The sequence below is a fragment of the Myxocyprinus asiaticus genome, chromosome 39, assembly GCF_019703515.2.
Source record: "Myxocyprinus asiaticus isolate MX2 ecotype Aquarium Trade chromosome 39, UBuf_Myxa_2, whole genome shotgun sequence".
NCBI lineage: Eukaryota > Metazoa > Chordata > Actinopteri > Cypriniformes > Catostomidae > Myxocyprinus > Myxocyprinus asiaticus.
In genome coordinates, this window is record NC_059382.1 from 26,110,352 (window position 1) to 26,182,440 (window position 72,089).

Consider the following 72,089-nt stretch of genomic DNA (forward strand, 5'->3'; position numbering starts at 1 on the left):
ATCACAATATTGGCCATAACATTAAATTCTTAATGAAAATAGATGTGTTTCTGCTGTATTTTCTTGCCTCAAAATTAGTATTTGTGTCTAAGAATGATTTTGCACATATGTGTTTGAGTTTGTGTGTGTGTTTGTGAGGGGGGGGGGGGGGGGGCAATTAACACATCCACCAGACAGCCTCAGACTGCCTGAGCCTTCCTTCCAATAAGAGCACGGCTGCAAAGAGCTGAGGCCTGTGGTGGTTGCCATGGCAACTCACGGGCTGCTTGCATGGCGGATGATGCTGGGGTGATGGATTACAGTAATGGGATGGGGTGTGCGGGGAGGGGAGGGGGATAGTGGAGGGAACTCATGCATAAATATATTGGAAATGTATGAATAAATCTGAAATGCATAGACTTAATGGACACAGGAGGGAAAGTGGCTTGAGGATCTTTGAATTTGTCCTACTCCACACCTTTGCTGCCATGGTAAAGATGTTAGTGAGGGTCTGAAAATCACAGTTGTGTAGCTTTCAGACAGGCATATTGTCTCACAGAGTTCAGTATGAAACTCTTTTCTTAGTGGTCTCTGTGATACTGGACTTGAATCAGCTTTTGTAAAACAGGCACTTTTTTTCAATCCTTAGTGTTTTACTGAAGTATACTTTGAAGTTATATGTTTATATGTGAATCACAGATTTGCACATAGCTTTATTTTAGCAAGTAAAGAACTGCTACGTTTCAACATTACACTCAGATGTTTCATCCCTTTTTTTCTTATTTTTATATCAGCTAATTTTGTTTGAATTGTTTTTAGGTTTATCATTTTGAAAAGTTACATGAAAAAGAACAATAAGTCCAAATATATTAAGAATATAAGAACGGCTGCATACAGTAGTTCAGCATAGCAGTCAGATGCGTCATGCATTTCTTTCTTGTTTATAATATCATTCAAATTTGTTTTAGTTTTATGAGAACAATAGATCAAAATAATTTTAATACTATGGCAATTCAAATATATCTAGCCTTTTTTTTTAAAGGAATATGAGGAATATGACATTTTGTTTTTCAGACTAAAGGTCCAATGCCAAATGAATTCTGTCATTATTCTGCCATCTAGTGTCATTTCTATATTACTCTTTGCAGCTATTGTTGTTGTTCAGAGTGGTGAAACAAACTGAAAAACAGAAAAGTTGCAGTTTCAAACACAGTGGTCCAGATGTTATAACCAATGTGCCCTTGCTGTGCACAAGGCCTCTAACCTCAGGTTGCTCCATGAAGACTGTCCCTGTAATAGGTGTTATGTCAAGCACTTTGGATACAAACATTAGCTGAATGACAACTTTCTATACTTGCATACTACACATAAATTTGAATGTGAACATGATATTTAACATATGTTTAATTAGATAACATATGCTAATCAAAAGCAATCAATGTATTAAATGTGTGTTAATGCATTGAATACCATAGCAAATGCATATACGACCCACATCAGTAGCAGATTTAGGCATGGGCGACATGTGCAGTTGCCCAGGTCAACAACTTTGAAGGCGTGTTGAAGCAGGTTTCGCCTATGGCACCATACAACTGAGGCCTTTTTTGCATGCGCTCTCAGTGCTGCATGGTTTAGCTCCCGATTCACTAATGAAATAATGCAATAAAGGCAACGATGCAAAAGCGCCCACAAAATCACTGTAAAACTGACTGCGCCTGCTAAAATAGATTGCGGGTGGTTAGTGAATAAAGGGCAGGTTTTTGTGCTGAAATACCACATGCAAAAGTGGCCCAACTATTTAGTGAATCTGCCCCACTGTTTCAAAAGTACAGCCGCAATACTTGACACATAAGCCTACTCTAGTCTAGTGTGATAAAATTGCTAACTAATTTTGTGTAAAGTTATCCAGTAATTCAAATTTGTTGTCTTGACAATGGAGCACTGGTAAACCCTGAAGTCTTAAATCCTGGTAACTTTCACACAATATAAAGGAAACCAAAAAGAAAGCTGACATTAATTTGAGATTACAGTCTTCATCTTTGTCTGCTGTTTCTCAAAAATTCGTTGTGTTATCATTTACATGATCAGATGTACAGAGAAGATGCAATGGAATATTTATCTAAGCTACTTCATGTTTGGAGCATGAGTAGCAGATCTTCAGCTGGTTATTGACAGCGGTCCATTCCGATGAGAAATTCCAACCTCACCACAGTGTTCTGTGTACAGCTGCTCTCATATCTGGTCCAGGAACCAGTGTCACATCCGTGTGATTTTGAATTCTCCACTGTAATGCGAAGCTTGTGATGCATGTTGGATGGAAGCGCTCCTTCTCTTGAATAATGACTCAGAATCAAATTACATATTAGTGAACTCTACACTAAGGGTACGTTTACACGACAATGATGTACTAAAAACGGATAAGTTTTTCCTTTGCGTTTTTGAAAAGTTTCACAAATAGACGACAACGTTGTCAAAAACGATCCCTGTTCACACGGATCCGCGAAAATGACTAAAAACGCTATATTATGCATGCCAGGCCAGTAGTTGGCGATGTCACTCTGTAAAGAAACACTATGCGCCTGCGCACATAAGCATTCTTCCACAGTGCGTTGAATACAAACAACAAAGATGGCGAAAGCATCAAGCAATTTTGTCTGGACGGACGATGAGGTTGCTTTATTACTACAATTATTTTGCTGGAGAAGCGTCAATAAACTCAAAATCTTGAACAGCACAAACACAGTCCTGTAGTCTGCCATTGTAGTTTTGAATGTCTCGTGCGTTGTTTTGAAGTACTCGCGCGAATGCCTATTGACTGAACTCTCAAGATTATTCAATAAACTCTGCTAATTTTTACCATCACTTCATCTCCTGCCTTCTTCTGTATTCCCCCTGCTGACTCTTGTGTAAGTTAACATAACAAGCTGTTGATGTTGACTGGTTTTGGATATCAGACAGAACTCTGATATATGAATATCTTCTGACGGAGAGAGAGGTCTTGTGTACACTGGATCTAACATGCATTTTCACTGCCTCATGTTTTCATATTCTAAGCATATCATTGAATACTGTATATGGCATCACATCTCTGTCTATAGGCTATATACATAAGCGGTGGGTGAATGAATTGCAGGGTAAAGGTACATCAAATAAAATTAAGTAAATAAATAAATAACATTTAAAATACAAATACATTTTTCCCATCTGAATTAATTTCAAGATTTTCAAAATTGCAGTTTCTGCCTACTGTACAGTGTTCACACTCCATACAAAACACTCCAAATTAATAAATTGTTGATTATTGTTATTTGCATAGACAGCAGTATTCATATTGATAATTATACATCTCAAATTGATGCCTATCAATCCATCATTCTTTATATAACACGCAATACACATGCGCATGACATCATCGTTTTCACAAATTCGCGTTTTTGTATGTTTACATGGAGACGATAATGGCATCATTTTCAAAAACTTGCACTTTGAAAATCGTTTTCAAAAGTTTGCATTTTCAGGCCCCAAAACGGCATTGTCGTGTAAATGAACAGCCAAAACGCATAAAAAGTTTTCCGTTTTTAGTTGAAAACGTTGTTGTGTAAACGGCCCCTATGTCGTCAACGAGCGCTGGATTTATTCTCATTGGATTGCTTTTAGGTGAGTATTGAAGTCAATATGGATGGATACACTTAGATGTTCTACATGCCCTAATGCGATGAATATCATGGATGGACATAATCAGTGCCCTGCTTGTCTTGGTGTGGATCATCTTACAGAGGCCTTGTCTGACCCATGCCCGCAGTGCTCCATCATGCCTCTTGCTGTGCGTCAAGCGCAACTGCCAGAGGGTAACTGTCCCCCACAGTGAGCCTGGTTTCTCACAAGGTTATTTTTTCCATTAACCAACATCTTATGGAGTTTTGTGCTCCTTGCCACAGTCGCCTTCGGCTTGCTTACTGGGATTCTAAATACAATTATTTTTTAATATAATTATATTTAATCAAACTACATAATGATGACTCTAAGATTTTATAGATATTACAGTTTCATTTTCTGTTAATGCATGATTTTCTGTAAAGCTGCTTTGAAACGATGTGTGTTGTGAAAAGTGCTATACAAATAAATATCACTTGACTTTACTTGACTTGACTGGTAGGTCTGGAATCCTGGGTAGATAATTTGCTGCATTCTTTGGGCATCCCTATTGTTGATCGTAATCATAAGCACACACTTCAGCCTGACAAAAGGAATAAAAAAACTAAATCTGGAACAAAGTGGAACAGCTGTCTTCTACAGTAGAACTTTTACTGCCGCTCCTGGCAAGAGCTCAGCTTACAACAGAGGCACAGGACAAAGTGCAGCCTTAATCATGCACGCCATCGTCACCAGCTATTCATGCAGAACAGGAGTTAGATGCAATGTCAGTGGCTGCCTCTGACTCACTTTTTGGCACAAATCCAGTTGCAACCTCAGTTATTGGTGAAAGTCTGCCTATGGCCCAGTCACACCACTCTGACAGTGATAATGTGTCTGAGAAATTGGGTGGGTCATCTTCAGTGGTAACGTTCTTGGAGGGAAAGTTGAAAACAATGTTCGCTCATATTAATCTAGACCCCCCACAACCAGCAGTGGGCTCTGAGAATGTTTTTCTGCATCATGCAAGAGCCTCTTTTCTTATGCCTCAGTGCTGTGATTTTACATCAGTACTGTTGTCTGCATTACAGAGTTCATCAAAGGCCACACAATCTTGATCAACTGACCCACGTAATGGCTGTGATGCAGGACCCAGAGACAGTGGGTCTTGGCAGCATGCTGCCTGTAGAGCATGCCTTGGTTGTGTTTCTAATTCTTTGGCACATGCTTGCTAAGTTGCACTCCTCCCTGAGTGCAACATCATCTGACTCTTTAGTGACGGATCTAACTGAACTTGCATTGCAGGCAATGGGTGTCATTGCCAATCACTACCGCATAGCTTTGGGCACTCTAATGCAAGCCCGGTGCCAGGTTTGGTTGGCTCAACCCCCTCTGCCAGAGGTCTGTCGGAACAACTTGAGATGGCTGCCTCTAGAACCTGGTCGAATCTTCAGACTAGTGGCACAGAAAGCTCTGGACCTGCGTGTTTCGCTCTCAGAGACTCATTCCCATCATGTAGGGACAGCTTCAGGCCCCTGGGCACCTACAGCAAACCCTGTTTCTCGCTATCAGAATGTTGGTGCAAAACCTACATTTAAGCCTCCTCATCAGTTTTGCCATCAGAGCCTCCAACCTCCACCTCCTCCTTCCAGATGTGGTGGCACCTTACTACAGTGGCATCAGTCTCACATGCGACACCAATGCCCCCAGCGTTGCCACCCCCCCATCTCTGCGGACAAGCACATATAGGAGCGCTGACGTGGTGAGGTCCACAGTGAGCTGTTTTACGGACAGTCACCTGGCTCATTGTGGATCAATAACAACAAACCAGTGGCTGCTGACTACCTTCTCAAGAGGCTATCATATACAGTTTCATCGTCGACCCCCTGTACACACTGGTGTGAGACCCACAGTAGTTCACGATCCACGGCAGGTGGACACCCTTGTGCACAAAGTTCAGGTGTTGCTGTGCAAAGGAGCCATAGAACTTGTCAACCCCCAAATTCATCCTGGGGTATTCTTTTCCACTTATTTTATGATCACAAAGAAAGACGGCAGTGTGATGGGGGGGGGGGGGGGTTTGGCTAATCAGCCTGGAGGGGGATAAAGACGAGCCAGAGGTGCCAGTTCGAGTTCGAGAGAGACGCACGTGGCTGCGCTGCATGCTTGTTTATGTTGTTTTTAAGTTAAGTTTGGCATTAAAACTTTATGTTTACTGTTCAGCCAGTTCCCGCCTCCTCCTTGCCTGTCCTTTAACTGTTACAGGCAGGTTTTGTCTCAGCTTAGATTTAAGGAATTGAAATCATTTTCTAAAGTTCCTGTCATTCCGAATGTTGCTCACGGCAGATGTTTTACAGGCCGTTATGCCTCAAGATAGGTTTATGACGATAGATTTAAGGGATTCCTACTTTCATATTCCAATTGCTCCGGATCACAGGCGATTCCTTCGGTTTTCATTTCTGGGTCAAATATTTCAGTTCAGAGTTCACCCATTTGGCCTCTCTCTGGCACCAAGGGTGTTTTCAAAGTGCGTCCAGGCTACACTGGAACCATTACAAAGGAATGGCAAGAGAGTGTTGCCCTAACTGGACGATTGGCTTGTCTATGTGTCATCACCACTGCAGACAATGTATCAGTCTTGCCAATTTCTGGACCATATTACAGCTTTGGGGTTCACAGTGAATTGGGACAAATGCAGGCTGGTTACAACTCAATGGACCCGTTTTATAGGTCTGACACTCAAATCTCACACGATACTGGCCTACCCCACACCAAACAGGGTACATTCAATTCTGTCAGCAGTGAAGTGTCTTCGGTTTGGCCACACTCAATGCTACATTTCTTTAATGAGGTTCTAAGGGAAGCTCACTGCAGCAACAGCAGTGGTGCCACTGGGATTGCTATGGCTAAGACCATTCTAACGAAGGCTCATTCAGAAGCAGCTGTGTCCAGTGCGGGACAAATACACAAGGGTCAAAATCACACAGCACTGCATTCAAGCCCTGGCTCCATGGATACGGAAGCAGTTCCTCCTCAAAGGAGTTCCACTGGGTCCTCCACCTGCATGGTGGGAGGTAATATGAACGGATACCAGTCTTCTTGGATGGTGTTGTGTTTGGTGCCGGAGGGGAGTGAATGGTACTTGGAGCAGGACTTTGTGCACAGCACATATAAACGTTCTGGAACTGACCGTAGTGATTCTCATTCTCTTTCAGATGGTGTTCAGGGACAATGCTCCTGTCTTGTTAGCAGGGCCATCTTGTCCTCTACCAAGCAGAAGTTTAGCACCCTCACCCAGACCAGGTGAAGTTATGGGTGTGGCCACTGGGTCCACCAGTCCTCTTTTGGCATGTTCACAGGGGGCCAGGGACATTGTTTTAAATGCTCATGCGGCTGATCCATTGCACTATTCTGTAGGACGAATTTTAGATTTTTGCAAGATCTTTTGGAGCTTGGACATTCTGTGTCTACATTCAAGGTGTATGTAGCATCTTTGGCAGCCCACCACTCTGAGGTGAGTGGTGTCTCACTTGGGTCTGACTGGTTAGTTGTGGCCTTTTTGAAAGGGGCTAATCATCTGTGCCCTCCATGGGGTGTGCGATGCTCAAAGTGGGACTTTAGGGTGGTGCTTAATTCCTTATGTCAAGCACTATTTGAGCCTATAATGGACTGGAATGTTAAATGGCTGTCTTTGAAGTCTGCATTCCTCTTGGCCATTACAACAGCAAAGCATGTGAGCTCCATGCATTGATAGTGAGTGCTCCCTGTTTGCATTGGGGGCCTTGAATTCAATAATGTTTCACTGTGGCACAATCCAGAATTTTTGACCTTGTCTCCACAATTTATGAGCCCATTGTGTTGGCTGCACTGCCGCCAGTTAGGTCTTTGAGGGTTTACATTGACAGGATAGCAGCCTGATGCAAGACTGACCGATTGTTCCTTTGCTCTAGTGATGCACACAAAGGGACTAGCGCACTGTGTGATGCAGGTTATTTCACATGCATATGAGTCTTCAGGGTGTCCTGTCCCCTAATCTATTCACTGTCTTGCAACATCTTGGGCAGCACTCAGAGGTGTATCGCTTTCTGAAATTTGTGCAGCAGCAACATGGTCTTCAGCCTGCACCTTTTCTCATTTCTACTGACTGAATGTTATACCCCTACCAGCAGTGTGTGCTGCAGTGCTCTCTACCTGCACTGATGCATTGCAAGGGGAACACATCACGCGTCACTGGGTGACAACTCTCTAATTTAATCTTGGTCAAAGCGCAAGTGCAATTTTTTCCACAAGTGCTTTCAGTCTATGCTACCGCTATAGCGGCTGAGCACGCTTGTGAATGGGGTATCTATTGGTAGACATTCTCTTGTCTCTCATTTTATGCACGGAGTACACAGGCTTAGAACCCAGGCTTAGACCAGTGGTTCCCAACCTTTTTTCCTTGAAGCCCCCCCGTAACCCCCCCACCCCACTATACATACACACACACACACACACACACACACATATATATATATATATATATATATCTCGGTGGTGTGCAGTGCATTAACTGGGTGCCCCTTCAGCAACAAAAATGTAGTTTTTTATGTTGTTTTAAAGTTGTATATTACAGTATTTTATTTATTCATTTATTTAATGCGTATACATGCAAAAAAATAATAAGAACCTTTCATGTCTCCATTTATGTCACCCCTTGAAGAACCTTTCATGTCTCCATTTATGTCACCCCTTGACTAATGACTAATATACATATATACATAATGGCTGACAAATGTGTTATATAATAATTGCTGAGGTAATTTACTTCGATCTCTTCTCCGTGTTAACAGATGCCGACAGGAAAACCTGAAGGCGTCAGTAACTAAGGGAAGCCGGGCTTATGTATCATATTTCATCTCTAGTCGTGCATGCGTGTGTGAGATAAGGAGGGCTATCATCCAAGCCCGTGAGAAATGCAAAAATAACGCAAAAGTATAGCAACTGATAAAAATAATATGATTATTAAAATATGATTTTTTGGAATGTGCATTCTTTGTCATGCGCCAGGATTGTGCATAACCACAATAGACACAATACTTTAAAATGTCTTGCTGTTAACACATTGCAAAGCCCTACATCCATTTGATGCTTATTATAATGCGTTAACACGTCAACAAGGTATGCAGTTTAAATACGTTTTTGCAGTTTTGCAGTGCGTGCTTATGATGTTGCAGATGATTTTTTAAGACCCAAGAAAAATAAACTCACTTGGCACTTGGCACTTGGCCATGTGACAGTCAGCGTACCTCTGTCAGCTCAGGCTCTGGTCGGTTGAGTGACATTTCATGAAGTTTTGCTAGGCTGTCAAGTCTTTGCCCATTTTGTTATGTTGAGATTTTGCTTATCACGTTGAGTTAGACGAGGAAGCTGACATGCTGTCGGGTATTGCGCATTTTATCGATCTTTGACAGCCTCAAAGTGCGTGAGGTTCCGCACTAAATGAATTTACACACAAAAAATATTTTAGCCTATTTTTAAGATTTATTTTATTTTATTAAAGATTATTTATTTCAATTTGATTGAATTTTGTTATGAAATTGAAATGAGTGAATCTTAAAATTATTATCTTTGAGTGAGAATTTTCATTTCACAAAAGCCAAATTCATACAGTTCATCCTTTGTGTTATTGTTTACTTCCACACTGTAAAATTGATCTATGGCTTAAACAGAGAAGTAAATAAAAATAAATCATTCAAATAACTGTGCCATGGTTTCCATACTGTATGTTAAATCCATTTACTGTTATTAATATAGGCTACAGAGCAGAGCTGCAACTGCACCATCTACAAGTGCACAAATTGGTAAGTTACCATAGGAACTGTTAGTTCCCTATCTGTCACTCACTCCACATTGTGTCGATGTAGTGACACTAGGGGTCACTCTTGGGAGCCCGAGACACCTCTGGTCTTTGATAAAAGTGGTATTTGCATGCCACTCCCCCAGACATACGGGTATAAAAGGAGCTGGTATGCAACCACTCATTCAGATTTTCTCTTCGGAGCCGAACGCTCACTGAGCTGAATACTACTGTTCATTCACCTCTGCTGGATCTGACGGCGCATTGCAGCGGCTTCTCCCCCCTCTGCACTGGTGCACTGCAGAGAATGCCCCTGGGTGCTTCGGCAGAAATAAAAGAGTATATTTCTCTAAAAGAGTATATTTCTCTAAAAAAGCGGCACACAGGGAACGTCTTTTTTAAAGACGCGTCTTTTTAAAGATGCTTTTCCGATTGTGTGTTATTCCTGGTTGCGCTCGTTATCTCTCGCCTTCTGATGGTCACGATCACTGTCTTTCGTGTCTGGGCACTGCTCACGCGGAGACAGCGTTCGTGGATGGTCATGTTCTCATTGCTAGAATATGTCCATGGCAACGTTGCGGTCGCGGCTCGCCTTCGTAAGAAAGCAAGCCACCCCAGAGGCTCCCGCCTCGGTCCTTTTACCCACGGGTATGAGGCCAGCGCGGCTAGCACTGGGGGCGATTTGGGGACCCCAATGGGACCGCCTCCGCTGGGTATCCCCCTGCAGACCTCCCATTCCCCAGCACGCTCGTCTGCCCCGATCGGGCTTCCGGATGAGTCCGCCGGCTCGTCTCACGGCGAGTTCGACCTCTTATTCGGAGCCCGCGAAAGTGATGAGCTCTCGAGCGCAGCATCGGAGAGCGGGCTCGTCCAGTCGGAAGCCTCACCTGGGCTTCTCCCTTCGGGGTTGATTGACCAGTCACAGGCTGACGCGGAGATGACAACATGCTTTCCCGGGCAGCCACGAGCGTTGGCTAGAGTGGAACTCACTGCTCTTCCCTGAACCCTCGTGGCTCAGTGATTGGTTTCCGGGCTCGCACCCCCATTCCTTTCTTCCCGGAAGTGCATGAAGAGCTGACAAGGTCGCGGGAGGCACTTTTTACTGCCCGGTCCCGATCTTTTCAGCTTCCCCTTCCTCCCTACCCTCAATGGTGGGGCGGCCAAGGGCTATTCGGCAATCCCCCGGTGGATAAAGGCACTCGTGGTGCACCTGTGCCCGCAGAGCGCTACCACCTGGCGTGGGTGCCCAAAGCCCCTGTCCAAGGCCTGTAGGTTTACGTAGTCTCTGACGGCCAAGGCCTACGGTGCCACTGGACAAGCCGCCTCCGCCCTGCACGCCTTGGCTCTCCTGCAACTCCGCCAAGGCGCTAAAGGAACTGCAGGAGGGTAGTTCCGCCCTGGGATTGATGCAGGAACTGCGCTCGGCGACCGACCTCGCTCTCCGAGCGATGGAGGTCACGGCGCAGTCTCTCGAGCGGATGATGGCCACACTAGTGGTCCAGGAGCGCCACCTTTGGCTCAACCTGGTCGAGATGGGTGAGGCCGACAAGACACGATTCCTTGCTGCCCCCATTTCCCAGGCGGGCCAATTCGGCGACACCGTCGAGGACTTTGCCCAGCAGTTTTCGATGGTAGAGCAGTAGATGGATGCTAGCCGGCATATCCTGCCCCGGCGCAGCTCAAGATCCCGTACCCCATCTACTCATCGCCAAGGGAGTCCCCCTGCGGTGACTACACCGGCTCTGCCGCAGCCTGCCCCTTCGGCCCGGCCCCGGCGTGGAGCCCACCGCAGGAAGCAGACGCCACCCGTCTCACGGCCGCCCAGAACCCGTGAAAGGCTTCAAAGCACCCTTGAGACGGGCGACCCAGGGACAATGAAAGCCGCTGCTCTGGAGCTGGTAAGCAGATCTCCATCTTTTTGTTACCTTTTGCATTTAATTGCGCTGCATGCCCAAGTGGCTGCAGTACTCAAGAGCTCAGCAAGAGCAGTTTCCTTGTTCCCTGGGTCACATATCCGGTGTGCACGGCCGTCAAAGACCACCGTCCACCACTCTATTTGGCAGGTTTGGCACTCCAGCAGCGATCTCCCGCCCCTGAGCGCCCAGCTGTGGCACAAATCTGCCACTGATGTGACAGTCTCCACGGGTCACGAGGACAGGCCTCTTCCTCCCCTGTCCCAGGCTGTTCCGGGGGTGGTCACAAGGAGCCAGGTAAGTGCTTCAATGTCCTTAGACTCAGCACAGCCACGACGTGGTGTGGCACCTCGAGCTCCACCCGCCGCGAGGCCCCACCTGCCGGTACGTCCGATGACGTTGTCCCTTTGGGCCCCCTTGCGCGGAACTTGGATGCATGCCTTGCTCGTTCCAATCCATTGCAAGGGCTGGTCCGGACCGTCCGACTCGGCTGCACGATTCACTTCGCCGGGCGTCCGCCTAGGTTCAGCGGTGTCCACTTCACCTTGGTGAAGGATGAAAATGCTGCTACCTTGCGCGGAGATCGCTACCCTCCTACGGAAGGGCGCGATAGAACCTGTCCCTCCAGCCGAGATGAAGAAGGGGTTTTTCAACCCTTACTTCATCGTACCGGAAAAAGGCAGTGGGTTGCGGCCAATCTTGGACCTGTGAGTTCTGAACTAGGCTTTACACAGACTCCCGTTCAAGATGCTGATGCAAAAACGCATTCTAGCAAGCGTCTGGCATCAAGATTGGTTCGCGGCGGTAGACCCAAAGGATGCGTACTTCCACGTCTCGATCCTTCCTCGACACAGATCCTTCCTGCGGTTTGCATCCGAGAGTCAGGCGTATCAGTACAAAGTCCTCCCTTTCGGCCTGTCCCTGTCTCCTCGCGTCTTTACAAAGGTCGCAGAGGCTGCCCTTGCCCCGTTAAGGGAGGTGGGCATTCTCGTTCTCAACTATCTTGACGACTGGCTAATCCTAGCTCATTCTTGAGACATGTTGTGTGCACACAGGGACCTGGTGCTCTCACACCTCAGCCGACTAGGGCTTTGGGTCAACTAGGAAAAGAGCAAGCTCCTCCCGGTTCAGAGCATCTCTTTTCTCAGTTTGGAGTTGGACTCAGTCTCCTTGACGGCGCGCCTTACGAACGAGCACGCCCAGTCGGTTCTGGCCTGTTTGAAGGCATTCAAACAGAAAACAGCGGTTCCACTGAAACTTTTTCAGAGGCTCCTGGGGCATATGGCATCCTCGGCGGTGGCCACCCCGCTCGGGTTGATGCATATGAGGCCGCTTCAGCACTGGCTCCAGACTCGAGTCCCGAGATGGGCATGGCACCACGGGACACGTCGCGTGGTCATCACGCCGGTCTGTCACCGTCTTTTCAGCCCTTGGACCGACCTCTTGTTTCTACGGGCAGGTGTTCCTCTAGAACTGGTCTCCAGGCGCGTCGTGGTCACGACAGATGCCTCCAAAACAGGCTGGGGCGCTGTTTGCAATGGGCACGCAGCCGCCGGCCTCTGGACGGGTCCGCGACTGCATTGGCACATCAACTGCCTTGAGTTGTTGGCAATTCTGCTCGCCCTGCGGAGGTTTCGACCGTTGATCCAGGGCATACACATGTTAGTTCTGACAGACAACACGACAATGGTAGCATATGTCAACCGCCAAGGCGGTTTACGCTCTCGTTGTATGTCACAACCCGCCCACCATCTCCTCTGGAGTCAGCAGCACTTCAAGTCGCTGCAAGCCACTCACATCCCGGGCAACCTCAACACTACAGCGGACGCACTGTCACGACAGGTTACCCTCAGGGGAGAGTGGAGACTCCAGACTCATTGTCCAGCTGATTTGGAGTCGATTCGACAGGCACAGATGCACCTGTTCGCCTCCCAAGAATCCTTCCCACTGCCCACTCTGGTACGCCCTGACTGAGGCCCCCCTTGGCATAGACGCGCTGGCACACAGCTGGCCCTCTGGCATGCGCAAATATGTGTTTCCCCCAGTGAGCCTGCTTGCACAGACCCTGTGCAAGGTCAGGGAGGATGAGGAGCATGTTGTCCTGGTAGCACCCTACTGGCCCGCCCAGACGTGGTGCTCGGACCTCATGCTCCTCGTGACAGCTCCCCCCTGGTGAATTCCCCTGAGGAAGGACCTTCTTTCTCAGGGACGGGGCACCATCTGGCACCCACGCCCAGACCTCTGGAATCTGCATGCCTGGCCCCTGGATGGGATGTGGAAGACCTAAGCGGTCTACCACCTGCGGTGGTGGACATGATCACTCAGGCTAGGGCCCCCTCTACGAGGTGCCTGTATGCCTTTTATGTGGTGTCTGTTCGCAAAGTGGTGTTCTTCCCGTCGAGAAGACCCCCAGAGATGCGCAGTCGGATCAGTGCTTTCCTTCCTGCAGGAGAGGTTGGAAGGGAGGCTGTCCCCTTCCACCTTGAAGGTGTACGTTGCCACCATAGCAGCACACCATGACGCAGTCGACTGTAAGTCCTTAGGGAAGCACGACCTGATCATCAGGTTCCTGAGAGGTGCCAGGAGACTGAATCCCTCCAGACCACACCTCGTTCCCTCATCGGACCTCTGTAGTTCTTCAGGGTCTACAGAGAGCCCCCTTTGAGCCTTTGCAGTCAGCCGAGCTTAAGGCACTCTCCTTGAAGACTGCCCTCCTGACTGCGCTCACTTCCATCAAGAGGGTAGGTGACCTGCAAACGTTCTCTGTCAGTTAAACGTGCCTGGAGTTTGGTCCAGGTTACTCTCACGTGATCCTGAGACCCTGACTGGGCTATGTGCCCAAGGTTCCCACCACCCCTTTAGGGACCAGGTGGTGAACCTGCAAGCGCTGCCCCAGGAGGAGGCAGACCCAGCCCTGTCGTCGCTGTGTCCGGTGCGTGCTTTACGCATCTATTTGGATCGCACGCAGAGCTTTAGAATCTCTGAGCAGCTCTTTGTCTGCTTTGGTGCACAGCGGAAAGGAAGCGCTGTCTCCATGCAGAGGATCACCCACTGGCTCATTGACGCCATAACTATGGCATATGTCGCCTAGGACATGCCACCCCCGGTAGGGCTACCAGCCCATTCTACCAGGGATGTAGCCGCTCCCTGGGCCCTGGTCCTCCCATCCCAGGTAGTGGCACGCAACACAAGCGGATAAGTCCGGGATAGCTGGCCGGGTGTATCGCTTGCACATAGTGCCTTCCACCTCCCTTGGAGCTGAAGACATGCGCCATTAATTCCCAGTAGTGTTCACAAACTTTGTTCCCTGGTTGACTTCCTCCGAGCCCTGTGGCAGTCGAGTTTTCAGAGAGACTCGCTGCTGGCCCAGTACACGCGCTAACTAAGAGCCCTGTTCTGGGGTAGGTGCTCCGCATGTGGCGTTCCCTGTAAGGCTAACCCCATGCGATATATATCTTCCGCTAGTTCGTTTCCCTGCTGGCAAACTGCGTCTTCCTTGGGCAGAACCCCTCTGCCCCAGTCTCCATGTTTGTAGTAACTCCTCCCCCATTGGGCAGGATCTACCTTGAAGGCTCTCCACATGGTTGGAAAGACCATGTGATGTATTCTTCCACTTAAATATCCCCCCCTCTCTTTGGGCAAGGTGTGGTCTCCGCGGTGTCTTTCCCTTGGGAGAGACACCCCCCGACTAGACCTGGTGGCCCAGTCGGATAATCCCCCTTCTTTTTTAGGGAGTGGAAAAAGAGAAGGGGAAAAGAGGCCACGACTGGGTTAAGCCTGTCTCTATCTTTGGGTAGTCGACTTGTCCCCAAAAAGGGCTGTTCGACACTCAGAACTATGTTGGGGGAGGTTACATGTCGACTTGGTGCGCTGGCTATGAGGCACACAGCAGTCTGCCCACCACACACCTCCAGTTCACGTAACACAGTTCAGCCAGTTGTAGCGTTTCGTATAGGGACCCCTAATGTCACTACATCGACACAACGTCGAGTGAGTGACAGATAGGGAACGTCATGGTTACTTGTGTAACCTCTGTTCCCTGATGGAGGGAACGAGACGTTGTGTCCCTCCTGCCACAATGCTGAACTACCCGCTGAAATGGCCGGACCTTATATCGGCTCCTCAGCATAAAACCTGAATGAGTGGTTGCATACCAGCTCCTTTTATACCCGTATGTCCGGGGGAGTGGCATGCAAATACCACTCGCCAATTTTCATTGGCCTTTTATCAAAGACCAGAGGTGTCTCGGGCTCCTAAGAGTGACCCCTAGTGTCACTACATCGACACAACGTCTCGTTCTCTCAATCAGGGAACGGAGGTTACACAAGTAACCATGACGTTAAGTGTCATAACTTATTTTGTTTATTACAAGAAAAGTTGTCATTTAATTAAATAACATCTCGTTATTATGAGAAAAGATGTAATTTTATGACACAGTATCTCGTTTGACAAGAAAATATGTCGTTTTATGAAATAAAATCTCATTATTATGAAAAGGATGTCGTTTTTATGACATAATTGAGTGAAAAAAATTAATAAACAATACGTACATGGCAGCATTGCCTCACCATTTGTTTGGATAAGCATTGGTGACAAATTTATACAAAATTACTTTACTACAAAACATCATGTTTCAATAATGAGGGACAAAAATATACAACATTAAAGAGAGTAATATCAGAATCAGAATCAGAATCAGCTTTATTGCAAAGTATGCTTACACATACAAGGAATTTGTCATGGTGACAGGAGCTTCCAGTGTACAACAGTACAAAAACAACACAAAAACATCAGCAAGACATATATAATAATAAAAAAATAAAAAATAATTATACACATACGTACAGACACACACAGACACACACATACATACAGTACATACATACACACATACACATACGTAGTGCAAATCTAATACAAATCTGTTATCTGTTATGTACAGTTCAAATACTATTGTTTCATACATATTATTATATAAAATAAGTATTTTTAAACATATTTGCTAGATATTTAACATGCTAAATAAAGGAATTGTATTTTATGTAAATTTGATCAGGAGTGCGATTAGTCAACACAAACTGGAAGGCACCAGTTTTGAGGCATGTTTTTTCCAAAAATGTTCTGTGGATCAATGCCTTGGTGTTCTCAGGTTATGGCAAAATCAGCCATATGGGTTGTTCCCATAGGGTCACTTTTGAGTCATGTAAAACAAACATGTTATGTGAGACACACGTAACCTTTGCTGCGTGGAAAATGTTTTAAACAATCAAGAAAGAAAGCAAGCTAGAAAGTAAGAAAGAATTCTTTCAGTCAATTGTTTTTGTCAGTTGTTATTTTGCCAGTTCTATAATAACAGACCATGGTGCTTTCAAACTAATGTGCAACTTTAAACAAAATTACAATATATTAAATTATTTTACACATCCACTACAGGTATGTGTGTGATTTTATTAATTTTTTTAACCTCCAAATGTTCCTAAATCTGGAACTACTTGGTAATCATACTTATCACTAATGCTGACAATGATGGGGAGTAAAAATAGAAAGGACTGATAAAGGGGAGGTATGTTATAAAAAGTCTACGTCCACTGTTGTAGGAGATCAGTTGTATTCAGTCTGTTGCACCATGGATATTTCTATAACACTGTGTGTCCTCATTGGCATGTTCCTGGTTCCAACCAAGGGTGAAGTGGTGGCTAATTTCTGGGAGTCACCTGAGTGCTTAAAGTTCTTCTACAAAGAGAAAGTGCCAGAGTTGGGAGCTACCTTTCCAGACGTGGTCCCTTTGTGTCAATGTTTCCTAAACACGTATCACTTTGCCACTTTGTACAACACATACTACCGTACAGCTGTCTATTCTGCATATATTTTTGAGCCAAGCAATGGTGGAGGTAGAGAGACACGTTGGTTTGTAGAGCCACAGGTGAGTTATCTATTTTTTCTATCCATCTAAGGTGCCTTCAAAAAGTGTGAACCACTTATTGATTGTTGCATTTGTTTCCTGTTACAACTCTTTTTTACAAATTTTTTCTCACTTCAATAAAAAAGTACATTTCACTTGTTTATGAATAGAAAAATATATATAAATTAAGAACATAAATTTTTCCAGTATGAGAAGATTAGGTTTCACATGCACAAAAGTATTCACCCCCGTGTCAATATTTTGCACGTAGTCGTTTAGCACCAGTCACAACCATGAATCATATGTTTGTATGCACATTGGAAACATTTATTGTGGAACTTGTGGAAGCTTATCAAGCTCCAGCTCCAACAAATTAAATGGAGAGCATTGGCAGACTTCCATTTGTGGAAAAATAAGTTTGAAACTGAAACTATCAGTGTAGGTGGTCTCTTGGTCACTAATAATGGCTCTTCTTGTCTGATCCCTCTGTTTAGTAGGATGGCCTGGACTTGCTAGCATCTGGATTGTTTCACATTTTTTGGATTAACAATGACTTCAATGTACTCATAAGAAGGATCAAAACTTTTCCAATTTGTATAGCCTTCTTGAACATTTTCCTCCTGACAACTTCATCTCAATTCATGGGCAGCTCCTTGGTCTTTATGACAGCAGGACTTATCTGATCTGCTGTTGTGAGACCTTATAAAGTCAATAAGTCAGTGTTATTTACTGTGTAAATTAAATAATTGAACACAAGTAGATTCTGAATGAACAAAGGTTAATGTGCATTTTGTCAAGATTATTAAATAGCCCACCAAGTTAAGTCTGTTAAAACAAAAAGGGGTGAATAAGTTTAAGTAACTATCAGATTCCTCTTTTTGTTATCATTCTGACAATTTTGTGTTAGGCCAGCAAACAAGAAAAAAGCCAAGTTTTGCCATTTTGTTAGTTGGTGGACCCCTCATGGCCTGGTGAAATGATAGATGGGTATAAGCTGTCACAGCAGATTCCTGATATCTACCTGGGTGAGAAACAGGCTCTGAATGAGGACTACGCAAACTCAGGTTTTGACCGTGGACACCTGAACCCCAATGGACATCATGCAGGTATTGCATTACAAAGAACTTAACTTTAATCCCTCTGGCCTTTTTTGGGGGGGACTGAGGTCAAAGTTCGGAGCGATTAATTAACATTATTTTCTATCTTGAGACCTTTGGTTTCTTGTGACAAAAGTTAATGTTCTGAATCTAAGTAGATAGTCAGTAAAAATAACTTTTTCTACCTAAGGCTGGATTACACCACACATTTTTAACATTGATTTTAGCCCTGTTTTTTAGTTGGGTTGAGTTAGTGCTAGTCTGCAGCAGTCAGATTTTAGGAAAGTTTGAGTCAGAGAAAAATGCTCATTATGCAGTATCATGGCTACAGACTCTGATTTCTTACCCTCCAATGACCCTGCTGAAAAGCAGGATAGTTGGAGGGTAAGAAATCAGCTTATGTTGTGTTTTGTCTGCCGGTCACCCAGCAAGGGATGATGGCGTGCTGGTGACTCTACCCAGGCTTTTAAACTAGCTTAACCAGCTTCATAAGAAAGACCAGGCTGGTCAACCAGCTTCACCAGCTAAGTTTTACTGGTGAAAAGCATGACAATGCTGGTCCATCAGCTAGACCAGCACCAAACAAATACTTACCAGCAAACCAGCCTAGACCAGGCAGCATTCTGGAATGGCTGACTGCTGGAATTAAGCTGGTCTTTGTAGCATGATGATTTCATCTAGTCTGAGGATATAAAACACATTTGATATTTCAGAGCTGACTATCCACAACTAAAAAGAATCAAATCTCAAGCCATAGGTGTAAAGTAAGTGGGGTGAAGAAGCTCAAGAAATGGAGTTGGCGAACAAGCAATCAACTGGAGTTTAACCTAACTCTCAAGAGGCCTTTTTTCATGACTAGAAGCAGCAACAACAACAAGAGCAGCCAGTTCTGTCATGTAGCTCCTAAAATGGAAGGACATGTGTTTCTGCTTGAGCCTGTGATAAGACTGGATCAGCTTGATATTCAGGTAGTGTGTGATGCCAAGTTTTGTCTTTATTGATTTTCAAAGTTGGTAAGTGTGTAATACCTATTATTTTAAAATCTGTTCAGAATTTAATAGTGTAGTGTAATCCAGCCTTTAGGATTATTATACATTGACAACAAGTCTTTTTAGAGGAAAATATTCTTCCAAAACCTCAATTCAGACAAAATTATGTTTATTAAAGGTTTGTTTCTTGTCTCTCTCTCTTTTATTATTTATGTTCCCTGCTAGTTCTAAGTCGTAATGCCACCTTTACTCTGACCAATGTGGTGCCCCAAAACCCAACGCTGAACCAAAACGCCTGGCGCATACATGAGTCAGAAATGACCGACTTGTTTAACACAAACTGCCATCAGGCTTATGTGCTGGTTGGTGCCATCCCTTCTTCTAACAACTGGATCATCAAGAACAATGTCAGAAGAGTGAACATCCCGGAGTACATCTGGAATGCCTACTGCTGCGTGGATCAAAATGGCCGCCCCATCCTAAGTGGTGCTACAACTGCCCTCAATACTGAGCTCAACGTTGTCGTGGAACGGACCCTAAAGGACTTGGTTGACTTCCTACAACAATACTCTGACGCACCAGTGGGGGAGCTGTTTAGTGGCCAGTGCAGAACTTAGGTTGAGACGTTCAAATCAATTTAATGTCCAACGCATCTAGCAAAGGACATAATTATGCCCAACCAAGTCATATCAACCTTATGGTGCTGCATCATTCAAAATAATTAAAAAAATAATATACGAGCATAGATCTATGCTCTTGGATAAAAAATAAAAATAAAGAAAAGAACAGATAGAAAACAATGCAATATGGTTAAGATGTCAGCCTTTTAATTGCAGTGTGTAGTACATGTTAAGTGTTTATGTATTATATGTAATGTTGTAGACATATCCCCTCTGTAAAGATAGAAGATTTATGTTTGCTTTGAATTTAGCCTTAAAAAAATGCCAAGGCAGTTGTTACAGACATCTATACCAATAAGACAGATATTTAAGAATATAAATGCTGTTGTAAAGTGTTACCCTACAGCTTTTAAGTCTTTGGTCTCATTCTGAATATTTAAAATTAAATTCACATTTTATTTTACTCACCTTTGTTTATTAAACGAAATGAGAAATGCTTCATCCATTTATTTTCTATGACCCTCCAAGTACATTTCAACTTTTATACTTAATCTTACACTTCAGTCAATTTTAAAGCTATCTCAGATGCCTTTATGCATACTGGCCCATAGGATGGTCACTCCATTCAGGGAGATAAGAGATCTTCTCTTCCGTGCTGGGCTGGATGGGCCAACCCCAGGCTTTGAAGAAGGAGGCCAGATTCAGGTTGACCACCTTGGAGAAGGTCTCAGCATATAGATTCATCTTGCCTGCATTGTTATTTGGCACTCCGCTCATTTCATGGTATGCAGAAAAAACTTTCTTGAAAGCATCCCAGCCAAATTTTTCTTGAAGCTTAGGGTATATAAAAATATTAGGGTAAGACATAGAAGTGATTGAGAGTTAATATCATTATGGTTAAAACATTTTTTAACACTTTACATTAGCTTTTATTTATTTATTTTAATTTTATTTTATTTCACCAAACTATTTAATTTCCCTCCATAATTTTTTAAATAACATTGAAAACTGTTTATTGGTGATCAACAATGGAGTATTATTGCTTTGAATGGTCTTAAATGATACTGGTACATTATGAAAATGTAATCCTTAAAACATTTAATAATGTGTTTAAGTGTTAAAACCAACATTATAAGCAATTTGTTCATACCTGCATATAGGTCTCCAGTGATGTCCACATACTCCAGTTTTTTAAATCTTTGCCACCTTTGGCATAGTCCCGAGCACGACCCTGTCGTTTTTCTAGGGTCATGGCTGGATGAGCATTCGCCCTGTTTAAACCCAGCACTTCCTCATGTATGTACACTGACCACAGGTTGCAGGTGCACTCAGTGGTGTGTGGAGGGAACTCCCAAACTCCACGCTGCTGGTTGTGACCCAACTCATGAATGGCCCCCCAGAGACCACTTTTACGGGCTGCCTCTGGGTTCATTAGTACTGGGGCAGAGGTGGAGTGCATCATGATGGGATATCCAGCATGCATAAAGCCTGAAGGAGAAAAGATAAATAATAAATTTTTCCCTTGACGATGGCAAGCGGTCCAGGCCCAGAAGCAGCAAGGCAGCCCTAAATCATGATGCTCCCTCCAATGTACTTCACTACTAAGCTCTAATTAGCTTTTTTTGATATTATTAGCCTAGGGATTGACATTTAGTAGGGATGCTAGGGACATGTCCCTACCAATATCCAGTAACTACTGAATTGTCCCTAGCAATAATTTTGATCAAACAATTAAAATATATAACCACTGTTGTCCGTTGGTGTCTTGTGGTTTTTATTTATTTATTTTATTTAACCTTAATTTAACCAGGAAAACTCTCATTGAGATTAAGTATCTATATTGCAAGAGCGTCCTGGCCCAGACAGGTAGCATCAGAATTTGTGGTACACAAATGGTTAACAGATCTTGTTCTCTACTACGAGTCCTGCCTCCCTAACCCACGTCACTAATAGGATTGGCTTTGCCGTTTCTTGCTAACGTGTGGGAGGCTGTAGCTACATCCGGTTGTACGAAGCGCCAAAGCTCCGTCAACTAGATGCACATCATCATGCAGCATACCGGTAAGTGAGGAAGACACCATCCTTATACCAACAGTTCTGTGCACGAAAATACGGGACAAATCGCGTCTCATATTGATTCAGGGACAGTGCATTCAGTCACGGGATGAGTGGCAAGCCTAAACGTTAGTTTGTGTGTGTGTGTGTGTGTGTGTGTGTGTGTGTGTTTGGCAATTAGGCTAATTTGGTGACATGCTGAGTCAGGATGGCAGCCACAAAAAGAAAGGTGGACATTAGGAGCTACTTTACAAGTCAAAGTGCAAGTCACTTAAAATATTTTCTCAGTTGCTAATGTGTAGAATCAAAAATAATGGTAATAATAATACTTAACGAAGCCATAAATGTTTTTCCTTACTGTTCATATGGCATGCATCAATGTGTTATTTTGTCAGGTCAGATGACAGAAGCAGACCTGCCAGGTAGTAGCTCAGACAGAGCAGGAAGAGAGGCAGGTGGAGAGGCAGGGTCACGGGTGAGGCCTAGGCTTGTAACAACCAGGGCTCGGAGTTGAGGGGGTTGTGAGGGGATGCCATCCCCCTTTTACAATAAATATGTAAAAGCATCCCCCTTGTAAAACCACCATCCCCCCTTACCATCCCCTTTAGATCAATTGTGTCATGTATTGATAATCATGCAAGTAAAATATAAAATGTTCTACGTTTGATAAATAAAAGACTTTAAAAAAATGGTGATTTGCCGGTCAGAATTAGATTTCGACATGTGTAAGGTTGCCAAATTTCTATAGGTGAAATCCCCCAATCAGATCTGGACACTTGTACAGTTTGGATATATTCTAAAAGACGTATTTTGTTTTTATTTTTATTATTATTATTAATTTTGTTTAAAACACTGGCAAACAGGTATGTTGGAGTTTGACTTGTGTTCACATGAAACTTGCGCCACTGAATATAATGCAAGTTTTCAAAAGTTTCGCGCACTTTCAAAAATGGCCAAGAGAATATTATATTTATTTAATATTATATTTATATAATATATTATACTATATTATATATACACTACCAGTCAAAAGTTTTGAAACACTTGACTGAAATGTTTCTCGTGATCTTAAAAATCTTTTGATTTTAAGGCGTGTGATTACATGTTTGAAATTAGTTTTGTAGACAAAAATATAATTGTGCCACCACATTAATTTATTTCATTATAAAACTAAAATGTAATTTAAAAAAAAGTTTTTGAAATCGATGACTTGGACCAAATAATAAAGAAAAGCAGCCAATAAGTGCCCAACATAGATGGGAACTCCTTCAATACTGTTTAAAAAGCATCCCAGGGTGATACCTCAAGAAGTTGGTTGAGAAAATATCAAGAGTACATGTCTGCAAATTCTAGGCAAAGGGTGACTACTTTGAAGATGCTAAAATATAACACATTTTTTATTTATTTTGGATTTTGTTTAGTCACAACATAATTCCCGTATTTCCATTGATGTTATTCCATAGTTTTAATGACTTTACTATAATTCTAAAATGTGATTAAAAAAAATTGAAGAAGTGTTTCAAAACTTTTGACCGGTAGTATATATATATATATATTTAAAAAAAGAGAACAGAATGTAAGGGATGACAAGTTTGCAGTTACAACGTGTACATGTTTTTACCTCAAACAATTTTCAGGGTTTCGCCCATAAAACGCTTTTGTGTGAAGAACAACTTTTCTACACCACTGATTAAGCATCCTTCATAGAAACAGCCCAAACTTCCTTTACTAGTTCAGTTATTGGAATAGAAAATATGAGTGTCTGTGACAATGGGCGAGCACTCTAGAAAAAAAAACTTTTAATGATCATAATCTGGATGTTTCTGCGGACTGCTTTTACGTCCCCACCAATGTCAAAATCAAAATGTTTGAATATATTCAATATGTACAAGAACAATACAATAATTTGTGTGTTATTAGTTAAAACAGATGATGATCAAACCATATTTTAAGACAAATCTATACATAAATGCAGGTAATTCCTTTTGAATTACCTGAATTTATGTATAAATTGATATATGTATAAAATATATATATAGGCGCGAAGCCACATAAGGGCCAGAGTGGCACTAGTCCACCCAGACTGACGGCTGGTCCACCCAATCAAAACTGCAGGAATACAAGAACAGTTTGCAACTAAAAAGAAACTGCATTTTGCAAAATAGCTCACATGCAAGACAATCATCATATTCCTGTTATAAATATAGTTAGAAAAATTTGTTTTTATTTCAAATAAGAAGTTTGATATGATTACGGTGAACTGAAATGGGTTGCGGCGCGCTTCTTACAGAGTCGCTCATTTTCTCTGCACTGCGCAACTCTCTACAGTCATGCCTGTAAACAGATCCACTTACTGCGCTTAGCACCAAGATAATGTATCCACACTTTGTCTCACTTAATTTATTATTATTATTATTATTATTATTTTACGTAAGAGTGTGGTAGATGTTTCTGTGACATGGCAGGGTATGACATTAGCGAGTAATTTTGTTTGTCATCTACCCGCAACTGTGTGGCAGGTGACCTTTAAGACTTCTCGGAATGACAAATGACAAGAAATGCTGTTAGACACAAATACGTGCGTTTGAAGAAGCATACTTTATCATATTTTGGAAAACAGATGAAAGAGAAGCCATCGATGCGCGTCTCTGATTCGCTGTGTGTTTAGATGTTTAATGGCACGTTGGCCCTCACGCGTGCATCGCGAGTGCGTCTCGCAGAACACGCGCATATGACGAGTTCGCACTATTTCTTCCCTGTTCGTAATCTGGGAACAATTTGCAGGAATAGTGTCGTCAATGAGAACGCTGGATATGACCTCAGACCATCTCAAGATGTAAGGTAAATTGTCATATGTGTCATAATTCTGTAGCTACAACCTCAGAACTGGTTTCTCTTCTGTGCTTGTCTACTCTTTAGCCTCCATTTGAATGAAACATTCCCCCAACTATATAAGACAGTTGTTAAATAGAACATCTGATTCACTCGTATTTTTCACCAGACCTCTTATTTTACATAGACTACCAATCAAAGAAATATTTTGCAACATTGCAGCAGCTCCACGAAGCCCAGAACGTAAGCCAAAGACAGTTGTCAGATTTTAAAGATTCGATCTTTGGGGAAATAGCCAATGCTGGGTTTCCCAATAACACTGCAGTTTAAGCCTTTACGATCATCTTAACTGACGTTGTTCGTTATTTTACGATGGAATAACACAGTTTCCCAAACCAGCATGTAGATCGCTCGTTATAAAGTTATTATAATAAAAATCTATTAATATAATTTATTCAATGTCCCTTTGTCTCTGATAAAATGTGAAAGATGCGAGAAAGATACATTTAAGTTGCACTTAATGGACTTAAGAGTGGTTCAAAGCTCTCATTAATTTACAAACATTTTTACTTAGATAACGATGCTTTTGGGAAATGCACCATAGAGATTAAGTACTACTTAAGCGCTACTAACCTTCTTCTTAGTGCTTCGGGAAACCCAGCCAACACCTGTGAAAAGCAGGGGGACTGAAAAGTATCTAATAATAATGTTTATTGCAATAATTCTTATTTTACTATATTGTATTTATTTCAATGGCCATTTCATTTTTCATTGTGTAACAGGGTCACTTTCACTTGCTTTACTTAATTTTGTGTATGACCCTTTAATTATTTTTAAGTTGCACTCTCCACCCATTGGCTGGTGCTGTGAGCGAACTGGTTCCGGTTGGGTCATTAAGATTCGCGCCGAGAGAGTGGTTATGGTGGGTGAGTGCTCCCCAGAAAAAATACTGTAATTAATTTAATAAATTTTTTATTTACTGAATACCTGTCCTGTATTGATCATACATAAAGATTACGATTTGCACCAGCCGAGAGAGTGGTTGTGGTGAAATATGCGTGAGCATGATTATTGGGGCTGACCACTGCTTTTCAGTGTGTTTAAACAGAATAAAATCCACCAAAGGTGTGAGATGGTGTCAATCGAGTGCTTTATTCAACACAACGCAGAGACAACCCCATTACAATTGCATCAATATGACCTATTAAGGTAAATTTCTAAAAATAAACTAAAATAAAAAGGCTGAAGAATGGGGCACACTTCATTATATTCACAATGAATACTGAATGAATGTTGCATTTATGTAGTACTTTTTCTGATACTACACTCAAAGTGCTATACACAGTGAACAGGGGACTCTCCTCAACCACCACCAGTGTGCAGCATCCACCTGGATGGTGCGACAGCAGCCATAGTGCGCCAGTACCCTCACCACACACCAGCTGTTGGTGGAGAGGAGAGAGTGGACTGATTCATCCAATGATGAAATTAGGCACAGAATAGAGGTCCACCCTGTTTCACCAAGGTCAACTCATTTGGAGATTTCCCTATATATATATACATATATATACACACACACACACACACACACACACACACATACATATATAAATAATCTTTAAATTCATGTGTAAGCACCTGTTGAAAATCAGCTGGAAATTTTTCATGAAAACATTTCCTGTGCATTCCTTTGCAAAATCCATTTAAATTATTAGTGAATGAGGCCCATTGTGTATTCAATAATACTGCATACCGTGAGAGATCTGAACATCTGCAACAAATCGCTCCTTGCGGGGGAACTTGGCAGGCTTTGCCGCTAGGTCAGCTATGCCTCTCATTATGGAATCCCAAAGTGATGCCACCTCATCGGGGCTGTCCAGATTCCTTATCACTGCTGATTCTAACGTGATGATGATGTTCTCAAACTCAAGCTCCGCCCAGGGGGCTGGTGCCTGACGGATCCCACCAACCCAGTCAGCAACACTGGTCTCTCCTGAGGGACAAAGCAAGTTCAGATTCCAAATTTTACCACACACATTTATGAATTTTGGTGTGACAATGCTTAACTGTAACACATTTATACAAACATTCTGAATGTAAATCGATCTAAAATGTAAAAACGGCTAATTTTATGGTCAAATGGTGCTCACTAAATATTTATTCAGCTTTCTTACCAGACTTGAAGTATGGGGCCTGAACTGCGGTCTGCACGACAATTTCCACCCCCTCCACTTTGCATTTGGGAGGTGCTATTAGGTAGATTAACCCTCCCCACAGATTCCAGAGCTGGACCATTTCTGTGTCCAAGGGGAATCGCTCACAAACCACAGGAGCCCGTTTCAGAACATTAGCTCCACCAATGTTATCTGTCTGGCAACCAATCTGCACCTGCATGGATTGATATTTCCTCATGTTAATGGCAATCAAGTTGTAGTATGAGTATATCTATATAAGGAATACATTCCTTGATGTCTCTGATTGGAAACATGTTTGAATTAATGTACTATAATGTACAAACTTTCTGATCACCTTCCAATTTTTCCCAGTGATCTCTGGAGGTAGTGCAATGTATGTCTTCATACCAGGAGAAAGATATAAGCCTGTGCTTATCCATTCTTCACAAGCTGAAACAAGTAACAACATTTAAGAGACAATAAACAAATTTTATTAAAATGTAAATGGTTGTTATACTACTCAACATTGTTTTTCAAACTTTAAATTGTTAACCAAGGGTCATTACAAAACCTGGGTTAGCATAATCCTAGGTTATCTTGTTCCATTTTTTAAACTGTTCATACTTTACTGTGGGTTTATAATTATTTATTTATTTTTTACCCTAGTTTAACATTTAATTTGTATATTGCTGTTCAGTTTCTGATTAGTAGTCAATTGCTACACAACCGGCCGTTAAGGGGCTTTCACATAACTCGCATTGCTCAACACCAGCATCAAATGCCATTTTGATCCCCACATTAAAGGAGCTGCAGAGAAAGTCTTGTTTTGAATTTAGCACCCACGCAGTGATAAGTTCTTGGATTTTTCCAGTGATCATTGGCTGAAGCTTCGAATGATCTATGGCAACAGGGTCGAAGTTAAATTGTTTGGAATTTGAGCACAGTGTTACAGTGCTTGACAACCGCTTTGGGGTGCTAACCCCATATTACTGTGCCAAAGGTATACAGAGGTATGCTCTGGAGTAGGGTTTCATAGACAAGGGTTAAACGTGATGGTAACCCCCTTTCAAACTTTGCTTAACCCAGGGTTGAAACTGACTTTAACCGAGGGTTAAAAATTATGTCAACCCAGGGTTTAGTTCAGTATAAAAAGCCCTAACACTTAAAAAAATAAATAAATAACCTTTCCCCCTAAATTTGGCAGGAAACCATTCATACCTGCAGTGTCGGCACTAATGCGAACTCTTGCATTAGACACAGTGGGCAGGTTGGGTCTGTCCTTGATGATGTAGGGCAGAAGGGCATCAGGGTCGGGTGACACTTTGTACACTTCGTTCCCAACATGGAGCATCAGATGGTCCTTGGAACTTTCAACAGGACAGTTACTGCACACCTGTGGAACACCTACCTCTTTCACCATTTCAGAAAGAAGCGCTACCATTGACGTATAGGCAGCACAGTCATGAGCCTGCATGCGGAGGTAACTCGCACAGTCACTGCCAAGCTGCTTCAAGCAGCCCTGTTCATGAGCAGTCAGTTCCTTCCCCTGGGTTACATGTTCGGCAAAGCGCTGCAGCATGTTGCGAAAGTGGTACCCCTCTCTACAGCTATGCTCTACTTCTGGGGCTTTGTATAGTCCTCCACTCAAGGTGTTGCCCAAGATACACAACCCCATCTTGTTAAGAATGCGATTTCCAGGGTATTCGGTCATCACATTGGAACCACAGTGGGTCTGCGCCCAATACCAGGCATGACCCCCAATAAGAAGACCACCACCTTCAGCAACAAAATCTTGGATCTGTTCACACTGGGCATCACTGTAGGAAGTGCAGACATAGACGCTAAGATCTTCTTTGAAGCCAGTCAACTGACAATCTAGACCAGATTTGCTCAGTATCTTGTGGGCTTCTCTAAGGTTGGAGAGAACCCCGATAACACCCTTACGACCCTCATCAAGCCACTTTATAGCATTAATCATGAAAGTGGACAGAGATTCACGGCCCAGGTAACCTTCATGGGTTGCCACAATTACTCGCCCTTGTCCATAGTAGGCACCAGCAATGAATGCTTTACCAGCTTGGGTGACTCCAATAGGAAATGCTAATGGTCCATGCACCATGACTTCAGATGCTAAAGCCCCACCTTGGATGTCAAACTCAGGCACCCCTTGTAACAGGAATTCTAAGTCACACTTAAAATCCTTGCCTATTCTGAAAAATAGCAACAAAACACAAACAGTTAGATAAATGTTTTGAAACATTTGTATATTTTGAAAAAGGCTAAAATGAATGCAGAACTTACGAAACAGCTAGCCAACAAGAAGGGATATTTCTGGGCACAGGAAATTTGCCAAGTTCTCCAGGGTGTTCGGAAAAGTAAATTCCTGCGACACTGCACACCTTGTTTCCAGGAAAGTTTAACAAAGTGTTCTCTTCTGGATGGGTGTCAGTCCAACTCCAGGCTTGTCCTGCAATTAGCAAACCGCCCCCAGCTTTGAGGAAAGCAATTAAATCCTTTGCATAGGTGTCAACACTGTAAGCATCAGAGACATAGATAGCTAATCCATTCCGAAAGTCTCCTAGCTCAGTCTTGATAGGGGAGTAGACCAAGTTGTCAGCTACTGAACGTAAATTCCCCTGAATCCCTACAATGCTGTTATCACCGGTACATGGCATAAGCCACATAAGAGCATTTTCAACCAGGCCAGGGAAGCGTGTTAGGTATTCCTCATGTCCCAACACCACAATACGTCCCTGGCCATAACGAGATGCAGCCATCAGAACCTGACCTCTTGGATTCATGGCAAGTGGAAAGGCATGGTCACCAATTAGCACAAGATCGCTAGGCACTGCATTCCCTTCTAAATCAATCTCCTCTAGCCCCGACATGAGGGTGTAGTAGTCCTCTTCACGTGCCATGGTGCTTTAGTTACGTTAAGTAAGTCAGTATAAAAAAGCCTTTTTCACCCTTAAATAAGTTACTTTTTTAGGGTATCTCCACTGGGATTGTTCCGCCAGAGCTTATAAATGGAGTAGTGTCACAGACTGGATTGCAGCCCTACACAAAGACAGAAAAAGTTGTATATACTGTATTAAGAAACTACTAAAAAAAGCATAACAACACTGTTTATTAGCTTTTTCATCGCTTAAAACTTAAGTGGGTAGCACTTTATTTTACAGTACTGTTCTACAGTTACGTACTATATAATTACAGCAACTACAGTAATTACTAGTTACTAACCCTAAACCTAACCCCAACCCTAACCTTTACCCATATTAAGTACATTAATTACATTAAGTTACCTAATATTACACAGTACTTTCTTGGGTAAGTACACTGTAAGTATACCGAAAGTACACATATTGTAAAATAAAGTGCAACCCTTAAGTGTGTAATTTTCTGTGCCATTAGAGCAACCAAATGGTATTGTTTCAGAAAGATTTACCGCTCAAACAGAGCAATTTTTATAGTGCCACGATGACACAGGGGGAATTCACAAAGTATAAATTGTACCCGGTAAAAGCACCATTTATTCGCATGCGCTGTCTGCACTGGTTTAGCAGCTGATTCACTAAACGAATTATGCAGATCAGGCAATGGTGCAAATGCATCCACAAAATCTGTGCTGAACGCAATTTGCATGTCACAATTCCAATCATGTGTATCGGATTTGAGTGCTATATTGTGGAGGATACAGAAGACCACCACGGCCTGACACACTCTGCCAGATATGTAGCACACCGCACATATTATTTGGCCCCTACTAATGTTTGTGTTTATTTTTACATTTTTGTTATTAACACTTTTTATTGATTCATATATAAAAAACAGAATAAACAGAACATACACTGGCAGCCAAAAGTTTGGAATAAAGTATAGATTTGCTCTTATGGAAAGAAATTGGTACTTTTATTCAGCATTCAGCTGATCACAATGTATAGTCAGGACATTAATAACGTTAAAAATTACTATTACAATTTGAAAAAAAAAAAAATCTGAATATCTTAAACTACTTCAAAGAGTTCTTATCAAAAAATCCTCGTGCAGCAATGACAGCTTTGCAGATCCTTGGCATTCTAGCTGTCAGATTGTCCAGATACTCAGGTGACATTTCACCCCATACTTCCTGTAGCACTTGCCATAGATGTGTATGTCTTGTCGGGCACTTCTCAATCACCTTACAGTCTAGTTGATCCCACAAATGCTCAATAGGGTTAAGATCCATAACACTCTTTTCCAATTAGTTGTCTAATGTCTGTGATTCTTTACCCACTCTAATGTTTTATTTTTGTTTTTCTGTTTCAAAAGTGGCTTTTTCTTTGCAATTCTTCCATAAGGCCTGCACCCCTGAGTCTTCTCTTTACTGTTGTACATGAAACTGGTGTTGAGCGGGTAGAATTCAATGAAGCTGTCAGCTGAGGACAGGTGAGGCATCTATTTCTCAAACTAGAGACTCTGATGTACTTATCCTCTTGTTTAGTTGTACATCTGGCCTTCCACATCTCTTTCTGTCCTTGTTAGAGCCAGTTGTCCTTTGTCTTTGAAGACTGTAGTGTACAACTGTTTACGAAATCTTCAGTTTTTGGGCAATTTCAAGCACTGTATAGCCTTCATTCCTCAAAACAATGATTGACTGACGAGTTTCTAGAGAAAGTGCTGTTTTTTACATCAGTAATGTCCTGACTATACTTTGTGATCAGTTGAATTCCACTTTGGTGAATTAAAGTACCAATTTCCTTCTAAAACAGCAAAATCTGGAACCACTGGAAGAGGAGTCTCTGGAGGAGCGGGCGGAACTGCTGGAAGAGGAGTCTCTGGGGGAGCGGGCGGAACTGCTGGAGGAGTCGTCGTGGGAGGCTCGAGGGGCGAAACCATGGAAGGCGGAGCCGTGGGAGGCTCAAGGGGTGAAGCCATGGAAGGCGGAGCCGTGGGAGGCTCGAGGGGCGAAGCCATGGAAGGCGGAGCCGTGGGAGGCTCGAGGGGTGAAGCCATGGAAGGCGGTGCCGTGGGAGGCTCGACGAGAGCTGGCAGCGACTGGGAACAGACATCTGTGGTCGTGAGCACAGGCAGCAACCGGGAATGACCTCTGTGGTCGTGAGCACTGGCAGCGACTGGGGAACGACCTCCTTGGTCGTGAGTACTGTCAGAAACTGGGGAAGGACCTCTGTGGTTGTGAGCACTGGCAGCAACTGGGGAACAACCTCTGTGGTCGTGAGCATTGGAAGCGACTGGGGAACGACCTCCATGGTCGTGAGCACTGGCAGTGACTGGGGAACGACCTCCGTGGTGTCCTTTTCCTTCTCCTCCTTTTCCGGACAGTTGGGAGCATAGTCATGGGAACGGGTGATGCTACAGGCATTGACTTTGGGACGGTTGAGGTTACAGGCATGGGCGTTGGCTCGTCGGCCATGGCAGGCATGGAGCAAGGAGCCGTGAAAGGCTTGGAGCAAGGAGCCGAAGATGCAGGATTTGGCCCGGGGTTCCCGCCATGATCCACTGTGTAATGGCAACCGCAAAGTTCCAGAGCCTTCTCCACATATTCACAGAGGGTCCAGTGAGGATCAGCTGGCGGCATCAGTTCCTTCAGTGCACTATTCAGACTGGTCCGGAAGAAAACCACCAGAGAGTGGTCTGGATAGTACACTAAATTCACTAATTCTAAAAACTCACAGATGTGATCCTCAACTGGACGGTCCCCTTGCATGAGTAGCAGAATTCGGACAGCCGCTAGATCCATGTTGGTCAGTTTTTCTGTCACGAGTAGTTGCTGAGATGAGACGGGAGATGAAGGATCTATTTGCAGGCTTTAATAAAAATGATGACAGTGAAAAACAAATGGGAACTCAAAACAACAACAAACAAGAACTTACAAAGAAGGAACTAAACTAGAGGGTATTTATACATACAAGGGCTAATGAGGGAATGGAAAAAAGGTGAGAATGACTGGGGAACAGATGGCAGTGATGAGGGCAGTGCATACTGGGAAATGTAGTCCGGGAAAACACTTCAAAATAAGAGTCCTAGGAAACATGGGGGAGACAGACTGTGACAATGTCTCCATCCTCCAACTGACATTGCCAGTAGGTAGGTCTTTTAAACCAAGTCTAAACAATCTAGAGAGGGTCCAGTAGAAACGCTGAAAAATCTTAAACTGAATAAGGCGTACCCTTGCATCCCTAGTGCAATACTTTCCCACTCCCCATCCTCCAATACCAAGTTAAAATCTCTTTCCCATAACCTCTTAAGAGCTGTTAAGGCCCAGTCACCAAGACCCCTAATCAATGAGGAATAATACACTGACGCTTCATGCCACTTTCCAAAGGCTGTGAGCACCAAACAGAGGGTGTCTGCAGCTTTACGGGGCTGTATACCACCAAATATAGTACAAAGTAAATGGCGCAACTATAAATACCTGCAAAATTGAGACCTAGAAATCCCAAATTGCTGTGTTATATTTTCAAATGATCTCAATGCTCCGTTTTCATAAAGGTCACCAAGTATAGCTACACCCCTCTCCAACCATTCTTTCCAGAAAAAAGGGAATTGTTAATACACAGTTTGGGGTTCAGCCATATATTTGAGGAAACATTTAGGTAAATATAAAAATTAAACAAATGGGAAACATTTGTCCATACTGAAAGTGTGAAATAATAAGATGCATTTTCACTTCTCTAGGCAATTTGATAGAAAGATTTTGCAATGGTGAGATTGGAGCAAGGAATGCTTGTTCAGTGTTGTGCCAGGGAGGACAATTCATTTTTATAACATTGACCTTCCCTGCCATAGACAAATGTAGTGAAGCCCACCTATCCACATCACATGAGAACCTTTCATTAATGGGTCAAAATTAACTCTAAATAAATCTCTCAAATTCGCTGGAAATAAAATGGCTAAATACTTAATGCCTTGCTTGGGCCATTGAAAGGTGCCAGGTTGGAAAGCCGTGGCAGGGCAATATGCTGTCAGAGCAAGAGCTTCTGATTTAGACCAATTCACCATGTATCCTGAAAATTTGGAGAAAGATTTAATAATTTTATGGAGGTTAGGCATAGATGTACTAGGGTCGGAGACAAATAATAATATATCATCTGCGTGGAGTAAAAGTTTATACACCACACCTCCTGCTACAACACCAGGAGAATCAACCTCTTTTCTTATTGCGGCTGATAATGGTTCCAGGGCAAGACAGAACAATAAAGGGGAGAGAGGACTGCCTTGCCAGGTTCCCCTACCAAGAGAAAAATAATATGAAATTAATCCATTCGTTTGCACTGCTGCTAACGGTTGTTTATAAAGTAACATAATCCACCCAATAAAAGTGTTCCCAAACCCGTACATTTCCAAAATCTTAAAAAGATAGTCCCATTCCACCCTATCAAACACCTTCTCAGCATCAAGTGAGATGGCAGCAATTGGGGTCTGATCATTCGCAACTGACCACATAATATTTATAAAATGTCTAATATTATCAGAAGAACTGAATTACCACGAATAAACCCCACTTGATCTATATGTATAAGAGATGTAATAACTCTGCTTCAATTAGCTATAATTTTAGACAATATTTTTACATCTAACTGGATCAGGGAAATTGGATGATAACTTTTACATTCATTTGGGTCCTTATCTTTTTATGAATGAGACTGATCAGCACTTGCATCATGGTTGGTGGTAGTTCCCTTTCTTTAATGACTCTGTGTAAACTTCTAACTTAATTGGAGCCAGTTCTGTGACATAACATCTAAAAACTTCTGCAGCAAACCATCTGGCCCTGGGCCTTACCTGTTGGCAAGGCTTTAATTACCTCAACAAGCTCCTCCAAAGCAATATCTGAGTCAAGCAAGTCTTACTGATCACTTGTCAATTTAGGAAGTCCTAATATTTCTATGAAGTTGCTAATATCCTTATTGGTAGACGAAGACGTGGAGCTATAAAGATCGAAATAGAATTCTTTAAAGGCCTTATTAATTACTGTGGCAGAAGTAAATATATTGCCTCCAGAAGACTTCACTGAAGGAATGGTGGAAAAAAATCTCTCTGTTTTATGTATCTGGTAAGAGGTTTCCCTGCTTTGTCCCCTGAGTCTTGTCCTGAATAACCTAAATTTAACCTTCTGAGACAGATTAGTATTGTACCTATATTTTAGCTGGGTCAACTCTCTAAGACCATTGGATGACATTCGGCACTTCAGCTCTGTTTCAGCACTTTTAATACTCTTTTCGAATTCTATGAATTCTTGTGCTTTGATCTTTTTAATGAATGAGGTATATTGTATGATCTGCCCCCTAAGAACTGCCTTAAGCACCTCCCATTCCACACCCACAGAGAACACTGAGGAACAGTTGTTTTCTACATAAACATTGACTTCTGTCTTTAACATTTGTTGAAATGCTGGGTCCTGTAGAAAAGATGTATTAAAGTGCCATCTATATGATTTTCTTTTCTCTATATGTGGCAAGATCTCTAAACACACCAAAGCATGATCTGAAACTAAAATGTTCCCAATTGTGCAGTCAGTGGTAGATGGAATAAGTGACTTAGATATAAAGAAAAAATCTATTCTAGAGTAAATCTTATGAACTGATGAATAAAAGGTGTAGTCTCTCCCAGATGGATTCAGAAGTCTCAAAATGTCTGTAAGACCAAGATTATTTACACATCCTCTGAAGTGTCAATGTTGCTTTAAAGGGTCTACACACCTTTGCATCACTATGATCAAGGACTGTATCCAGTAAAAGATTGAATCATAACTATATCATGAAGGATCCCAGCTGCTTGTAGCTTTCCCTCAAGACCTATAAAAAAGTTCTGATCATCAGCGTTGGGTGCATAAATATTAGCCAAAATAAGGTTTTGCCCCTGTATTTCAGTAAAAACAATAATGACTCTTCCTAACTTGTCTTTGATCTGTTTGAGACATTTGAATTGTAAATGCTTACTTATCAATATTATGACTCCCCTGCTCTTACTTGAACCAGTACTGCAAAACACATGCCCACCCCATGCCCTACCAAGTTTTTCAGCATCCATTGAAGAAAGGTGAGTTTCTTGAAGGAACACAATATAAAAAAATGTATGCTTAAGGAAAGACACAACCTTCCTTCTTTTTATAGGGTGCCCAGCCCATTAACATTCCACTTGGAGAGAAATATTTTACCTATATTAAAGAGACATATTGACATGTAAAGATAAATTGTGTTCCCAAGGCAAAATTATATGGACCTTTTTCCAACATTGATGAAAAAATTTGCTTCAACCCCACGCACAACAGTCCCAACTGGCATCCATCCCCTGGAAATCCGATGGTCCATGCACACTCACAAGATTTTCCACAAAACTATTGCTCAAATCCGGTGTGTCCCCCCCCCCCCCCCCCTTTTTTTTTCTTTTTTCTTTTAACATAACCGTGCCATTAAATTGCATAAAAATGTATTCTATAAAATAAGCCCCAGTAAATAATCACATCGAACCCACAAAATGAACAAATGAACTCAACAATAAATAAAAAATAAAAAAATTGATCCATTGATTTAATGAAGGCCATAGCTTGTCATGGGCATGTAAAAGTCTTGCGACTACACTTGCCGTCAATTCTCAGCTTAGCAAGAAAAAGCAGTGCGAAGCCCACATTCTGTTGGTGAAGCAATTTTTTACACTCTTTGAACCTGTTGTGCTTTGTCTGTGTCATACTAGCAAAGTCCAGAAAAACCATGATGTTGTGGTCCTCCCAGCACAACTTGCCTTTACTTCTCACCGCTGGCAGAACAAAGTCTCTGTCAGCCGACTGCAAGAATCTTGCCAGGATAGATCGGGGTCTGTCACCTGCCGCGAGAAGCTGACCGAAAACTCTGTGGGTGCACTCAATTTCAAGCTGGCGGTCCACTGTGTCAATCAAATTCAGAATGAGCCTGTCCAAAAACTTCAACATATCTTCTGGGATTCCAACGAAACTAAAAATTTTAAGCCTGCTCCTATTTTCCATATCCTCTAGTTTTTCCCCACACACGTTCCACATCAGCCTTGGTAGCAGGCGGGTTAGCCTGTAGATCTCTTTCGGCTGACTCCAGAAACATGATCCGTTTTTCAACATCGTCCATTCTTGTGATCAGGGTGGAAAGTTTCTCCTCCATAGATGTGATCGCCCGACATATTTCTGCAAGGCCCTCCAAAGTCGGTCGAGATTTTCATCAGCACTGCATAAATGTTCGAGATCTCCCAACCTACTTCACGAAGCTCATTGCTACCATCGACTGGCCATCCTGATCCTCCGAGGCATCCGACGCGTGGGAACGCAAGTGTTTTTTTAATGTCCCCACAGGCAGACGATTTCACATTTTTCAACATCTTGCCCTCCCAGTACAGTTAGCAAACAAAACTATTACAGTTCTCACCTGTTAATATTGCTTAAAAGGATAACTGTAGCAAAACTTAAGCGGAGCTCGCCTCTAAGTGACCAGCCTTCGCATAGTGCCAAATGACTGTCCTATTTTTACATTTAGAGTTTAATTTGGTTGTACTTTTGTTAATAATAAGTATAGTTTAAACAATATCCCCAAGTGAAATAATAAGCACAGGGAAAATTGCCGTTCAAACAGTTTATTAATAACATCAATGATACATATTTAAGGATACATGCTTATATTAATTTACTTTAAAACAGCAAGGAGTTATAGGAGACTCTGGAGCATAGTGTGAGCAGCTACATTCCATGTGTCAGCAAACAAAAGTAGAAGTGAAGTTTAGCTCTACTCTTATGCTGTGCCAGAGAAAATTGGACTGATCCATTCTTTCATGTAATTTATCTGTTTGTCTGTTTTAGTGATTTAGTAAGTTGATTACTGTATTAATATAATTCAGATTCAGTTTGCAAGTTCATGGAAATATGATCTTTATGTTTTGGGGTTATTTGAGTAAATTGTTATTTTATACCTTTATTTTGTGTTTGGTAGAGACAAGTGGTCGACCGATATATAGCCGAGCACTATAGATTGCACTTTACTGTTACTGTAGACTGCGTAATCTGCAACTCTCGGTGGAACTGCAACTCTGTACATATCGTAAATGGGTCATTCCTACAATTCGGTGACATTCTGGCTTTGAAACTTTTGAAAAATAAAACATACTTTTACAAGTTTCTTCATGTTTCATCATTACAGGGACATATTAAAGATTGTATTAGTCATACTGGTCAAGCTAAATTACTAAAAAAATCAGATGTCCATCCAGTTAAATGGGCAGCATCAGGGTGGACATTCAGTGGATAAATGAGCCACTACATGGTCTGTGATTGATATCTAGCAAACATATTTGTAAACTAATATTTAAGATTTTATCTCTATTAACATAAATACTTTATATTGACATTTTAAATTATATTAATTTCCCATATGTCTTCCCATAACAGGATGGACATGTTATGCTTGACCACATATGACTAACACCACAAAATAAAGGAAAACATAAATAAAACAGGAGTTACAAACTTCAAATAACTCAAAGTAATTTTACAGAATTGGTGATGTACACCTCCAGTGTGTGATGTCATTTCCTAACATACAGTATATCTTCAATGAAAGGTCATAGTATCATGACATAACAGGGTGCGCAATAAATCAAGCGACACACAAAAAAGCTCCACTATCGCTGTTAAAATTACACATTTAACACAAAAGATTGCATGTTAGTGAGAGAATGTAACACTAAACTCTTAACTGTATGTGGGGGAAAAATAGAAATCCAATGATTTATTAGCATTTATTTTTGTCAAAGATGTTTGATGTGCAGTTTTTGGGACATGAGAAAATGACAGTGCAATAGTAAAGGATTTCCATTATTTAAAATGTAACTTTTAAGCCCATAGAAGTGTGTAACTATAAAAAGTGTTTATTCTTTTTAACAAGCCTATCAACATTGTAATCGGGTGAACTTAAACAATATAAATACCACACACACACACACACACACACACACTTTAAAGGGGACTTAAATGACACATAATTGTAGGAATGACCCATATTTACAGGCGTTCCTGTGCGAGACGCTGCTTTACATTGAAAAACAGCCCGGACAGATGCAAAAATGCATTCAGTGTGAACGTCCCCTACTAAACTTAAAATGAAAAATGCTTTAATACAATGACCAGGAAGAAGAAAGAATGGGAGAGAAAAGGCTTAACATGAAAATAGTGTATTTCTCCTTGGATTAGTGTCATTGTTTTGGCAGTAAATAGTGTTTATCATAAGGGAAATGTAAGAAAATTACATTTAGTGTTTTAACTACACCTGTACTACTGTACTATTATTTTGAATTAATGCAGTAATGCAGTTTTTCTTACCCCTCTCTCTCTTCCAGAAGATCTCTGACATATGCAATACAATTTAATGGCATGTCATGAATAGGTGCATTTACAGGTGTTTTAAAATCCCAGTGGTGGGAAAGAATTAACGCACTTGAATGCTATATGATTTTGACAAAATTATCTTGCTTCTGACAGAAAACACACACTGATTGTCACTGATCTTTTCCCCAATGCAATCTTTTCCCTTGATTATGGGACGATTCCTTATTTTACAGGACCTTTGGCATATTTTGTTAATTAATTTACCTGATACTGCTTCAGTGTGAGGGTGACTCTCTCTCTCTCTCTCTCTCTCTCTCTCTCTCTCTCTCTCTCTCTCTCTCTCTCTCTCTCTCTCTCTCTCTCTCTCTCTCTCTCTCTCTCTCTCTCTCTCTCTCTCTCTACTCACTGTCATAAATTCCCTCAGTCGATGATGGCAGTGACAGCGGTTATCAGGGGCCGGGAATGGTAGAATTCAAGTGATAATGCACCAATTACAACAAAGAATCTCCAGTTTCACAAAACAACATCCAATACAGTTAAAAGGAAACTAACGACAGTAGATTATGGACTTCTGAAGCAGCAAAACAAGTGGGTATACAGAGGGTATACGCAAATACTGATCCTTAGAAGTCGTTATATGCAAACAGCCCTGGGAAAAGTAAGCATACGGCGTATATGTGCATATGGCCCCGACTACACCACTGAATAGAGACCAAGTTCAATACATAGGTGTGGTGAAAGCAACAGTTTCTGTTCAGCTGACTCTGAACTAAACAAGGTTTACTGTTTTAGCCTTTTCGTTGCCCTGCCAACTCTTTTCCAGACATGACCATCACAGCATGTTATCCTCAGGCCGTAATAGTTGCAATATTAATTGTGCCAGGTAAATAGCTCTGAGTTTTGTGATTAAAGTGCTTATTTATAAAGAGCCTAATTTACATACAAAGAAGACTTATTTTAAATACTCAAGACTAAGAGGCAGCTCTTCAGCATCGATTGCTCCTGCTTAAATGAGATTACGAGTGATTGTTTTTGTTTTGTTTTTTGTGTGCTGAAAAACTACGGGTTATAATGGCGCAAATGAATTTGCCCCACAGCGTTTACAGTTTTTTAGGAAATCAACCTATGACTGGCTTACTTATAGTTTTTTCTGCATGTTAAGTTGGGGTAGGAGAAAATATTTTAACATCGAAAAAGTTAGGACTTCAGCTTTAATATATACAAGCATCTTAGCATACAATTCCTGGAACAGAAATGTGCCTAAATATTAAAGAATGAATAAAACAATCATTGATACATCAGTATGTAATTCAAAAATGTTTATATTCTAGAAGTGTTTTTGGCCCAAAACTATTATAATCCATCAAATGTATAAAAAGTGTTCAGCAGATTCAGAAAAAAAAGAGCATTCATCTATCAAGCACAGACTTACCTACAGAGGTATGTACAAAAATGAATGGATGGCATTCGTCTTAGCTCTGTGTAACTACTGTGAAGATGTTTGTGGTTATTACTGTGCCTCTCACCCATATAAGGCATATGGGCCCATAAACACACCTTCTCCATTTTGTTTGTTTATTCTGAAACCACATTCAACCACTCCCGCTGCAGCAGTGGAAACTTCTGTGCTACAAACACCTATTTACTCCTCTTCATAGACTGTTTGAGGTAAACATGCTTGTTCCAGACTGTATGTGAATATGACTCAATAGTCAGTGAAAATGACTCAGTACAGTGTTCTGTACTACTTATTCATAAAATGAAAGGATTTTTTTTTTTTCTTTTTTCTGGGGGACATGACACACAAATCAAGTTTTGAGACAAAAAACAAATTGCACATTTGAACAGTGGGAACAGCATTATGCTGAGTCACTTGTGCAACAAATCTTGTTTATCATGTCACAATTACTAGCAGGATATCCTTTCGCATTTTAATACTTATGTAAACTGAAGGTTTGTCATCTAACAGGCGTAAACACTGCAGATGCCTTTTGTCTCTCTCTCTCTCCCTCTAAAAAAAAAAAAAGAAAAGCATTCTGAACAACTTGTTGCAATGCCTTGAGCTGTGAGTTTAAAGTTTGGGTTTTACTTTTAAGGTGCTGTTTTAGAAGTATTGCAACAACAGCAACAAAAAAAATACCATGGAACTTTGATATAGTATACCACGTTACATAATGATAACCATACTCAAATACAGTTGAAGTCAGAAGTTTACATACACTTAGCCGAATACATTTAAACTCAGTTTTTCACAATTCCTGACATTTAATTGTAGAAAACATTCCCTGTCTTAGGTCAGTTAGGATCACTACTTTATTTTAAGAATGTGAAATGTCAGAATAATAGTAGAGAGAATTATTTATTTCAGCTTTTATTTCTTTCATCACATTCCCAGTGGGTCAGAAGTTTACATAAACGTTGTTAGTATTTGGTAGCATTGCCTTTAAATTGTTTAACTTGTGTCAAACTTTTTGGGTAGCCTTCCACAAGCTTCTCACAGTAAGTTGCTGGAATTTCAAATCAAATCACTTTTATTGTCACACAACCATATACACGAGTGCAATAGTGTGTGAAATTCTTGGCTGCAGTTCCGAGCAACATAGAAGTCATGACAGTGATGAGACATATACCAATTTACAATAAACATCAGATTTACACAACACAATTTAAAATCTAATATACACATAATTACAACACAATATACAAATAATAACATACAATGTACAGTATACAATACACACAATATAGAATACACATTATACAATAAAAAAATAGTAAATATAGTACATATAAAATATACAGTAGGTTGTATTGTACTGTATTGACATTCAGGCTGTCAGTTGATAGTCAGTTGCCAGTGTGTTGTTAAGAGAAAATATAATTTATGACAGTCCAGTGTAAGATTAAGATTAATAAAGTGCAGTGCTGATGTATATTGATCGTGAGAGATCAAGAGTTCAAAAGTCTGATTGCTTCGGGGAAGAAGCTGTCATGAAGTCGGCTGGTGCGGGTCCCGATGCTGCGATACCGCCTGCCTGATGGTAGCAGTGAGAGCAGCCCATGGCTCAGGTGGCTGGAGTCTCTGATGATTCTCCGAGCTTTTTTCACACACAGCCTGGTACATATGTCCTGGAGGGAGGGAAGCTCACCTCCGATGATGTGTCTGGCAGTTCGCACCACCCTTTGTAGGGCTTTGCGGTTGTGGGCGGTGCTATTGCCGTATCAGGCGGAGATGCAACCAGTCAGGATGCTCTCTACAGTGCTGGTGTAGAGGATGTGGCGGTTCATTCCAAACTTCCTCAGCCGTCTCAGGAAGAAAAGGCGCTGATGAGCCTTCTTCACAACGGCCTCAGTCTGGACAGACCATGTGAGTTCCTCAGTGATGTGGACACTGAGGTACTTGAAGCTGCTGACTCTCTCCACTGGTGCTCCTTTGATGGTGATGGGGCTGTGTTCTCTTTCTCTTCTCCTGAAGTCCACCACAAGCTCCTTTGTCTTGCTGACATTGAGGGAGAGGTTGTACTCCTGACACCAGCGTGTCAGAGTGTGCACCTCCTCTCTGTAGGCTGTTACATCATTATCAGTGATCAGACCTAACACCGTCGTATCATCAGCAAACTTAATGATGGCATTGGAGCTATGAGTTGCCACACAGTCATGTGTGTACAGGGAATACAGGAGTGGGCTGAGAACACAGGAACCCTGTGGGGCTCCAGTGTTGAGGGTCAGTGATGAGGAAATGTTACGGCCCATTCTAACCACCTGGCATCTGCTTGACAGGAAGTACGGGATCCAGCTGCACAGCGAACTGTTTAAGCCCAGAGCCCGGAGTTTCACATCAAGCTTGGAGGGCACTATGGTGTTGAATGCTGAGCTGTAGTCTACAAACAACATTCTCACATAAGTGTTCTTTTTTTCCAGGTGGGAGAGAGCAGTGTATATTGTGGACGCAATGGCATCATCAGTGGAGCGGTTGTTGTGCTAAGCAAACTGCAATGGGTCCAGTGAGGGAGGCAGCACAGAGCAGATGTAATCTCTGATTAGTCTCTCAAAGCATTTGCTGATATTGGGGGTCAGAGCAACAGGACGCCAGTCATTTAAGCAAGTGATTTTGGTTTGCTTTGGTACAGGCACAATGGTGAACATTTTGAAGCATGTGGGGACCACAGACTAGGAGAGGGAAAGGTTGAAAATGTACGTAAAAACACCAGCCAGTTGGTTCGCGCACGCTCTGATGACGCGGCCCGGAACACCGTCTGGACCCGCGGCTTTACGGATATTCACCCGTTGGAAGGATTGGGTTACATCCGCTACAGAGACGGAGAGTGAACTAACCTCTGTAGCTTCGGCTGCAAGAGCTCTCTCCGTGAGGGCAGTGTTATTTCCCTCGAAACGAACTCATCCAGGAGAGAGGCAGCGGTGTTCACTGCGAAGTTTTTATTCCCTTTAAAGTCCGTGATGATATTGATTCCCTGCCACATGCTTCTAGTGTTGGTGGTGTTAAACTGTCCTTTAATCTTGTTCCTGTACTGGCGTTTTGCTGCTCTGATAGTTTTGCGGAGGGCATAACTAGCTTGTTTATGCTCCTCCGCATTCCCAGAATTAAAAGCGGAGGTCCGCGCATCAAGTGCCGTGAGAACATCGATATTAATCCAAGGTTTCTGGTTGAGGTAGATCCGTATTGTTTTGGTCGGAACAACATCCTCTACGCACTTTCTGATGAAACACATTACGCTATCAGCGTAAAGCACGATGTCATCATCAGAGGTGGACCGGAACAACTCCCAGTCTGCGTGATCAAAACAGTCTTGTAGCGTAGAGTCTGATTGGTCCGACCAGCACTGGATCGTTCTGAGGGTGGGTGCTTCCTGTTTCAGTTTCTGCCTGTAAGCGGGCAGAAGCAGAACGGAAGAGTGGTCCGATTTGCCTAATGGTGGGCGGGGGAGGGATTTGTAGCAATCCCGGAAAGGGAGAGTAGCAACGGTCCAAAACCCGGTCCCCTTGTGTGTTGAAACTGATGTGTTGGTGGTATTTTGGTGCGACTGATTTGAGATTGGCTTTGTTAAATTTCCCGGTCACAATGAACGCGGCCTCAGGGTGTGCAGTTTCCTGCTTGCTTATACTCCCATACAGTTCCTTGAGTGCCTGGTCTGTGTTGGCTTGTGGCGGGATGTACACAGCAGTGATAATGAACGCTGTGAATTCCCTCGGTAGCCAGAATGGTCGACAAAAAGCATGAGAAATTCCAGATCAGGGGAGCAGAAAGACTTGATAGAATGTACGTTCCTCTGATCACACCAGGATTTGTTGATCATAAAACATACACCACCACCTCTGCTTTTACCTGAGAGGTCTTTCGCTCTGTCCGCTCGGTGCACAGAGAACCCCGCGGGTTCGATGGCTGAGTCTGGAATTGTAGACAAAACAAACAAAAAAACTACAATGTTGTGTCGGAGCCCGCAACGCAGTAGCCATACTCGGCGCCGTCTTAAGTACAAATTTGGCCCACTCCTCCAGACAGAACTGGTGTAACTGAGTCAGGTTTTTAGGCCTCCTTGCTCGCACACGCTTTTTCAGTTCTGCCCACAAATTTTTTATCGGATTGAGGTCAGGGCTTTGTGATGGCCACTCCAATACCTTGACTTTGTTGTCCTTAAGCCATTTTGCCACAATTTTGGAGGCATGCTTGGGGTCATTGTCCATTTGGAAGACCCATTTGCGACCAAGCTTTAACTTCCTGGCTGATCTGCCTGTCTTGAGATGTTGCGTCAACATATCCACATAATTTTCCTTCCTCATGATGCCATTCATTTTGTGAAGTGCACCAGTCCCTTCAGCAGCAAAGCACCTCCACAACATGATGCTGCCACCCCCAAGCTTCACGGTTGGGATGGTGTTCTTCAGCTTGCGTGCATCATCCTTTTTCCTCCAAACATAATGATGGTCGTTATGGTCAAACAGTTAAAAAAAAATTCATTAGACCAGAGGATATTTCTCCAAAAAGTAATATCTTTGTCCCCATGTGCACTTTCAAACTGTAGTATGGCTTTTTTATGGCGGTCTTGGAGTAGTGGCTTCTTCCTTGCTGAGCAGCCTTTCAGGTTATGTAGATATAGGATTCGTTTTACTGTGGATATAGATACTTGTCTACCTGTTTCCTCCAGCATCTTCACAAGGTCCTTTGCTGTTGTCCTGTGATTGATTTGAACTTTTCGCATCAAACTACGTTCATCTCTAGGAGACAGAATGCGTCTCCTTCCCGAGCAGTATGATGGCTGCGTGGTCCCATGGTGTTTATACTTGTGTACTTTTGTTTGTACAGATGATCGTAGTAGCTTCAGGCATTTGAAAATTGCTCCCAAGGATGAACCAGACTTGTGGAGGTCTTGGCTGATTTTTTTCTTTTGATTTTCCCATGATGTCAAGCAAAGAGGCACTGAGTTTGAAGGTAGGCCTTAAAAATACATCCACAGGTTCACCTCCAGTTCAGAACACCTCCTATCAGAAGCTAATTGTCTAACTGTCTAAAGGCTTGACATCATTTTCTGGAATTTTCCAACATGTTGAAAGTATGTATACTTTATATCTTAGGGTACGTTTACATGACAAACAATGTACTTCATTTGCGTTTTTGAAAAGTTTCACGTACAGACGACAACGTTGTCAAAATGATCCCCGTTCACACGGATCCGCGAAAATGATTAAAAACGCTGTATTATGCATGCCAGGCCAGTAGTTGGCGATGTCACTTTGTAAAGAAACACTACGCGCCTGCACACATAAGCATTCTTCCACAGAGCGGTGAATACAAACAATGAAGATGGCGATCGCTGGTCATAGCAGTGATGCAGTAAATCTACACTTTGCTGGAGAAGAGTCAATAAACTCAAACTTGAGCAGCACAAACACAGTCCTGTAGTCTGCCGTTGTAGTTTTGAATGTCTCGTGCGTTGTTTTGAAGTACTCGCGCACATGCCTATAGACTGAACACGTAATATGCGTGCACATGACGTCATCATTTTCACAAATTCACGTTTTTGTATGTTTACATGAGACGATAATGGCATCGTTTTCAAAAAGTTTGCATTTTCAGGCCCCAAAACACTGTTGTTGTGTAAATGAACAGCCAAAATGCAAAAAAAGTTTTCCATTTTTAGTTGAAAATGTTGTCGTGTAAACGGCCCCTTAGTATGTATACTTCTGATCCACTGGAATTGTGATATAGTCAATTAAAAGTGAAACAATCTGTCTGTAAACAATTGTTGGAAAAATTACTCATGTCATGCACAAAGTACATGTCCTAAATGACTTACCAAAACTATAGTTTGCTAATATTAAATCTGTGAAGTGGTTAAAAAATGAGTTTTAATGACTTTAACCTAAGTGTATGTAAACTTCTGACTTCAAATGTACTTTGGTATCTACATGGTACTCCAAGGAATACCAAAGAATGGTATTGCCATGTCAAACACCTGGATATACCATGGTACTTTTTAGTATTTTAGTAGTTTGTTTTTATTTATTTACCATAGTCACTGTAGTTTCTGCAAAAATTGCCATGGTTTCTACAGTTACCCCATCACAAAGTACTGTGGCAGTACCATGTTACAGTAATGGTATCAGATGCTAATAAATACCAGTATACTGAATGATAACTGAATGATATCCAATGATTCTGTTCTAGTTTCTGTATTACGTAGCTTACCCTTAAAACTTGGCATTGCAATTCTGTAAATATTGTTGGCACTTGTGAGTTAAATTGTTTGCGATGTTCCTCATTTGCAAGTCAGTTCACTTTGGATAAAGTAGTCTGCTAAATGATTCATTGTAAACGTGCAGTACCATGTACTACGGTGGATGGTACTCCAAGGTAGCATGAAAAGAATGTCATGGTACATGTTCAAAATCCATGGTAAACATGGTACATTTTATTCAGTGCTGTTACTACTATAACACCAATTACACCAACTCTGTTCCCATGTCTATCTGTCAGTGGATCTCCAGCAAGTGAGACAGGGGAAATTCACTTCCAGCACATGTACGATCAGCACTGGTGCCCCCCAGGGATGTGTGCTCTCCCCACTACTCTTCTCCCTGTATACCAATGACTGCCAAGGACCCCTCTGTCAAGTTCCTGAAGTTTGCAGATGACACTACTGTCATCAGCCTCATCCAAGATAAGGATGAGTCTGTATCCAGAAGGGAGGTTGAATGGCAGGCTCACTGGTGCGGTCAAAACAACCTGCAGCTGAACACTCTTAAAACAGTGGAGATGATAGTGGACTTTAGGAGGAACACCACAGCATTAACCCCGCTCACCATTCTAAACAGCAATGTGGCAGCAGTGGAGTCATTCAGGTTCCTGGGCACTACCATCTCACAGGACCTTAAGTGGCAGACCCACATTGACTCCATTGTAAAAAAGGCCCAGCAGAGGTTGTACTTCCTTCACCAGCAGAGGAAGTTCAACCTGCCACATGCGCTGCTGATACAGTTCTACTCAGCAGTCATTGTGTCTGTCCTCTGCACTTCAATAACTGTCTGGTTGGGTTCAGCTACTAAATTGGACATCAGAAGACTACAAAGGACAGTTTGGACTGCTGAGAGGATTATTGGTTGCCCCCTGCCCTCCCTTCAAGAACTGTACACTTCCAGAGTGAGGAAAAGGGCTGGAAAAATCACTCTGGACCCCACTCACCCTGCCCACTACCGTTCTGAACAGTTGCCTTCTGGACGGTGCTACAGAGCTCTGAGCACTAGAACCATCAGGCACAGGAACAGTTTTTTTCCCTCAGGCTATCCATCTCATGAACAGTTAAATCTGCCCCATTGAGCAATAATTATGTGCAATTCACAGCTTAGTCTATTTATATTTATCCAACATGCCCTACCTCTTCTGCCATACATTCCCTTGCATCTGTATATAACAGATTTGTATTTGTACATACGTGTTATATATATATATAACACACACTGGTGGCCAAAAGTTTGGAATAATGTACAGATTTTGCTGTTTTGGAAGGAAATTGGTACTTTAATTCACCAAAGTGTCATTCAACTGATCACAAAGTATAGTCAGGACATTGCTGATGTAAAAAACAGCACCATCACTATTTGAAAAAAGTCATTTTTTATCAAATCTAGACATGCCACATTTCCAGCAGCCATCACTCCAACACCTTATCCTTGAGTAATCATGCTAAATGGCTAATTTGGTACTAGAAAATCACTTGCCATTATATCAAACACAGCTGAAAGCTATTTAGTTCGTTAAATGAAGCTTAACGTTGTCTTTGTGTTTGTTTTTGAGTTGCCACAGTATGCAATAGACTGGCATGTCTTAAGGTTAATATTAGGTCAAAAATGGCAAAAAAAGAAAAAGCTTTCTCTAGAAACTCATAAGTCAATCATTGTTTTGAGGAATGAAGGCTATACAATAATTGAAATTGCCAAAAAACCTGAAGATTTCATACAAAGTTGTACACTACAGTCTTCAAAGACAAAGGACAACTGGCTCTAACAAGGATAGAAAGAGATGTGGAAGAGATGTACAACTAAACAAGAGGATAAGTACATCAGAGTCTCTAGTTCAGGCACATGCACACATAGACATCAAAGGGGGCTTGAGCACCTGCTCTTTTTCTTCCTCAAGAGAAAGTGCCCTTTTTTCTATTTTTTGTTTTGTTTTTAAATAAATAAATGAATATATATATATATATATATATATATATATATATATATATATATATATATATATATATATATATATATAATAAAAGTACCAATTTCTTTCCATAAAGCAAAATCTGTACATTATTCCAAATTTTTGGCCACCAATGTGTGGGTGGGTGTGTGTGTGTGTGTATATGTATATGTATGTATGTATGTATGTGTATATATATATATATATATATATATATTAGTCTTATTGTGTATTTCTATATATACTTATATTTTCTATTCACTTTTTTTTTTTTTCATTCTATTTTTGTATTATTATCTCTGTCTTGTTGTATTGTTTGTGCACTGGAAGCTTCTGTCAAATTCCTTGTATGTGTCAGCATACTTGGCAATAAAGCTCATTCTGAATTGATATGGGACCTCTTTAAAACAGTGCAGGAAGCCTCCAGAATATTTTGTCATTTCATTTTAGTTTTTGATGACAATGCTGACAAAGACCTGAGAACTATGGCCTTTTGGCTTAAACTATAGCTACCATGGTAAACTTTTGTAAGAGACAGACGAGACATGGGTCCAAATGATGTGGAACCAAACAGTGGACGCTGTTTCACAACGTGCCGCACTTGAGTAGACTCGTTCGACTGCTAAGTCACAAAAAGTTAATATAACGTTTTTAGATGATCGGTAAGTGATACTTGACTTTTATCGATGCTTAAGTAAAGTTTTCGGGTCCCGTTGCAAATATGCTTTCGGAAAACTTTGGTCTGCAATACACACAGAATGCTTAAGCTGTAAATGTAGCTAACGTAGTCGAACAAATGAGCGCTATATCAATCGTCCTACATAATACTTTTGTTCTATCATTCATGAACCCTGAATAGTTAAATCAGATTGGTCATTTAAACCTTAAATCTTTCGATTTTTACCATAGTTTCCTGGAGTTCAGCAGTTCTCACCTTTGAATGTAGATGCAGTGCGCTCTCGTAAGTGTCAATGGAGCCCGGGTGGAGCTGGCTGATGGTCGAGCATTTATATTTGGACGAGGTCTTGATTCCACAATTGCAGACAAAAAGTGCTCAAGGTGTCAAGGTGAGTTCTTGGATCACACCCATCTCAGTTATGCAAAACACGATATGTCTCCTGTTTGTGCGTCTATTAATGAAGTTTTAACAGTGAAGCTCGTGGCCAACTATGCAAAACCGGAAATTCTGGCTACACATGTAATGATCTGAATATAAGAGGAGAATTTCATTAAAATATAAATCATTTTAACTAAGAAATTATATTGATACTTCTAAATAAAAAAGGAAAGCATAAAAGTGAACCAGTTCAAAACATCCTGTTTTTCCACAGCTCTGGCCCAACCCATGTTCCCTAGATGGTCAGTCTTTGGGTTGTGGTCAGTCTGCATGCCTGACTGTAGCTGGTTGATCAGTCCCATCCATTCATGGTGGAATTTCAAATATAAACTATTCCTCTCCTCAAAAGGAGAAGGGAAAAGCTGCAGATGAAAGCAAAGACAGTCAGAAAAGCTCAAAGGATGAGATCCAGAAATCAGCCCCCAAGAGGAACATGAAGGATTACTTTGCTCCATCACCGAAAAAGGTAAATCATCCGGGATTATAGAACTGTTTGGGAAAATGTTATCTTAGCTTATCCTTTCCTAATATTGTGAAGATTTATAAATATAATTTATTCAAGCAATAGTTCACCCAAAAATTAAATTCTCTCATCATGTACTCACCCTCATGCCATCCCAACAAATGAAGATATTTAGAATAGTATTTCAGCTCTGCAGGTCCATACAATGCAAATGAATGTTGACCAAAACGTTGAAGCTCCAGAAAGCACATAGAGGCATCATAAAAGTAATACATACGACTACAGTGGTTAAATCCATGTCTTCTGAAGCGATAGGATAAGTGTGGGGGAGAAAACAGAACAATATTTAAGTAAAAGGAAAATAATAAATAAATCATATTTGTCCAACAGCCCAGTAGATGGCGATATTATCACGAGGAATGCAAATCAGCAAAAAATAGAAGTACTCTTGTGAATGTGCAAAGTAGGGCTGTGTGTTAGTAGATTTATTGTAAACAAGGACTTAAATATTGATCTTTTTCTCACCCACACCTATCATATCGCTTCTGAAGACATTGATTTAACCACTGGAGTTGTACTGATTGCTTTTATGCTGCCTTTATATGCTTTTTGGAGCTTCAAAGTTCTGGCCACCTTTCACTTTCATTGTGAGGAGCAACAGAGCTGAAATATTCTTCTAAAAATCTTCATTTGTGTTCTGAAGAAGAAAGAAAGTAATGCACATCAGGGATGGCATGAGGGTAGGGCTGAAACGATTAGTCGACGTTATCGACAATTAAAAAATTGTCGACAAAAATTTTCGTTGTCGAATAGTCGTTTGATCTTAACGTAACATAAGATCATATGAAACTAATCATTGCACACAAGAGCAGCACTGCAGCTCGCGCCTGTCTGAGGAGAGGAAGAAAACACAGCTTTCCAAACAGCTTCAGGTGATGTAGATCGCAAAGTATGAGGGAATTATAATGCAAAAATACAAAAATAAATAAATACAGAAGCACCCTTGTTGTGGAATAAGCAGAGCCGGAGCTGGAAGCAAAACTTGCGTGTCGAGCGTCTTTAAAGGAAACACCCCGGCGTTACATCTTTAATACAGTTCTATTTAATGCGTTATAGCTTTATTAAAGTTCAAATAATAAGGAAACTGGCATTTCTCTGTGCGGTCAACGCCTCTTCTATTTGTTGCGCGAAGTGTCCCGATCTAAGGGGGAGAGATTGAAACTGCACCCGGCTGAGGTACACTCTGTTGCGGGGACGCTCATCCCTCGAGTGCACGCGCTTAATGCAGCTAGATTATAACGCGATGGCAGCTTATTGAATCATAATATGTCACTGTGCATTTCTTATCGTGAAGAAAATTGGCAAAACGCATCTTTATTAATAAAAGAGAGTTTGTTTTTTTGTGAGTTAAATATGAAGTGAACAGAAAGGTGAGGTAGTCTTCGCCCCATTATACACTGTAAAAAACAAAAAACAAAAAAAAAAACAAAACAAAAAAAAAACATTTTTTATTTGTTTTTGTTTTGGCTTGTATTCCAATATAAATATCTAAAACTCCATACATTTACTTTAGCAGCTATACTGCAGAATAATTTTTTTTATCTATTTTTTTTTTATCTGAGAATGTTGAATATAATATTAAAAATAAAAAATATTTAAAATATCTAAAAATCCTTTGAAAATAGATGCATTCATCTGAGAAGCAGCATAGAAGATATTTAGACTGACTTTTAGAGAACAGATCTTGAATATAAGTGTATTTTGTCTTTACTGCACTCGCATAAGTATAATCAAGTGAAAAAATACACTTATAAACAAAATACACTTATATTTAAGATACATTCTCTTAAAGCAAGTCTAAATATCTTATATGTTGCTTCTCAAGTAAATGTATCTTGTTAAGGATTTTTAGACAATTTTAAATGGAAAAAAGACAAATACACTTGATAACAATAGGATTTTTTTTGTAGTGAAATTTTTACTGAATTAAACTTAAGTATTTTTTCCCTTTAATTCAGTGAATGTCATTTAGAGGTATTTTTAAAAGATAATTTTGTCCTCTTTATTGTTAGTAAGCACGTTTAATACAACCTTTTAAGTCGTGGCACAAGCTGAATAATCGGTTAAGAGCTAAAGATTAATCGTTGCAATAATCGCCGAATAGTCGAATAATCGTTCGAATAATCGTTAGATTAATGGATTATCAAAATAATCGTTAGTTGCCGCCCTACATGAGGGTGAGTAAATGATGAGAGAATTTAAAATTTTGTGAACTGTTCCTTTAGGGCTGTTCATTGTCCAACTGAGACTCCAGTACTTACTTTGCCTCCTGTTACTTAGACAATAAAACGGCCACACAGCCCAGAAGATGATGTCCCTCATTATGAAACAAGGACGTGGCAAATGAGGATGATGAGGAGACCTCAGCTGAGGAAAAGCTTAGGCAGTTGCAAGCATTTCCACAGAAAAAGAGTGATGACACCCTGGACTTGCCATCAGCAAAGCCCAATGCTCTGTCTTCCACTTGCTCTCAGAGTCACTGGCAGCAAATAGGCAGCCTGATGCTCTACACTGCCACAGGGGTTACAGAAAGCTCCAATGTAAGACTAGATCTTTTTAGAAGAAAATACATTCCCTTCTTGTTGAGTATTTAATCAGACTACATGGAAATGATCAGAACAAATTTCTTTGTGAATCCATTCTTATGTAAATGCAAAATTCAATGGAAGAATTCACATAGGATTTACACAGAAATTCGTTCTGCTCATGTTTGATGAATCAGGTCCATTGTGTTGGATAAATTATTGGTTAAATTGATAAAGTTAGCTGATTACCATAAGATTTCTGTTTTAGTTAGCAAAAGCCATTATGCTTTTCTTCTTTTCTATACTTCCACTTTTTGTATAATTCAGATTGCAGGGTTTGACATTGATGGCTGTATTATCACCACAAAGTCGGAAAAAGTATTTCCAACAAGTCCAGATGACTGGAGGTGAGTCTGGCTAACAAACCAGGTATACACAGACGATGTTAAGCTTTTCTGTGCTGCCTCTCATGTGATGTTTTAATGTTTGCCCAAACTGACCAGTCTGTTAAAGAAAGGAATCAAGGTGCTTCTTAATCAACTTTCAGTCTTTTCTGTCGATGTAGTCAATATATTGTTCAACTAAAGTGTCAATAGCAATAGTTTGTATGAACTGTCCATTTTTTCCTTTGCTTTGGTCGCTCATAAACCATCATTTGTGTGTCTGTTGTAGGTGGTATTTTTTACCAATCAAATGGGCATTTTTCGAGGCAAACTCAGACCAGAGGTGTTCAAGTCTAAAGTTGAGGATATTCTAGAGACACTGCAGCTGCCTGTCCAGGTTTGTAATGTCACTTTCACCTTTCTGCATTATATCCTATAGCAAACTGAGTGTGTCGATTTTTTTCATGATCCTTTTTCAGGTGTTTGTTTCCACTGCTCCAGGTATTTACCAAAAACCTGCGATTGGAATGTGGGAACATTTGTGTGAAAAGATTAATCGCAAAATCCTTGTAACTGTGCTGTTTCAGAGGAATATTTTACATTACATACACAACGAGCACCAAGTTTAGTTAACCTGCATATATTATGTTTGACCTGGTTTTGTTTGTGCAGGCAAACGGTGGAATCAGTGTTGACAAATCACAGAGCTTCTATGTTGGAGGTGAGTGTGACACAAAACTACTCAAATCACCATATTTTATATTTTGACAGTTCTGTGCAAAAGTTTTAGGCACTTGTGAAAAATTTGCATAGTGAGGATGCCTTCAAAAATAATGTAATGAATAATTTTATTCATCAATTAACTTCAAACAAATTGCAGTAAACATAAAAGCTAAATCAATATTTGGTGTGACCACCCCATGCTTTAACACAGGTAATTCTAAGTACACTTATGTCACCCTTACTAGCCACTTTTGCAGGTGGCCGCAGCTGAAGGATATTTAATTGTATTCATCTCGCGTTCAGTGCCTTATAAGCAGAAAATATGCTTCAAGTATCGGACATGCGCATCTCAGTGGGGCAAATGAAGCCCCGTTATTAGTTTTTCACAACAAATACTATAGTTTATTTTATAGAAAGTCTATCAACATTAGCCTAACCACAGTAATGTGGAGCAATCCATGGTCTGACCTGTGGTTATGGCATAATAATTAAAAATGCCACAGAAAATAATGGAAGAACAATGGTAAACTTTCATGAAGGCAAGTACTATTTGGAATGGTTAAGGGGGGTTCAAATCTAGATGTCCATGGACAAATGGACAAATTATTGACAAAGTCTTCCTCCTGTTGGTCATGTTTGACTTCAGATATTCTAAGAGATGACTTTAATCATCAGGCCTGTGTGCTGCTGAATTCATATAATTCTCATTCAAATAAAATGTCCAAACAAATGCATGCAAATACAGTCTCCAGTTACTTTTTAACACTTTTTGTGGTGTGGGCTATTTTGGCTAGTGAAAATGATGAGTGGCTAGTGACTTTGGAATACCACTAGCCACAGTCGCCAGTGAGCCAAAAAGTTCATGTCAAGCCCTGGTCATGATTGTAATTACATTGTAATAATGTAATATGGTGATTCTACACTAACTGTCACAAACCAGCTGTGAAAAATTCCAAAAAAAAAAAATAAAATAATTTTGGATTTGAGTTTTTTTATCTAATGTACCACCTAGGCAGACTTTTACCATCATTCTTCCATAAATGTAACTACCCCATAGACAGTTTTGAGTTACTGTTGTTGATTGTTACAACAAAGACAAGTAATGACAAATACTGTACATCAGCAATTTCTTAAGAAAGACCACATGCCCATTTAATCTAGCATGTTCAAGTGAATGTATATGAGCTTTAATGAATTGCAGGTTTATATTTTATTTTTGAAATGTTGACTTTCTCAAGCATGGTTTGCAGCACTTACTGACTGTAGAATGACCCAACAGCACAGCAGCTTTATATCTATAATGTTGCTTTTCCATCATATACAGATGCAGCAGGTAACTGGGCCCCAGGGAAAAAGAAGAAAGACTTTTCCTGCAGTGACAGACTGGTAATAGCCTATAGGTCTTCATCACTAACTGCAGAATGAATGAGTAAATTCTAGCTAGTTTAAAAGAGTGACTGCATTATATTCAGGTAATGTTACATTTGAATATCTGTACTCGGTTTTGTCCACAAGGGTGTACTGTACTGTTATTTTTCCTTTCCCTCTTCTAGGAGACCAGAAAGGAAAGTTTAAAGTCATTTGATCGGCTTTTGACAAAATACAGCTACACCATTTTGAATGTTCTCTCTTATGCCCATAGTTTGCTCTCAACATTGGTCTTCAGCTTCACACACCTGAGGAATTCTTCTTGGGCTGGAAACCCATTCAGTTGAGCATGCCAACTTTGGACCCTGTAAATGATTTGTCTTACATGTTCTGTTTCTGTGAATTCTTCTAATTGTTTCATTTATTTATACATGTTAAACCATGTATCCAGTTTAGTTGTGTTTTGAAGTGTACTTTAAATGTGTGTGTGATTATTATCTATTTAGAAAATTAGACTATAAAATGTGTCTTTACAAGCCTCACTCACATCTAACAAACAGGAAGTCATTGTAAATATGTCAAAGGCCTTGTTCAGATCAGATTTTTTGCCTATCCAACTCGGATCCGTTTCGTTTTTTTGTATCTGAACAGAGAAAAAAACACATGAAATTCGATTTTCACAAGCCTGATCCAAACCACCTCCGTGGGTGGTTCGAAATGTGACTAAAATCTGACTTTTGTTAATGTGTTTCTGTCTGAACTGTCAGATTAGATGTTTTTCTGTCATATATTGTGAGATGGTTGTTACGTCAGCTATTGCGACAAGTTATTTCATGTCATTGCTTATGCCAACCTTTCCCATTTTTTAAGGTGTGGTTGCAACGAATGTGTTCAGATTTGGATACCGCCCTCATGAAAATCATAATCAGTGGCAAAACATCCATTGCTAAAGTCTCACCCATGGTGAACTAGTGGCACAAGTTTGCATTGTTAGTATGACAACCAATGTGGACGTGCTAGCAAAAGCGACTACAGTCTGGACAGAAAAGAAGTTCAAACAGTTGGTCTAAAAAGTCGGATTTCCTCTGCAGTGAACAAAGCCTTAGAAAAGTGAAGGTAGTTCCAATATTTTTTTAATCAGAATTAACTAACATTTTTGAAGATGCTGGCACTCCTGGCAGCAGTGTGTGACAGCATGTGAACACGCTGTAAAGGAAGGCCAAAGCGTAGAACTGGACAACACTAATCCTGACCTTGAGTCTAGAAAAAGGTATTTATACCCCCATTTCCAAAACATATGCTAATTTATCATGTTCACTGTCAGTCTCTACAGCTGAATGGCCTTCAGAAGTCTTAATTCCATCAATCAATTCTTTCCAAAGATATGTAGATGTCAGTCAAAACGCTGGAGTTCCATGCAGATGTTTCAACTTCACAGCAAGTCTGGAACAAGCAAAACATAACAACTGGGTAGGTGTGTTTACCATAATTTATTTTGCTGGAATATTTAAAGGGATAGCTCACCCAAAATTGAAATTTTTATCCTGGTTATATATGGCTGTTTACAGAATAAATGAATATGAAATATTGATTTGAGTTATTGATCAAGAGACCTGACACTAGATCTAATTTAATTTATTTTGCTGTCTTCAGTTCTGTGAGATGGTCCCTTCGGCCACCAAGCACATCCCAGTAAGTGACATGGTTTTCACAGCTACAAGTGAGTAAATGGCAACAAGCTAAGCTTATTAAATTTTACCAATTTTACCAAATCTGCTAAGAAATCACCATCTTTATTTGTTTGCCATTTTTCATTAGTTATCTCACACAAACCCATTGGTTTCTCACTGTCTTTCTTGATTTCAACAGGAAAAAGTTTGTGTCACCCAGTTTGACAGGGCTTCTCTGAAATCCTGCAGATTCATTTTGTGCCTAGTTTTAGTGACGAGAGATCTGAATTTCTCTTCAGGCAGTTCTCTGAGGGCTTAGCTTTACGTTTGATGCTTAACAGTCAGAAAAGAAAAAAAAAGTTTACAGCTTGAGAATTCATGTTGAATTTTTGCCCTGTTCATGTCCAGTTGGTGGATATGAGAAGAAACTTATTCAAAATCAACTCTGATTTAAATGTTAAATGTCACATTGTCTTGTCCAAAAACTATTTCGGTAATAGAATCTTTTAAAATTTCTCTTTCACTGTAATTTACTTGATATTGATGAATTTAGTCATAGCTGCTGAAATTTCCTGCTGTAGATTTTACTGTAATAAAGAAAAATAATAAAACTATTATTTCAATATATCAATTTGTTTCAATATAAATTCACTGAGCACTTTATTAGGAACGCTATACTAATACTAGGGTAGGGCCTCCCTTTGCTCTCAAAACAGCCTCAGTTCTTCGTGGCATCTTGGATTCCACAAGATGTTGGAAACATTCCTTTGAGATTCTGTTCCATGTTGGCATGGTTGCATCACACAGTTTCTGCAGATTTGTGAGCTGCACATTCATGCTGCGAATCTCCCGTTCTACGGCATCCCATATGTGTTCTATTGGATTCAGATCCGGTGACTGTGAAGGCCACTGAAGAACAGTGAACTCATTGTCATGTTCATGAAATCAGTTTGAGACGACTTTTGCTTTGTGATATGGTGCATTATCATGCTGGAAGTAGCCATTATAAGATGGGTAAATTGTGGCCATGAAGGGATGCACATGGTCAGCAACAGTACTTAAATAGGCTGTGGCATTCAAGCAATGATTGATTGGCATTAACGGGCCGAAAGTGTTACAAGAAAACATTCCACACACCATTACACCACTGAACTGTTGACACAAGGCAGGTTGGGTCCATGGATTCATGCTGTTGTTGCCAAATTCTGACCCCACCACCCCACCATCTGTGTGCCTCAGCAGAAATCAAGATTCATCAGACCAGGCTACGTTTTTCCAGTCTTCAATTGTCCAGTTTTGGTGAGCCTGTGCCAACTGCAGCCTCAGCTTTCTGTTCTTGGTTGTCAGAAGTGGAACCTGATGTGGTCTGCTGCTGTTGTTGCCCATCAGCCTAAAGGTTCACATTTTGTGCATTCTGAGATACTCTTTTGCTCATTACAATTGTGTAGAGGGGTGTGACAAAGTCTCTGACCTTCTTGAGTTCTTTCTGAAGGAGGAAGCGTGAGCCGGGTAAACAATCCAACGTGAGTGTTATTTCTACACTTTTCAGCGTCAATCAACAAACTGCTTTTCAGCATAACATAAAATGCATGAGCACACAGTCAGCATTGTGCGTCTGTCTCTCTCTCCCCTCCGGCAGTCTGGACACCCTCTTTATCCCCCTCCAGCTCTCACTGAAACCCAGAACAGATGTTAGAGATAATGTCCCACAGGTGTCAATCCTTACCGTTCTCCTTCTCCTGGCCTCGCTCTCCACAGACGTCGCTCGGCCACGCCCACATCACCACAAGGGGTTATCTGAGTTACCGTAACCAGTCTAGCCATTCTCCGTTGACCTCTCTCATCAACAAGGCATATCCGTCCGTAGAACTGCCGCTCACTGGATATTTTTGGCACCATTCTGAGTAAACTCTAGAGAGTGTTGTGCGTGGAAATCCCAGGAGATCAGCAGTTACAGAAATACTCAAACCAGCCCGTCTGGCACCAACAATCATGCCACGGATGAAATCAGAGAGAAATGTTTTTCCCCATTCTTATGGTTGATGTGAACATTAACTAAAGCTCCTAAACCGTATCTGCATGATTTTATGAATTGCACTGCTGCCACATGGTTGGCTAGTTAGATAATCGCATGAATAAGTAGGTGTACAGGTGTTCCTAATAAAGTGCTCAGTGAGTGTATTTCATTTTGCCACAATGATTGAATAGAATTAACAGTGTACTCCAATATTTTCCAGCTTTTGGATATGATTTAGGTTTTTTTCTTTTCAAGTTAGGCTAACTCACTGTAATTATTGCACTACTTCAGTGTTACTAAATGGTAACTTTAAGCACTGACATTAACACCAGAACTGTCAGTCTCTGGCATTAGGGTAAATAAGTATAAATTATAAAATATGACTTTGTTGTGTTACTGATACAACATCATAATAACAACCCAACTTAATAACTAAATTAATATAATATATTAATTAATATTAATATAATATATAATATAAATTAATGTAATATATTAATAACTTAATATATTACAATAACAAGCCTTTTCTATTAACTAAGATTTTGCTAATAGGTGAGATAAAAGTTTTACTCCAAAAAAACCGAATAGTAAAATTGAAAGACGTAAAAAAAAAAAAAAAAAAATCATGACCACTCCCATGAAATTAAGAATCCAGTCATATCAATGAACTTAAAGCTGTTTTATTCTAAATGGAATGAGTCCCCTCACAGGGGAAACCATGTTAGGATCACATGACCTGCCAAATACTACTCTTAATCTCAGTAACACCTCTGGTTTGGGACACTTTCACTCATGGATTCAATTTATCATGGCTGAGTCAATAGTGAATTTCTGCTTCGGCAATGGTAACCGAAAACAATTGCATTTTAATGATGCTGCATCCATGCCCTTAGGTGTCAGTGTAAGTCCTAGATGACCAGCAGAACATAAACAAAAAAATTACTAAGAGCACCTTTAAAATGATCTGTTTGTGTGCTATAAATGATGCAAAAGGCCTTGTTTGCACCTGGTATTAAGATGCATTTTGGGTGATCTGTTTGAAATGGGAGGACGCTAAAGAATGGTGTCAAACGTAGAAGACGAGGTCCAAAGCGTTTTGAGATTTGTCGACTTAAACCACACTTGGAGTTGGTTGAATGTGGACGAAAATGCATGTGAACACATTGGGTCTTTAATGTAAATGCTAATCCATTCGAATGCGTTCGAACGGCAGCTGTGAGAAGAGAATAAAGACATTTTGTAAAATCATATTCTACCCCAATATGGACTAAACACCAAAGGTCTTTAATGGGATAATCGCCTGTAATGGGATAAGTCCTTATTGGCTTAACCCCAGCTGCAATGTTTCTTTTTTTTCCTTTTTTGCTCTACCCTTTTCTCCCCAATTTGGAATGCCCAATTTCCAATGCGCTTTAAGTCCTCGTGGTGACGTAGTGACTCGCCTCAATCCGGGTGGCTAAGGACGAATCTCAGTTGCCTCCGCGTCTAAGACCGTCAGTCCACGCATCTTATCACGTGGCTTGTTGAGCGCGTTACTGCGGAGAAAGCGGCATCCATGCACAACTCACCACGTGCCCCACAGCGTTAATATTTGCTGAGCTACCCAGGCCCCCAGCTGCAATGTTTCTTAAAATTTCTTGAGCAACTATAGCTCAACTACATCAAACTTAGCATCAAGTGGAATGTGGTGTAACTGTGCAATTTATTAACGGACACATTTCACCTCGTGGTAAGAATGAAACGTTCAAAAACAATGATGAAAACAGATCAACTTAGAGCTAACAGTTTAGGTAGCTATACATAAAAGAGAAGATACTACAGATTATTAAGGTGCACTACAATTAAACCAACCAATTACAAAACCAGCAGATGCAATGGAAACGAGTGTACTGCCCAGATCATCACAAGAGATCAATAGACAATGTTCAGGATGTAAATTACAGGAGGGTTTGGAACCACCCGTAATTTTATAACTAAATAAACGTTTTCAAGAATCAGTTTGGCATTTTGGCGCTAAACTTAATATACTGTAACTTATATATAGTATGTCTCTTTGGCAAAATTATATAAAATGTCTAGTAGCCTCTACGTAGCAAGTCTCTTTGGCAACACAAGGAGTACATTTTGCACATTCTTGACAGGGAATAAATGTTATGGAAAAATAGTTTCAGTCAAATAAACTATGGTTTTATATCAGTAATAATAAAATGTTATAGAGAATAACACAATAATAGTGCTTATTTTCATTTGTCCAAACCAATCTTAAATTGCTGTCATGTTTTCATGCACATTCACTGTTACTGACACAGAGCAATGATTCTCACAACTGTTAAGATGTTGCAAGGCAAGTGTGAACACATCATGTTAAGTGATATGCACTTAATGGCTTAACTCTCTCACATTTCATAAAATATTTTGAGCAACTATGGCTCAACAACATCAAACATGACTTGTCATCATGTGAAATGTGACGAAACTGATTTAGAGCTCAGACTTCTTGGTAAAACACTCATGAAAACAGGCAAATTCATTATTACTAATAAGTACTTTAATAAAAACAGATTTTTAACTGCAACACATTGGAACGCATTAATTGCAAACTAATTATAGAAACGGCATCCACAATGCATCCCTGAGGAAAAATGCAATCATCATAACATGACACTGTGTGCTGAGAATGTATGAATATGAGTATGAATTTATTTACTGATTTAAATCTAAAAAAGGTGACCCAAATAATAATGCTATGGTGTTTGGAATCAACAAACTTATGCTTCATAAAGAAGGTCTGAATCCGATTTGGATGCAGAACTTTTGCTCTTTTCCCAATGTTTTGCCTCCAATAAGGGGGAATCTTATTTACACTTGTGGACTCATGGGAGACAGTACATAATGGACACATAGTACAATGTGTTTATAATAGACACATAGTGTGAACTTGCTAGCTTGAGAGGAGGAACTGAATCATGTGGGAAACATGTTTATCTCTTTTTAATCATTATACTCAACATATAATTTGCATTTAAAATAAACTTTATAAAAGATAAAAAAGCCATGCTTTTAAGAAGTCTTCAAAAAGTACTGTTATTATTTGTCAGTATTTGTTGATGTTAATATTAGACAGTCTAAGAATCAGAGTTCCTTTGCCTTGCTGCCCAACAATAATCACCACAGTTCCCAAAGAAACAGCAATTGCAATAACCATCAAGTTCAGGAATGGATTTGACATTTCTGCAGGCTATGGGAGGAACTTTGATGCTTGAGCTCTGTTGGTCCATAAAATACAAGTGAAGGGTGGCCAGAACTTTGAATGTACTAAAATCACATAAAGTCAGCATAAACGTAATCCATAACTTTTAACTCCAGTGGTTAAATCCATGTCTTCTAAAGCAATATGATAGGTGTGGGTGAGAAACAGATCGATATTTAAGACCTTTTTTTCCCCATAAATCTCCACTTTCACTTCCACAATGTTCTTTGTGCATATCGCCACCTACTGGTTGAGGCTGGTCAAAGGTGGAGATTTAAAGTAAAAAAGGACTTAAATATTGGTCTGTTTTTCAGCCACACCTATCATATCACTTATGGATATGGATTTAACCACTGGAGTTTTATGGATTACTTTTAAGATGACTTCATGGGATTGTTGGAGATTCAAAGTTCTGTGTATTTGTACAATGTATTTGTTCTTAGTTACTTTACACCACTGCATTACATCTCTACTTCTAGGGGAAAATTAGCTTTTTGCTGGTTCAGTTACTCTATCTTGAAGACAGCTGAACTTCTTTTAGCCTACTGAAAAATGCACTTAAGTTAGTAGCGTCACTTTTTTCATTGGTTATTCCCAAACATTAACTTACAGTGTCCCCAATTCATGAAATCTTGTAAATGTTGTCATACTGTACCTCTGCAGTTCCTGGAACTTTTAAAGTCTTTGTCAGACCATCGTTATGCATTTGTATTTGATTGTAGATTGCACCATTTGGTGACTACACATAAGTATTAGGCAAACTTTTTTCACTGATTATTGTAAAGCTTGTTTTGGTACCAACAGTCTGATCCGCTGATACTGTTCCAACCAGCTGTCTGTATTCCAATGCTCTCTAGCTGGAAGGGAGTCATGATAATGAGAATATGAATGTAAAATGCTCATAATATTGGTGACACACTCAAAGTATTAAAATGTATTATGAGCAATCACTTGCCAAAACTGAACTGGTTCTTTTGTGTAATCTCCGGTTGGTATTGTAAGTGAAGAAAATGCATCCACTAGCGACTAGCATGATAAATTTCTCCCCTAGTTCCAAGATGGAACGTTGGAGAAATTTGCATTTAATCTTAATCCTGCAGGGGTATACTATGATTTATTCAGAGGGTTGCAGATAAAATAATCAATAATTTACCAGTACTATCTGCCATTACCCTTAGTGCCTTGTCTGCACTGTTGCCAAAAGCTATTGTATGTATAATGGCACCACTTTGTATTGCAGATGGAACACAATTATTAGGGTTGTCTGACACATTGCCATCTGTCAGAAAAATGATTTTCATCTCCTACAACACTCCCATTGTCTTCTTGAAGTACCTAAAAAGAAATATAGAGTACTGGCACAGAACATACTTTAAACATGACAAACATAGAACTTTCCTTGCACAATCAATGTTGCACCTTTAAAGCTTGATTGAGGCCTTTACAGATGTATGTGCCCCCATTTGCTGTTCTTGGCAACTTTTTGATGAGATTCTCTCTTATGTTCTCACTATCAATAAGAGTCAAGCTGCTAAGAGTATAGGGGTTATCAATAAAGGTCAAAATTCCCACACTGGATTGATCATCGATGATGTACTGCAGGAAATGTGTGGCAGCTTGCTGCTGTCGAAGAATTCTAGAGCCCTTGAAAATGGGTGAAAAAAGTGATCAATATAAATTTCATGTTTCCTTGGGTTACAAGATATTTCAGAGCATGGGTATACAATGTATTACAGGTTACAACAGACATCCTCGTTTCTAAGTGAAGTTAATGTTATTTCATACTTGCATGCTTCCTGAGACATCAAGGACGAGACAAACACACTGATTGCTTCCTCTGCACAACTTTCAAAGATGGTGATGGTGGAGGAGATTGCAATGATTTTAGAGAACGAAGGGTGGCGCTGTCCACAGAATCCTCAAATGTTACAGTCCATGTCGCTTTGTTACCACATTTTTTATTTTGCATGTTTGGGGCTGCACTATTTTGCTCGTTTTCTCGACAAAATTAATTAACCTGAAACCAAATGTTACCTGTTTAATTTGTGATGTCAACACCTTGACAGGGAATCATCTCTGACTTCATCTCGTGTTTAGTTATGTCTGTTAACAGACTCCACAATCCAGACAGTACGTAAATAAATGTGATGTTGTATTACATAAATCTCAAAGGCATTGTGAGTGTGGAAATATGAATAGTCTACTTACAGATTTCAGGCTTGGTAAGAACATTATGGTGCTATTTGTGTTTTGATTACTGCTGGGGATAAACTGGCACCCCTTGGTGGGGACCCCACAGTGAAATCCTTAAACTGGCCTGCAATGTTTTTGCTACACCTACAGATAAGAAGAAAAGCAATGGTGGTAATAATTTCCAAGGTGATTTTAAAGCATGGTCTCTTTTTGTTGTTGTTAATGGTTAATTGTTAATTTAAATTGTTTAAACTTGTTAATTTATCCTTGTAGCTTCATAGTGGCCAGCAGAATGGTAGAATTGATTTCCTTCACTATATTCATCATACACTCCCCATCTCAGATGGGCCCATTCATGCACCAAGACCCTTCCTGATATATCATTGTTATATATAAATTTTAAAGAAGGCAGAGGCTACTGTATTTGTACTAAGTGTAAATAGTGGCAGATATTATTTGCACCCCAGTTTAAATACTAACATATACATTAACACAAAAGCACAAATATCACACTCTATTTTGTGTCATCTTGAACATTCAACACAGCTTAGATCTATCAGGTTATATTCAAGTAAGATTAATGACATTTACATCTTGACCCATAAGGATGAATAAGTTTGTCATCTATGAAAAAGTTTGGGGTGAAATGAATGTACTGACTCTCAGATCCACATTCTCCATACTGATTAGTGAAGGGATCATTACCATATGCTGGATTGTTTTGATCAATTCTTATTTTGGCCTGTGGTTGACATAGAAATAGTGCAACTTAATATGTGAAGGAAATTATTGGATATATAAGATATATAATGATGATATACAGTGTGTGTGGGTGTGTGTGTATATATATATGTATATATTATAATTATATTATAATTTATTGATTTTGTATAAAAGCATTATGCTCTGAAACTTTTCATAGGATTCTGTTTTTGATTTGCTATAATCCTTACTATTCCATTGGGGTGGAACTATTATTGTAGCTTCCTTGAAACAGACTTTATCCAATGCTTGAAAAAGATATTCTTAACCTTCAGTAACCATGTCCTGTCAGAATGAGCATTAAAAGATAAAAAGAGAGAAACTGTGAATGTGTATATACATTTATAAACAGACAACCTATGTTTTAATTAGCTCTCTCACAAATGCTGTCAACTAAAATTTTATTTCATATTCTTTTGACTAGATTTTCCTTTAACAGATTATTTTTCACAAAAGCCTGTAAAACCATAAGGATAAACAAAACAAAACTGCATATTCACTTTTATTTTATTCTCTGGTACTGCTGAACTGATTGCAATGACAATATCTACATATCCATTTCCATCTAGTTTGATTCCAGTGGCGGTGGGCGATAGCAACATCCATACTGAGAGAAACACAGCTTTTGAGCTGTAGAGTTATTAACAGCAACTCCACAACACAGTTATTAACTCAGGGGCTAGTCACAGATAAGAGGGGGTGACCTTTACTGTCATGGGTGGATGATGCAAATCTGTTGCTATTTAAATCTAGTTTAAAAACCAAAAAAGACTTCAGCTAATAATTCAGATCCAGATATGGATTCTCAAACAGGTTCAGATGGACTGCAGTGCTGACCGTTTTGTAAATTTGCATAAAAGTTCATTCACAATATAACTATTAACACTTAACTATAGAGTAAATTTGTGTAGCATGGACACATTGTAACATTAAGTGTTACCAAATATAAATATGGCATTATTATCCTTTTATTTGCTTGTAATCAATGCCCCAGCATATTTCTACATTGTCTATACTTGCTATACAGCTATTATTTATATAAATAGTAAGCTGACTCAAAACAACCGGAGGGTGTCACGCTTACTGAATGTTTGCTGAGATCTCGCACTCCTCAGTATTAATTCTGTCACTCACACTTGCTGATTCAGAATGGTGGATAGAGTCCGACATAGTCTCTCTCCGATTCCCTGATGTATGGAGCTCAGGCGCAATCTTCTCTGGGTCGGTGGAAACACCATCTTTGGAGACAACAGACATTTTACTTCTGTCTGGAAGTAGCAACACTTCAACTTTGCTTTGCCTCCATGTAGGAAAAATGTTCAGCGGATGAGAAAAATATAACATCGACAAAGTACAATAACAGAGACTGGAAAAGAAATGCTGAGCACCAAATAATCACTCTATCAGCCTCTGGAATGTGCTTGGCATTACAGAGGCCAAAGGGCATGTGATTTAATTCAAATAGGCAAAACGTGATGCAGAAAGCCATCTTACTCCTATTTGTAGGGATTTACTGGTTGTTTAGATCAGTGTTACTATCAGAAATAATTTATAATTATTTCTTTAGTTATTAATTAATATTTAAATTAATTAATTGAATCTAATCATTAAAACCTCATATGAGGCTCCAATAAATGTAGTGCGCTACGTTTAGGAGCGGGTTTGGTTATTAGCAATAATTAATAATTATCAAAGATAATCATTAATTATTAAAATCAATAGAACATTGATGAGAATCAGTGTTAGTTTTTTTTTAATCCTTATTATCTTATTGATCATTCATATTCAACAATCATCAAAGATAATTATAAATTATCAAAAATCAATAGAATATTAATAAGGATTAATACTGACAGGGCACCACCCTGGAATCAGGGACTAATAACCAGATAGTATAACAGTCTCAATATTAGATTGTTTTCTTAGGAAAATCGACATCTGAAGAATATCAATTTTCGGGAAAAAAAACAATGAATGAAGGCTTGAAACCGAGCACTGACATCCCGTCAGCATGACACAGGTGTATGCAAAACAAACCAAAACACTTCTCTTTGAAGTATAAAACAAAGTTTATTTATGCAGTAATATCAATTAATAATTAATACAATGCAGTCAATAAACTTCCGACTTACAACTACAAACTAAACAGTGATAAGATTAGATATGGAAATCAAAATAATCCTATAACACATGAGGGTGTGTGAGAGTGTGTATGTGTGTGTAAGGAAGGACGCGCACAAAATGGCAGACGTGACTATCGTGGAGAGTATGTCACACGAGACTTCCGGCCAGAGAATATGGCCGCGAATGTGGGCGGAGAGAACCCAGTCAATGGTAGCTTAGGGACAAAGCTGAGCTTTATCACGAAGCTATCTACTAGCCAAAAATGTGTGCGAGAATGTTTGTGAGGGGTCGCGTGTGTGTGTGTGTGTGTGTGGTTAGTACGAGAGAGAGAGAGAATAAAGTGACGGCCCCAAAGCCGATTTCGCGATAGTGGGAGAGAAAGCAGCTGTTAGTTTATCACTCAGAGACGCGGTGGACGGCTCGTAAACCGTCCCGCGGTCTTTGATTCTTTAATGGATAAACTCAGTGTGCCGGTATCACCGGCGGAAATGCACAACAGTCCAATGTGGTTGGACTACAATACAGCAAATCAAATTCGTGATAATTAATACCCTGAGTATTAATCGCAATGAGCGGACTCTGTGGTCCGTAATCTGTACAAGCAATATCCTTGATACACAAGAATAACACACTATAATATTCTATCTCTGCCCAGACATAAACCACTTACTTGAATCGTATGAGGATGTAGAATGTGTGTTCATCCATCCTTTAACTCCGACTCAGTTCCTCGAGGCTCGGGTGATGACGGGAGGCTGTTTACTCACTCTGTCGGTGGGCGGTATGGCTGCTGATTCTCGGCGGGCTGGCGGAGAAATCAGCAACGTCGACTTGATTGAAGATGGAAGAGAAATCTTTTATCTCTTCACTTCTGCAGGCAAATGGATGAAGATGCAGATTGCTCAGCGGTCTCCTTGGGATCTGTTAGAGTGTTCAGTGGAACACAGAGTAATCTCAACTCGTCCAGCGAGATGGAGATTGTATGGCCACAGTTTCAAGTCTGACGTTACTTCCTTGTGCCATTGGCTGCACCTGAGAGCAGCGATGAACTGCGTCTACACACGGCGAGCAAAGTTGCTGGAAGCAAATCCCGGAAGCATTTCAGAGGTATTTCTACTCCTGATGATGTCATGGTTGAGGTGCATTCTGTTGTGTGCCTCATCCAATAGGAGTTGAGAGTTCGATCCTTTAGTGAGCAAGGCTTCATGGGATTTGTAGTCTGTTTTGGACTCCCTTTGTTTGATTTTGGTGCGATTTTTGTCAGTAAAATTTATGACTTGGTATGTGGGCCTGAGTTAGGTTTTACGACTGTGTTAGGCCTGCCTTTGTCTTCTATCTGAATACAGGAGGCCCAACATATTCTTATTCACCCCTGGCAGCTGATTATACCCGCTGGCCAGATCCAGGGTGGAAAACCACTACTCCAGACAGTGCATCCAGGGATTCTTCAATGTGTGGTAAAGGGAATGCATCCCAGCGTGTTTTGCTTTTTAACTGCCAGTAATCCACGCACATATGTGGGCTGCCATCCTTTGGCATAACTGAAGAGCATGCTGTAAAGCACTGGGGGTTTGTGTCACCTAAGGGAGATCAAAAAGAGAAGGGCTGTATTGCCAAGACAACTCAGTATAGCATTCCCTTATAAAGTTATTGCCAAACACCCCAGGCACCGGAGTTTCGGGCATAGATACTGGAGGTCCCTGTCCTTTCAGGATTGCCCACTTATAGATGACCTTAGCTAGCACCTGAACATCAAGCTCAACATACAGTAGCCAATTTAAGGAATGTCCAGGCCATTAGCAGCTTTTAACTGTAACCATGAGGACTTTCTGGAAAATTCTAGAAAAAGAAAGAATCATCAATTGTACAAACCATTGACCTGGTATCTAGAAGGCACTTTACTTGTAACCCTCCCAGGGACACAGTGATGGATGGACATGTACCTACCAACAGTGAGTTTGTCTACTTCCGTGACTCAGAGACCTTGACCCAGTAATATCCTCTTTTGCCCTGTGCTTGTTTCCCACCTGCTGATTAGAGGGAGTAGGGCTCCATCCAGGACGAGGCTGGAGATGCTGACCCTGAGGAACAGCATGCCCATTGTCACATTTGGTACATTGGACATTGGACTGTGCCTAGAGGGCCCTTTTAAAGACATAAGACATTCAGAAAGTTGATTATCCTGCAGTTGTTTTTTTATTACCAAAATTTCTCTTAACTCAGTCAATTCAGAAACCAGGGTGGATTGGGCACACTCCACCACCAGGAACTCTAGATGTCTGTAGGGCACAAACAGATGGGACTGAATAACTCCTAGCTCAATCACTCATAGGCCTACCTTCCTTCTCCCAATGAATAGCTTTGGCCCTTACATCCAGTAAGGTAGAACTTGGTTTGCTTTGAACCACCTGCTTTAAAGCTCTGCGAAGATTAGAATTATTAACATGTTCAAAAACTGATCTCTAAGTAATACAGCAGAATTTAAGCTTCGACTGCATTAGCAAAACAAAATGTATTCTATGCTTTGGCTGCATTAGCAAAACACTGTTTATACTACGTGTGACGTCGTTTTAAAATTAACTTGTTGATGGTGACAACACTGTGTTTAAGGTACAGTACACAGAAGTAATGGCAATAATGCAGGTCTTTCTCTTCGAGGATCGGTGCTTTTAGCACTGCATCACTTTTTTGCCTTATTACACTTGCCGCGGTGCCCCTTCTACTTTTGGCGACAAGTAAACTGATCTGACTTCATAATAAATGCAATCTTTCTCCATGTATTTGTCATGGCCATGCTGCCTTTGTGGAGTCTGTGTTGTGAACCATAAAAAAGTGTACTCCTGTACAATCTCTGAGAGACGGGCTTCAAAGTTATCCATTTTAATGACAGTACCCAGTAACAAGTCCACAGCTGGCACACACGATTGTTAAAAAAAAAAAAGTAATGTCCAAACCACACCCATAATTAGTTTTAACCAATCATCAACGCTCTTCAACCAGCCGAGTTCTCCTAGGTCAAGAATTTCAGAGATGTGTGCTAACAGAAGAAATATCGCCAAACGAACACATTGGCAGAGCAAAAACATCACTGCATTTCATCATCACTTGTAGGCGAACTAAGCGAAGCCTGTTTGCCAAGTAAGTATTAACAGTGAATGTGGTAACCAATAAATAACAGAGAGACAGAAGAGTTTGGTGTCTGTCTGTTGGGTGCCACTGATATACAGTATATATAGAACTGGATCGCTGATGCAATGGTAAACTGCCAGCAGGAGGTGAAGCCACTGGAAGTGTTCGAGCGGCCATCTTGGTGTGCCCAAACTGTGATAGAGCATCAATGACTGACAGGCGATAACACCTCCGTTTCCCCGTCTCCAATCTCCGGATACGATAGTGGCATTTTGCCCTCTAGTTACAATCATGTTTAATTTTTTATTTTCTCATTATGGATAATATTCATTACGAGGTAGAAGATATACAGTACACGGTGTCAGAGCATTCACCTGTGTGCAGCTTGTCATTACAGCACAAGGATCACCAAAGGAAGCAGCAAAACTGTCCACAAGTTTTAATGTAAGTAGTGAAAGCTGTAATGTCTACTTGTTTTAGGGTAACAACACGAGAGTCCTTAAAAGTTAGACCAGTATTTTGAAATCGTCTTAAATGCCTGGGATTTCATATTGAAGTGCTCTCTGCAGTCAAACATGGATACATGTCATAATGTTTTAGTTTGCCATTTAATCAGTATCATTTTAATTTTAACCAGCTTTGTTTGTCTCCCTCAATCTCTGGGCACCTGCAGAGGGAGAGAGAGAGAGTGCACAAGTGAAAAGTGCACTTTTTGATGAATGTATAACAAGTCTGAAACAGTGAATCGCCCGTGTCCTCTGCTGCTGATCTCAGTAAGTTATTATATTTGCCAACTTTGTTAGCTTTTATTACACTGTTGTCATCTTATTTTGTGCATTGTTTTGCTCTGTAAGAGGATTTTTGACCAGCTACTCACTAAGTTTGGAAGATCGCGGCTATCTGTTAAGTAAAACGGTGGGATTCTCATTCAGTAATATTAAATGCTATGGCAAAACTCCAAATACAACCATCTGCTACACTAATGTTAATAATCAAATCAAATCAAATCACTTTTATTGTCACACAGCCATATACACAATTGCAATGGTGTGTGAAATTCTTGGGTGCAGTTCCGATCAACATAGCAGTCGTGACAGTGATGAGACATATACCAATTTACAATAACATCAAATTAACACAGCACAATTTAAAGTCTAATATACACATAATTACACACAACAATATACAAATAATAACATACACTGTACAGTATACAATACACACAATAT

At 40.7% G+C, this 72,089-nt stretch overlaps 3 protein-coding genes and 1 pseudogene across 6 annotated transcripts; 3 read left to right on the forward strand and 1 right to left on the reverse strand.

Moving 5' to 3' along the window:
- The first annotated feature begins 16,109 nt into the window (after window positions 1-16,109).
- Window positions 16,110-20,002, forward strand: LOC127429573 (endonuclease domain-containing 1 protein-like). 2 transcript variants are annotated; one of them, XM_051678693.1, is made up of 3 exons: window positions 16,110-17,284; window positions 18,213-18,369; window positions 19,575-20,002. In XM_051678693.1, the coding sequence occupies exons 1-3, from the start codon at window positions 16,988-16,990 to the stop codon at window positions 19,964-19,966; spliced, it is 846 nt and encodes a 281-aa protein (XP_051534653.1). In that variant the 5' UTR covers window positions 16,110-16,987; the 3' UTR covers window positions 19,967-20,002. The 2 variants fall into 2 exon arrangements, 1 of the variants encoding a protein (XP_051534653.1); XR_007895314.1 differs by having other exon boundaries at window positions 17,146-19,328; window positions 19,575-19,715.
- A 152-nt stretch (window positions 20,003-20,154) lies between these two features.
- On the reverse strand, window positions 20,155-50,154 carry LOC127429543 (TRPM8 channel-associated factor homolog). Of its 3 annotated transcripts, none has more exons than XM_051678653.1 (8): window positions 50,008-50,154; window positions 29,332-30,087; window positions 28,249-29,240; window positions 27,386-27,480; window positions 27,031-27,244; window positions 26,610-26,849; window positions 21,120-21,457; window positions 20,155-20,803 (listed from the first exon to the last, which is right to left on the reverse strand). In XM_051678653.1, exons 2-8 carry the CDS (start codon window positions 29,946-29,948, stop codon window positions 20,561-20,563), a joined length of 2,739 nt encoding a protein of 912 aa, XP_051534613.1. In that variant the 5' UTR covers window positions 29,949-30,087; window positions 50,008-50,154; the 3' UTR covers window positions 20,155-20,560. The 3 variants fall into 3 exon arrangements, with proteins under 3 accessions (XP_051534613.1, XP_051534615.1, XP_051534614.1); XM_051678655.1 differs by lacking the exon at window positions 50,008-50,154 and adding an exon at window positions 40,803-40,839; XM_051678654.1 differs by lacking the exon at window positions 50,008-50,154 and adding an exon at window positions 39,635-39,682.
- Window positions 40,986-48,960, forward strand: LOC127429578 (uncharacterized). Its single transcript, XM_051678701.1, has 2 exons — window positions 40,986-41,038; window positions 47,364-48,960. Exon 2 carries the CDS (start codon window positions 47,475-47,477, stop codon window positions 48,201-48,203), a length of 729 nt encoding a protein of 242 aa, XP_051534661.1. The 5' UTR covers window positions 40,986-41,038; window positions 47,364-47,474; the 3' UTR covers window positions 48,204-48,960.
- Window positions 50,020-58,104, forward strand: LOC127429697 (bifunctional polynucleotide phosphatase/kinase-like; annotated as a pseudogene).
- The last annotated feature ends 13,985 nt before the right edge of the window (window positions 58,105-72,089 follow it).

Bases quoted from the DNA above. Each gene is read 5' to 3' on its own strand.
- LOC127429573 (XM_051678693.1), top strand. From the start codon at position 16,988: ATGGATATTTCTATAACACTGTGTGTCCTCATTGGCATGTTCCTGGTT. The intron at 17,285-18,212 runs GTGAGTTATCTA...CCATTTTGTTAG, and splicing joins GTTGGTTTGTAGAGCCACAG to TTGGTGGACCCCTCATGGCC. The intron at 18,370-19,574 runs GTATTGCATTAC...GTTCCCTGCTAG, and splicing joins CCCCAATGGACATCATGCAG to TTCTAAGTCGTAATGCCACC.
- LOC127429543 (XM_051678653.1), bottom strand. From the start codon at position 29,948: ATGGCACGTGAAGAGGACTACTACACCCTCATGTCGGGGCTAGAGGAG. The intron at 29,241-29,331 runs GTAAGTTCTGCA...GCTATTTTTCAG, and splicing joins TCTTGTTGGCTAGCTGTTTC to AATAGGCAAGGATTTTAAGT. The intron at 21,458-26,609 runs GTATGCAGTATT...TTTCTCCTTCAG, and splicing joins AGATGTTCAGATCTCTCACG to GCTTTATGCATGCTGGATAT.
- LOC127429578 (XM_051678701.1), top strand. From the start codon at position 47,475: ATGACTGCCAAGGACCCCTCTGTCAAGTTCCTGAAGTTTGCAGATGAC.